The 72,089-nt window shown below is 40.4% G+C and overlaps 4 protein-coding genes across 4 annotated transcripts; 3 read left to right on the top strand and 1 right to left on the bottom strand.

Annotated features, from left to right (window-relative positions):
- The first annotated feature begins 1,434 nt into the window (after nt 1-1,434).
- Nucleotides 1,435-8,667, top strand: LOC125226632. Its single transcript, XM_048130667.1, has 6 exons — nt 1,435-1,545; nt 3,953-4,167; nt 5,355-5,504; nt 5,923-6,011; nt 6,947-8,026; nt 8,339-8,667. The coding sequence occupies exons 1-6, from the start codon at nt 1,465-1,467 to the stop codon at nt 8,515-8,517; spliced, it is 1,794 nt and encodes a 597-aa protein (XP_047986624.1). The 5' UTR covers nt 1,435-1,464; the 3' UTR covers nt 8,518-8,667.
- Nucleotides 8,520-20,737, top strand: LOC125226443. Its single transcript, XM_048130425.1, has 10 exons — nt 8,520-8,529; nt 8,572-8,690; nt 8,723-8,869; nt 8,902-9,048; nt 9,081-9,227; nt 10,617-10,721; nt 11,609-11,713; nt 19,146-19,233; nt 19,408-19,503; nt 20,530-20,737. The coding sequence occupies exons 1-10, from the start codon at nt 8,520-8,522 to the stop codon at nt 20,637-20,639; spliced, it is 1,074 nt and encodes a 357-aa protein (XP_047986382.1). The 3' UTR covers nt 20,640-20,737.
- Nucleotides 20,738-30,235: 9,498 nt separating this feature from the next.
- Nucleotides 30,236-32,810, bottom strand: LOC125226168 (ubiquitin-like protein 4A). The gene is made up of 2 exons (XM_048130071.1): nt 32,611-32,810; nt 30,236-32,330 (listed from the first exon to the last, which is right to left on the bottom strand). Exons 1-2 carry the CDS (start codon nt 32,656-32,658, stop codon nt 31,926-31,928), a joined length of 453 nt encoding a protein of 150 aa, XP_047986028.1. The 5' UTR covers nt 32,659-32,810; the 3' UTR covers nt 30,236-31,925.
- A 3,671-nt stretch (nt 32,811-36,481) lies between these two features.
- Nucleotides 36,482-61,953, top strand: LOC125226441 (transcription factor RFX3). The gene is made up of 18 exons (XM_048130424.1): nt 36,482-36,521; nt 38,631-38,719; nt 39,096-39,197; nt 39,967-40,057; nt 41,627-41,695; nt 45,706-45,787; nt 47,549-47,763; nt 49,306-49,483; nt 50,013-50,085; nt 50,431-50,609; nt 54,259-54,394; nt 54,619-54,723; nt 54,882-55,073; nt 56,168-56,278; nt 57,150-57,215; nt 57,580-57,689; nt 59,117-59,246; nt 61,328-61,953. The coding sequence occupies exons 1-18, from the start codon at nt 36,482-36,484 to the stop codon at nt 61,457-61,459; spliced, it is 2,100 nt and encodes a 699-aa protein (XP_047986381.1). The 3' UTR covers nt 61,460-61,953.
- Nucleotides 61,954-72,089: the final 10,136 nt, after the last annotated feature.

The raw sequence follows: 72,089 nt of genomic DNA, 5'->3' as shown, positions 1-72,089 counted from the left end.
TCTATCTACCTTCACTTTGTCTCGACAGTTTGAATAGCCTATTTTTATATCGCTTGTTTTAAACGCACGCCAAGTCGGACTCGTCAAATTAAAGCCGCAATGGAAAACTAGTTTGACGGCCGTACGTCAGCTAATGTTTTGATAATAAAAATAGGAAAATCGTGTTTTTTATTTAATAAAAAATATTTTAGGACAAATGGTACTTACCGATGATAGGAAACACTTTGTTTAACACCCTTGCTTTTATTGGTGGTGTTTGAACAGTTAATTATCGAATACCGACCCATTTTGTATTTTTCACTGTATGTCACTCGCGGGCAGCGGTCGGGAGCAGACTGACTTGCGCGGCGAACAATGTTGCTCGCTATTTAACTTTTCCGCACGCGAAGTAGATACACTTTTTCCTTCTATCTTGATTTAGTTCTGTGCATTTCTCATATGATACTATTCTAAACTCAGACGAAGGATACTATAGACTAGACGCAAGCGTACACCCGTAAGGGACAGATATAGAATAATGGAGCGAATTTAAGAATCACTTTAAAAATGGCTGACAGTTTACCATAAACAACCTACGTAATTTGGGCGGATTATAAGCTTGACAAGTCACGTCCTTATTGTTTTCCACAAACTCGTTTGTGGCAACGGCGGAAAAGTGAAACTATGACAAAGACAAAAAATAACATTTTGCTCTCTCTCACTCTTATTATAATTTGTATGTGACCATCACGTTCGGTAGTGGTATTATTATTTGGCTGTCTAATCTATAGTATAGTATCCTTTGTTTAACATTCTAAATTTTCATGTCACAAACATGGTTAGCTTAGCTTATATTTAAAGACGGTCAACCTTGGAACTATCTTGGCAAAATCTTGGCACTAAAAAAAGGCGCGAAATTCAATTTCTGTGGGAATTCATTGAATTCAACCTTCGCTCCTACATTTTCAATATTTTTTTTAGTGTTGTGGCTCGTCAATGATTCCGCTAACGTCAAGCAAAGCACGCGTTTTATGAAGACCACTGGAAGCTGAGCCCTAAATTTTTGGATTTTGCCGCCGTTTTTTAGTGCCAAGCATGTGCCAAGATTTGGTTGGTACCAATAGTAGTAATTTGTGTACAAAACTGGCAACATTCTGATTTTCGTTGAATTTCGAATATTGACAAGACGAGTGTTTACGAAGTTAGTCACGGTCATAAATACATTCATTAGTTTTTTTCATTATAGTAATTGTTTTTTTAGTGAACCTATAAATAGTAAATAATTATTCATTATATATATTTCAATACAAAAATAGCTGACTGTAAGAATATGTATTAATTTTTCCTGTAACAAATATATGTAACATATGTATATTTGGCAACATTGTATGTGCTAAAAGAATTGTCAAAATTTCAGTCAATCAAACAAACATGGATTCTTCTCAGTGTGAGGAATCAGAAAAATCTTTGCATAATGAGAGTGATATGACGAAAAGTTATAGTAGTGTTCCTAAAATCATGTCAGGACATAGTAATAATATCGTTCATAAGCTGTTTAACCGAGAGGTAAGACTATAATAGACTAATCTAGGGTTGTTTACACGATTGAACGCTTGTATTTTTTTTGCATAGCGATTGAGACTCAATTTTTACCTGCGACGTCCCATTGTAATGTAATGGTATGACCTTAAGGTAAGAAAGAGATTAGAAGTGGCGTATTCACACATTATTGTAGAAATTGGGTGTCTTATTTACATATTTTGACCATTTCTTCAGTAAAAAAAATAGAAGCTTTATTTTTATCAAGTAAATAATCATTGTATCGTCAGGTGTACCTGAGCTGTACTTGATAAAACAGAAACATTACCGGAAATTACTATTTAAAATCTAATCAATGCATAATCCTTCCATTTCCAGTGTTTAATATAATTATTACAACACTATCAGAAGTATTAGCTGGAATTCAGTATACTAACAAGTTTCATTTTAACTTCTTACATAAATAATTAAATTGGCATAGAAAAAACACCAAACCAGGGTCATGTTTATTAAATATTACTCCTGACATAAGATTTAACATTCCTGGTACCTATGAAGATTTTTTATGGTGCTCCCACATTGGCTTTTATAAATGTTATATAACATTGTGTGACAGGGAAAGCAATGGCACTAACATTAAGCTGTCCTTGTCACAATGCTATATAACATTTATAACAGTCAATGTGGGAGCACTTTACATTTTACATTAAATTTTTATCCATATATTTTTTTTAATATTATCTCTTCTCTTCTTCTTCTCAGCATATTTGCGTCCATTGCTGAACATATGCCTCTTTCATGGATTTCCATTCTGTTCTATAAGCGGCGCTTCTGTGCCAGGTCGGCCTTGCCATTGTTTTGATATTGTCCAAATCATCTGGCTTGTGGTTTCCTGTCACTTCGCCTTATATACTAGCAATAATGTACTATTATAATGGACATATTTATAATGAAAATCCTTCTTTGCTACACTTGTTGCAATACTTATGTCATGCTGCCCCTCGTGCTGTTCCTGCGCTGCCGCGATTTGCCCTCACTGACCACACACTGCCCTACTCGCGCGATTAATCGCTCTAGGTTGTTGCCGGCCATTTGACTCGCGCCACAAAACGGAACAAAATAGCAGCATAACATGACGAGCGGCATAACAAGTAGCTCGGCCATACGCCGCTCGTCGAGTGTGGGGCAGAGGTATAAAGGGGCATTCCATGATTCTCACTCCTGTCCTGATTATGCCACATAATATCATCATCGCCATAAAAAATAATTTTAAACAAAGTAAAATTAGAAAAAAATATTTGATGAATAGAGTTGTCATGGATTTTTCAAACAAACAAGATCAAATTAATATCTCACAATGTAGGTTCAAATTCCATGAACAGATTTTGAATTGTTCATTTGTATGTCCCAGACCCTTTAGCACAACTTGTCTTGTCGCGCGCGAGTCCATACGCGCGCGACTTCAAGTATGGACTCGCAGGCGACAAGGCAAGTTGTACCCTCGCATTTTTAAAATAGTTGGGTACTGAACTGATTAGTTAAGGGGTGCTTGGTCCCTTTCTCACATATACATAAGTCAACATGACAGATAGGGACAGCGATTTTTTGGCTTATTCAGGTTTTTAAAGTGTTAATGAAAAGCGCCATTAGTAATTGATAAAATATTATTATCTATTAACACTAGAATAAGTCTTTTAATATAATTTAAGGTACTAACTTTGAAAATGAGTGCTTCATTTCGCCGTTAAACGTAAGTTTGGCGAAAAAACTAGAAACTGTATAACTGTAATCTTTGTTTTCAATAAAAAAAAGAGGTCAGGTCTTAGGAGACTATAATATATGATGCTTTTATCACAGAGGACTTCTTGTGTACAATACAAGTAATACAGTTCAGTCCAGTTTACATGACTTTCCAACCGAAATTCTGATAAAACATGCACTTATTTGATATGTAGCATAAAGTTATTTTTATGGGTCTTCCCAAACCTATCGGAATCGGCTTTCGCCGCCCAAAAATCGCTCGTCAATATGAACATGCGTACGCATGCATTCAGCTTTCCGACGCGTAAGTCTTCATACTGACTTGTGATTTTTATTCGGCTAGAAGAGCCGATATCCCGTCGATTTGGGGAGACCCTATGACGGAAAACTTCCTGTCTTTTATTTTATTGTTTTTTAACCCCCGACGCAAAAACGAAGGGGTGTTATAAGTTTGACGTGTATGTCTGTCTGTGTGTGTGTGTCTGTCTGTGGCATCGTAGCTCCCGAATGGATGAACCGATTTAGATTTAGTTTTTTTTTGTCTGAAAGTTGAGTTAGTCGGGAGTGTTCTTAGCCATGTTTCATGAAAATCGGTCTACTATGTCGCAGTCGGGGGTTTTTTCAAAAAAATTTTTTTTTTTTTTTTTTTTTTAAATCAAAGTATCTTTTACAGACTTCAGGCTACACATCACGACGCTACAATGACCGGGGCCGCCGAATATTCGAGCGGATCCCGCCACGGCTCCGGTTCTGCCTCATGGACATTGTGCCCATGTCCTACTTCAGCAACCACGTGTTCATGGGGTTCTCGCAGTGTGGACAGTACCTCCTCAGCTTTACGTATAGCAATGGATCGCAAGTTTATTTTAGGGAGAATGCTAAGTTTACGTAAGTTTATGAACGTTCCATAGGCCCATGCATGTCTACACAAATTAAGCTGTTTCGTACGGTTATTTCCTCGCGAGGCAGCTCGTTATACTGTGTATATCCTTATCCACATATTCATCAAATAATTGGTCAATCAGTATCATAGAGTTGACAGATAGATAGGTGTTGATGAATGTTGACAGAAGTTCTCTGGGAGTTATTTACAGAGGCCCTCGAGTTGTCCATGTGGGCGCGACAGCACACAAAACAAGAAAATTTGGCGTATTTTTATCTACCCTACTTGTTATTCAACTCAACTCTGTAGAAAATAATTAGTCTTATTAAAGCTGCGGATTGTACGAACAGTGTGGCGCACAAGTAGCGGCACGTATGTTTAGCGCTGAGTGAAATGTGGGGGGGACAGCTGTACATGGGGACGCATACCCTTCGCTGCCTGTTATCCCCTGAGAGACCTGCTTTTTAGGGTTCCTTAGTCAACTAGGAACCCGTATAGTTTCGCCATGTCTGTCTGACCTGTCTGTCCGTCCGTCCGCGGATAATCTGGTACCAATATGTATGGCTGAAATTTGGTACCAATATGTATATCAATCACGCCGACATAATGCAAAAATAAAAAGTGGAAAAAAAATGTTTTATTAGGGTACCCCCCCTACACGTAAAGTGGGGAATGTTTTTTTTTTATTTCAACCCTAACGTGTGATATATCAGGATAGGTAATTAAAAATGAATACGGGATTACTAAAACGATTTTTCGATTATGCTCATATTTTCGGAAATAATCGCTCCTAAAGTAAAAAAAATGTGTCCCCCCCCTCTAACTTTGGAACCATAAGTTTAAAAAATATGAAAAAAATCACAAAAGTAGATCTTTATAAAAACTTTGTAAGCAAAATTAAAATAATATTATTAATAAAATGTCTATGTCTATGTCTATTTTGAAGTTTTTGAAAAAAAAATACGTGAAACTACGTAACCCTACACTGAGCGTGGCCCGACACGCTCTTGGCCGGTATTTAATTCTGCGCAATAACGGTTAGCGCTAAACTTACGTGCCACTTCTTGTAGCGGGTTGTGAGCGGTCGTGAGCACTTAGCCCGCGGCCTAAAACTACCCAAAACGTACGTCACTTTATGTTTACATCCATGAAAAATTATAAAAGCCACTTAAAAAAATCTACATTTTTGCAGCTTGCATTTCTTGTCCTGGGTGCCCGGAAGAGTGGTCCGATCGGTGCACAGAGTGCCCCTATTTGGCGGGGACGCGGTGGACAGCCGGCTGACCATATCCATGGCACAATGGAAACATAATCCTGGCGTGCTGGTTGTCTACGGGTTACCGTGAGTGACTAATTTGTTTATTTGCCTGCCTTGTGATTTTATTATACCTACCTATACTAAATATCTGGGCGACAGAGCTTCGCTGGAAGTTCTATTTTATTATAAAGAAAATGCATGAAAAGTCGAAAATTCGCGTTTCCCGGGACCTAAGACTAAGCTAGATGATTTTTCACCCCCGAAAACCCCACATAACAAATTTCAGCGAAATCGTTAGAGCTGTTTCCGAGATCGCCGGTATATTAAAATAATTATACAAGAATTGCTCGTTAAAGATATTAGATAAATTCATATCAAGGGTACAAAAAAGTCTAGAAAACGCATTGCGACTAATTATTATTTCTTTTGGATTTACTTTTTTATGCAAAGCAAGATGACAAAGAAAATTTCTTGACATACAAACTGGCATACTTTATTACAGGGATTCATGTACGGAGAGATCTCATCTCAGTGTCATCGGAGTGCCACGGTTAGGATGTAGGAAATGTGCAGCTATGGCGAAAGAAGAAGGTAAATCCATACTAATATTATAAATGGGAAAGTGTGTGTGTCTGTTTGTTTGTCCGTATTTCACGGCAAAATGGAGCGACGAATTGACGAGATTTTCTAAGTCTCAGATCTTTAAAAGTTACTTGAGAGGTATGGGATCATTTTGCATCAAAAAAAGTTTTTGAAAAATGACTTTTGGAAATAACATAGGTACAGGCTATGTTATTTCCAAAATCTGTAAACGCCAATCTTCATCAATTTGAAATAGATGGAATGTTTCCTTAGACCGTTTTCGCGTAGCAGCACGGGATCTGGTAGCTGGCCTTACTGACCCGCTATCAAAATATACCCTGTATATCTTTTTGAAGCCAATATTGTCGAAAATTTGTTTTATTTTTACATATTCGATCAGGAAATAACTTTTAAAGTTATCTGGCGGTGTTAGAATGGTATAACAATAAAATGTAACAAAATCCAACCAACATTATTTTTTAATTTTGACACTGTTGCTTTTCGATTTTAACTGTCAAACTTATATGACTGACAGGTCATTAAATAAGGCTTTTTTGAAGTATCATTTAGAGTGGTCCCTCCTTCAGAAACTAAAAATATTTTTTTTTTTAAATGTTGACTTACGTACTTTTTGCAGAAATATTATAGTTGGAGACTCAAATTTCTTCCAGGTTATAAGTACTATTTAGTTAACCAAAATGAAAAAAATATTGTATGATAGAGTTAAATACTTTTAGAGAAAAATCATATTTCATGAATTTGGTTTTTTTTTCTGCTGGCTGAACCACTGGGAATTTTTCAACAAAACTTTGCACAATCATACTACTAAGTGTAAGTAACTATAGAAAAAAAAACAGCTTCTAAACATTAAAGGGCATTTTTTCTTCCCTTATCCTGCTACGGCCTTTCTTATAATGTAACTACTATGGCAAATCTATTTTCAGATGGTCAAAACTGGGGTCAAAAATGTCTAGAGCACAACTTTGCTATTCACACAAAGTTCTTCTGCACATCCGACTCCAGTGTATACGAGCCGGTGGTCCAGCTCGCCTACTCCAACCAAATCATCATCTACACCGACTTCATACACATCCTAGAAATAGATTTCGTCAAACCCGACCAGGACAAACCTATGGAAATAGACGACTGCAAATCATCTTCAGACAGAGACGAGACCAACTCGATTTACACGAACCCTAGTACCCCAGCGTCTGACGTGTCCGCTGTCTTCCATTCCCCCAAATACCAGAACACGGTTGTGCAAAACATTCTAGAAGACTTCTCAGATTTAGACGCGGAGCCTTTTCAAATGTCGAAACCGGTGCAGTTACCTGACGTTATGGGACAAGAGCTCTGCATTCAAGCCTCTTCAATATCGTACAATTTAGTCGAAGAATGGGAGGGCCCTTCGCCTTCCATTAGAACTTTAATATCACCTCCTTTAAGGTCACCCAGGAGAAGACCCGCCGAAAGCATGTCCAGGTTCAACGAAACGCATAGAATCAAAGCGGACAAAGCTTACGAATTTGTAGAAGAAACTGAAACGAAATGCGAAAAACTTAGTATCTTCAGAAAACGAAGGTTAGCTGACAAGAAATATGAGTTTTCTGAAGACAATAATGAAAATATAGTCCCGTTCAGGGTTTTAAGGAGTAATAGGAAATACTTTACTGGGTGCACTAGTAAAATGCGGCGGCCTAAGTCGCCACCAGTGGAAGTTTTAAGAGCACATAATCAGATAAGTAGACCTCCTTCGCCGACGACTAGTGAGAAAGAGGGTCTATCATGTTTAGAATCTGATGATAAAAGCGAATCGGAATACAGAGTGATGGAAATGCTTGACGACGGATCTCTGAAGACGGTAGCGGTTCATGATAACACTTCGAAGACGTTGTCGGAGTGTCCCGTGAACGCGCACGATCCATATTTGGTGCATTCGGAAAATTCGCAGTGCAGCAAGTTCTTCACGAGATATTTTGTGGAAAGCGACGACGAAATTACTTCTATTGCCACGGATTCTGAAGGTAAGTTCGTATTTATAATGTCTTCTTTTGAAATTCACGGTAAGTTTTTTTCTCACAGGTCATGAGAGTACAGTTTTTTTTCGCCGACGTGCAAATCTGCATGATGTACAGTGAACCAATTGGAATTCTTACAATCAGATTTATAACGTCATTGATGACATTACATTGTTCCACAGTGGCCTAGGGTTCCAACCGGTCGCTAAAATGTTGAAGCTCTTGCCAAAATAAATTTTGATAGTGAAAAGACTTGAATTACAATGAATGTTCAGCTCGAGGTTAAACTGCAAATCTACATGATTATATTACTTCCAGACGACTGCATATCAGGATACCACGTAGCCCTCCACCTGCAAGCGCACGGAGCAGGCTACGCGCCGCTGCAGGGCGTGAGCGCGGGCGCGTGGGCGCGCGTCACGAGCGCGCCGCCGCCGCTCACGCTGCGCGCGCAGCAACGCAGCCTCGACACCGAGCTGCTGTGTAACGAGGTATAATCATGATACACTGTGCCACTACCTAGTACCTACACTTATTAGCACACGGGGCAGGCTACGCGCCGCTGCAGGGCGTGAGCGCGGGCGCGTGGGCGCGCGTCGCGAGCGCGCCGCCGCCGCTCACGCTGCGCGCGCAGCAACGCAGCCTCGACACCGAGCTGCTGTGTAACGAGGTATAATCATGATACACTGTGCCACTACCTAGTACCTACACTTATTAGCACACGGGGCAGGCTACGCGCCGCTGCAGGGCGTGAGCGCGGGCGCGTGGGCGCGCGTCGCGAGCGCGCCGCCGCCGCTCACGCTGCGCGCGCAGCAACGCAGCCTCGACACCGAGCTGCTGTGTAACGAGGTATAATCATGATACACTGTGCCACTACCTAGTACCTACACTTATTAGCACACGGGGCAGGCTACGCGCCGCTGCAGGGCGTGAGCGCGGGCGCGTGGGCGCGCGTCGCGAGCGCGCCGCCGCCGCTCACGCTGCGCGCGCAGCAACGCAGCCTCGACACCGAGCTGCTGTGTAACGAGGTATAATCATGATACACTGTGCCACTACCTAGTACCTACACTTATTAGCACACGGGGCAGGCTACGCGCCGCTGCAGGGCGTGAGCGCGGGCGCGTGGGCGCGCGTCACGAGCGCGCCGCCGCCGCTCACGCTGCGCGCGCAGCAACGCAGTCTCGACACCGAGCTGCTGTGTAACGAGGTATAATCTGCTACACGACTGTGCCACTATTGTCCCAGATTTGCAGTGGCGGCTGGTGAAAATTTCTGCTAGGCAACACCAAATCAAATCAATTTTAGGCAAGCCGGTGGGAATCGGCTTGTATGGACCAGCCGCTGCTGCAGATTTGTAAGTTCACATTTTTGACACATTTGTTTTGAAGTATGTTGCGATGTGGCTAAGACGTATCGTTTGCCAAATCTAACGATTAATTTCGAATTGGTTGAATCGATTAGGCCCTATGTACAAGGTTTAAACAAATATACGATTTCTGTCGACTTACTGAAATGTCATTTAAACCGAAATGACAGACTCTGCCACAGCACTAGTTTAAAAATAAAAATGAATGATAAATGACATAATAAGTAAATCCTGCGTGATAAATGAATACCGTAAAATACTCACTAACGAAGATCCGCAAAAATGTAACATGTGTTAGATTATGTTTAAAGTAAGCGAAATATTGTTTTTATGTACTTGATTTTTTTAAATATTATTACAGGATTTTATTTAAAATTTTATTAGGTTGCGCGAGTTTACGTTTTGTGGACGCTGTCATGTGCCAAAAAGAGGTTCTTACAGCTCTGTTCGGTTCTTATACCTACACTTATTAACACACGGGGCAGGCTACATGCCCGATACAGATGAAGTGCGAAAAGGGTTTCCTTCGGAAACGTACGAATGTGTCATGCTAGTTCAGTCAATGTCAGTACATCTTGTACTGACACTGACTGAAATAGCATGACACATTCGTACGTTTCCGTAACAATTCGAAGGCAAATCTTTTCGCACTACATCTGTACAGGATTTCGAAGTCAACCCTGATTCGTCACATTAAATACTCATAAAAAAAAAAATCTTGACTCGTCAAGTTAGACATTCGTCAAATTCTCGACTCGTCAAGTTAGACATTCGTCAAATTCTCGACTCATCAAGTTAGACATTCGTCAAATTTTCGACTCGTCAAGATAGACATTCGTCAAATTTTCGACTCGTCAAGTTAGACATTCGTCGAATTATCGTTACGTCAAGTTAGACATTCTTCAATCTCTCGACTCGTCAAGATATACATTCATTAGACTTACGGTCAATATAAGTCTAATGAAAATAACCGTGAATAATTCAAAACTCTTAAGCGACATTCGTCAAGTTCTCGACTCGTCAAATAGACATTCGTCAAATTCTCGTCCCGTCAAGTTAGACATTGGTCAAAATCTCGACTCGTCAAGTCATTCGTCAAATCGCCGGCGAGTTTTTTCAATAGTAGATACGGATTACGGACTTATAAAGTTCGCCATCGGGCCATAAAAAGGGCTTGTTCCGCTCCCAGTGAAAAGTATAATCATTAACTCACTGTTTTCGTTTCCTCAGGTTTGCGGGCGGCTGTGCAAGCTGAACGGCAAGAAATTCATCTACTGCTTCGATTGGGGCTGCCACGTCATCGACGTTTGTCAGAGCAGCGGCTGCTTATCGGGGGTGAGTACATTTGTATTTTAACCTACTAAGGACCAAGGTCCTACCTTATTCAGTTCGATGAAATTTAAATAATATTCAATTGGAACAGAGTCGCATTTGTTTTGTTTCGTTAACTTTTCAAACAAAACCAAAATCAGTTCTATTCCCTGGACTAAAGGTTAATTTAATACATATATGACAATGCATAACTCCATCATCACCATCAGCCCCTTTATCGCCCACTGCTGAGCATAGCTCTCTTCTCTTCTGGAACGCCACTTGTCCCGGTCCTGAGCTACTCTCATCCAGTTGTGACCTGCAATTTTCCGGATGTCGTCCACCAAACAAGCTAACGGATGCCAAGCGCTTCTTACATCTGTAAGCGGCCACCATTCCGTTAACATTTTAGTCCATCTGCCATCACTCTTTATGTTTCGTGCGCGATAGGGATCGTTTTGTACAGCATTTTATTAGAATATCGAATGGATATAACCTTGTTAAGGATTAATAATTCTGGAAACGGACAATGTGTCGTCAATAATAACGTAACGTATATTTTTACAGTTATTTTTAAGCGATGGTGGCATAGCGGTAAGAGCGTACGACTTTCAGTTCGGAGGTCTCGGGTTCGAACCCCGTCTCGTACCAACGAGTTAGTTGTTCGGAACTTATGTGCGAAATGTCATTTCATATTTGCCAGTCGCTTTTCGGTGAAGGAAAACATCGTGAGGAAACCGGACTAATTCCAATAAGGTCTAGTTACCCTTTGGGTCAGATGGCAGTCGCTTTCGTAAAACTAGTGCCTACGCTAAATCTTGGGATTAGCTGTCACAGCGGACCCCAGGCTCCCATGAGCCGCGGAAAATTCCGGGATAACGCAAGGAGGATGATGATGTATATTTTTACAGTTGTGTGCAATGTGGCTCTGGGCGAGCGATGACACGGGCGCGTGCGAGCCGTGCCGCGCCATCAGCGCCGGCTGCCCCGCGCACCGTCTGCAGTACGCCGCCGAGGTGAGTCATGTCTCTTTCGTACTTATTACTTAAGAAAGAGACGCCATCGCGCAAGCGGTGGAAGGTTCCCGAATGTTCTCCCGGCGGTGACCGAACGTAGCCGATCACACCCGAGGTCAGCCGAACGCCTCCGCCATCAGCGCCGGCTGCCCCGCGCACCGTCTGCAGTACGCCGCCGAGGTGAGTCATGTCTTTTTCGTACTTATTACTTAAGAAAGAGACGCCATCGCGCAAGCGGTGGAAGGTTCCCGAATGTTCTCCCGGCGGTGACCGAACGTAGCCGATCACACCCGAGATCAGCCGAACGCCTCCGCCATCAGCGCCGGCTGCCCCGCGCACCGTCTGCAGTACGCCGTCGAGGTGAGTCCCGTCTCTTTCGCACTTATTACTTACGAGAGAGACGCCATCGCGCAAGCGGTGGAAGGTTCCCGAAAGTTCTCCCGATGGTTAACGAACGTAGCCGATTACACCCGAACGCTGCTGCCATTAGCGTTCGCGATGATGCGGCCGGTCGGAAGCGTTACCAGAAACCAACCTCACATTTTTTCGCGGTAAAACAAAAGACTATCGCAGTTTAGCTAGTGTTATGGCCGCTGTACACACATGGCCAACAGTTCCACCAACCCCCTTGGCCATGTGTGTAGAGGGCTACTTGGCCGTAAGTTGGCAGTTGGCGCTTGCGCTTGCCGGCCAACCGATTCGTGTCGGTTTTTTGTCCACACATCAAAGGATCTTGGCGCCAATGGCCAACTGCGTTTACACGTTGGCGCTTCATTCAGTTGGTCGTCAGCCGTCAGAGAGGAAAGTAGTGATATATTTACGAAAATAATAAGTTTATCTATGCCAATAATAGTGTAGATTTTAGGAAATAAAATAACCTTGCAAATGTTTAATGTATTTCCTAAAAAAGATAAATGTTCTTATCAGAATATTCAAAAAATTGTTAATATTGCAAATAATTTAATTTTACTACGGGGTTATTATTTTTTAATATTTTTTTTCTGACAACGTCTGATGGTTTTATGGGCTGTTGAACTCCTATAAGTATTTTTGAGATATTAATAAAAAGAAGTCTTGCAAACACTAGTATGGTTTTATTTCATTAGACATTAGGTGACAGAACAGATCTATGACATGTAAAAATATCATAAAAAAGGTAGAAAAGGTATAATACGTAAAGAGGCCGTCATCAACACTCCCCACCCTAGTGCGCAGACTAGCACTAATCAACTAATGGTACAGGAGCCACGCGCGCCACCGACCGGCGCAGTACACCAGTAGCGGTGCTGACATCGACTACTCTGATGCGACCATCTTTTCCAGGCAGGACACTCTTTATGAGGCCCCGTGGCCAAACGTTTCGAGGGGAATCAGGGTCAACGACGAGCACAAGGTCACCGACACTCAGTGACTTCTGCTCCTGTTGCCACTTCTTTCTCGGTATTAAAAGTGGGAGGAACTCCTTCATCCAGCGTTTCCAATACATGTCGGCCAATCGCTGCGCTATTCGCCATTGCTTTCTTAGAGCTAAGTCCGAATCATCAAATACGCCATGAACTGGCAATCTGGATGAAGAACCAATAAGGAAATGGTTGGGCGTTAGCGATTCAGATGATCCCGGTTCTACCGACACGTGTGTCAATGGTCGACCGTTAACTATCCCTTCCACTTCCGCTAGCAGGGTGCTCAGAGTCTCGTCTCGAGGCGCTCGCTCTTTTAAAATGACACGAAGAGATCGCTTTACGGTACGAATCAAGCGTTCCCACGCCCCACCCCAATGGGGACTGGCGGGGGGGATAAAGGTCCAACGAATTTGATTGTTAAGAGCAGCGGCCCTTAGATACTCTTTGTCAAGCTCTTGGATGGATCTTCGCAGTTCGACGTCTGCTCCGCGTAGGTTCGTGCCGTTATCGGAATAAATGTGCGACGGCCATCCACGTCGAGACGCCATACGTTGAAGTGCCATAATCAGTGAGTCCGTAGTAAGTGTGTGGACAACTTCTATGTGGACCGCACGAACAGTTAGACAGGTAAATAAAACGCCGTAGCGTTTTTCTCGACGTCTGCCTACGGTGACTTCCATAGGCCCAAACAGGTCGATCCCGCAAAAGGTGAAAGCACGTTGATGATGCGCCATGCGCGCTTGAGGTAAGTCACCCATCCGAGGCACCTGAGGGGTAGCCTTTCTTAACCTGCAGAGCATACAACGAGACGCAACATTTTTCACGGTAGGTCGAAGCTGGATTATCCAATATTCTTGTTTTAGATCATTCACTACCGCTTCTTGGTGTCCGTGTGCAGCCTTCACATGGTAGTGCTTGACCAAGAGCCGAGTAGTAGGATGTCGCCCGTCAAGAATAATGGGTCTTTTAGCTTCCAGGGATACGTCGCAAACAGCATCTATGCGGCCGCTTACGCGTAAGACATTGTTCTCGTCCAAGTAGGGAGATAGATTTCTCAGTCGACTATCGCGTGACAACTCTTTTTCCGCCCTGACTGCTTGTATTTCACTAGCGAAGGAATCCTCTTGAGCCTGCCGCAAGATTAGTTGTTTTGCCTTCTGCATCAGGGCGTAGTCATCAAGGGCAATTCCTCTGCATTTGTGAATAAACTTTAGAACACAAGCAGTAGTTCTCAGAAATCGCAGAAACGAGGGGAAGCGCTCAGGGTCAGGAACCGGGAAACATGTACGTGAGTTTTGTACTATGGTCATACAAGCTTGAGCAGTGACTTCATTTTCAGGTTCCAGGACATTCGCTGGCCAGAAAGTCTCATCGCTGTACAAAAACTCAGGTCCCTTGAACCACTCGTTGAGAAAAGACTGATAATTGAACGTTTCTCTTGTGGCAATGTCTGCCACGCTCAGTCCTGTGGGTACATATCTCCACTCAGAGGGTTTTGACAGTTCGTCGATCTCGCCAAGTCTGTTGGCTTCAAATGTCTTGTATCGACGAGTGTTGTTGCCTATCCAGTGTAGCACGGTACTTGAATCACACCAGAAGTGCCGCCGAGTGATGTTCAAACGATGTGCTTTCGCTAGCGAGTCAGCAAGTCGAGCTGCTAACAACGCAGCTTGGAGTTCCAATCGTGGCACAGTTTGAGGTTTCACCGACGAAACGCGGCTTTTGCTGGCAACAAACGAGACAAATATTTGGTCGTTACTCTTCCAACGCCAGTACGCGACAGCTGACATAGCTTTAAGTGAGGCATCACTAAATACATGTAGCTCTAAGTCGTTGTAGCTTTGCTGGGTCGCGGCATGAAGAGAAGAGCCTGGTAGAGTTGCTGTCAACTCTTCTCCCATCTTGCACCTGACAGCGCACGACTGGTACCATCTTGGCAGACGAATTTCTCCAATAAGTTTCAGTAATTCCAACCAACTGCACCATTTTTTATATAATTCGTCTGGAATAACATCGTCCCAGTCGATATGGAGACGCCAGGTGTCCTGCAGCATAACTTTACCCTGTGTAGTGAAAGGTGACAAAAACCCGAAAATGTCAAAGATTGACATAATGACACGTAGCATAACCCTCTTGGTAGGTCTTTGTTCGCCTTTGATGACGCTATCAGGAATGCGCTTGAATGACACATCGAACCCTAGTTCATCCTTAGCAGGGTACCATATCAGACCAAGAGTCCGCTCACCATCGTCATGTTCGTCCTGTCCTAACTTCACAGCTGTATCACCTAAAACATCCTTAGGTATAGTGTCGAGCACGGCTGCGCTATTACACGTCCAGTTGCGGATTTCGAAACCTCCGGCGCTGTGAATATCTCGAATATTCTTTACCATCTCGATGGCGGAAGCTTCGTCCGGCAGACTATCGATATAGTCATCCATGTAGTGCTGGCAGTGTATAGCAGCGACGGCAGCTGGAAGCGTAGACTCGAACCTGCTAGCGTTCTTGTTCTTTATGTACTGCGCAATGAATGGAGAGCAGTTCGCGCCGAAAATCAGCGACGTCATCGCGTATGTCTTCACTGGACCTGTGGGGTTCCTACCTCTCCACAGGAATCTGAGGGCGTTTTGATCTACAGGATTGATTTTTATTCTCAAAAACATATCTTTTATGTCACCGGTTACTGCTACCCTATCCTCTCGAAAACGAACCATAATGCCGAACAAGGAAGCGAGTAAGTCCGGTCCCGTTAGAAGAAAATTATTGAGGGACTTTCCTTGACTTTTAGCTGCTGCGTCATAAACCAAACGCAGCTTTTTCTTGTTAGGATTGTCGACTCCAAAATGTGGTAAATACCACGTATTGGGCGTGAGTGACGTGTCGGCCATTTCGCGAGCGAAATCGTTTTCAAACAAATGGTTGACACGTTCCTCGTACCTGAGTCCATAAGCTTTGTCAGCTCGCATCTTTTTTTCTACACCCTGTAACCGCTTAAAGGCGCTAGGGTAACTATCGGGCAAGCTGACGTGCGGATCCTTCCATGGTAGACCCACTGACCACCTGCCATTGATGAGCACTGCAGACTTGTCTAACATTTCCTGCGCTTTCACATCGTCAACATTCTCTCTAGGCTTACCTGCAACACCCAAAGAGTCGATGGCAAACGAGCGGCGTACCTCATCGTGTAGCTCACGCAGGGCGTGCGCGACGGCGTCTTCCTCAGACACCACGCACAAGTGGAGCGTAGCGTGCGCCGAGTGCGCGGGGCGTGCAGCCCGCGGCGCGCGTGGCACGTGTACCGGCCCGTGTATACACCAACCTAAGGGGGTACGTGTTGCTGACGGCTCATCATCCTGCCCTAAACATAATTCTAAAGGCACAAGTAAATTATAATTGTCCTGACCTATTAACAACTCAGGCTTAGAAATCTTAGCGTAAGGAAGCTGATTTTTCAATTTTTTCAAATGTTCATACTGGTCGCAATCTACTAATTTGACATTTTGTACAGGTATACCTAATTGATCAACGCTACGTACATTTAAATTATGCGTACTACCATTAATACAAGAAATACGTAAATTGACAACAGTTGCTTCGCGTACGAGTTCGTCGTCCTTCCAGGCGCCGCACACGCGCATGGTCTCGTTGTGGCCGGAGAGGCCGGCGCGCGCCGCCAGCTCCACGCTGAGTAATGAAACTGTAGACCCGTCGTCCAAAAATGCAGTCGTACTAAACACGCCGTTCGGCCCGTGAATGTTGACAGGAACTACTTTCAATAGTACATGCTTTTCAGTATCTATAGAGCATGTCGCAGCTTCAGTTACAGGCGATGACGTAGAACTCGATGTTGTAGGCTCTGTGACTATGTTTGACTCGGGCTGCGGCAAGGCGCTGACATTTACATCGACGGGGCGAGAAGTTGAAGTATCGCCGTCTTTGTCGATATATTCGTAGTGCAGTAGACTGTGATGTGCATCTCCGCAATTATCCTTGTCGCACATAGGGGCAGAACAAGTCTCACGATCGTGACGTTGCGATATGCATTTGTAGCAAAGTCCATACTTCTTAACGTGGCGCCATCTGTCTTTACGTAAGGCGCGTTTAAACTTCTTGCAATCAGGCAACTTATGATATTGAGTGCGGCAAAATGAGCACTTATCGTTCTTCTCTGTGTTGTCACGTTGGTCAGTTTGCAACAGTATTGCTTGCGCTTTTGGTGCAACTTTCGTAATAGTATCGTGTTGCTTTTGTTTATTTTGCTCAGGGCGATAATTTTGTAGATTGACGTTAGCAGTCGTAGCGATCTTGACAGCTTCGGTGTTCAGAAAATCGGACATAATAGACAATCGTGACTTTCCTCCCTCCTTAATCAATGGGAAGCTGTAGTCAGACCACTTAGAGACAAGGACTGGTGGTATCTTTGAAATTAGCAGTGGTACAATACTGAGACCTTGTACATACTCCTCGCGCCCCACTGCCTTCACAGACTCGACAAAGTTTTGAACTTTGACAGAAAAATTGACAATGTCTTTCTGGTACTCTTGGGACATGGGCTGAAGCTTCTTAATGTCGTGAATAAGTCTGCTTATTATACATTCGGGGTCGCCGTGACGAAGTTCAAGTGTCGCCATGATGCGATCAGGCGAGGCGGCGGACATAAGCAGGGCTGACACGGTTTCTTTAGCTTGTCCATGTAAACACTTACGTAATCGCCATAAGTTTTCCTTCGGGGTAAATTTACATACTTCAGTAGACTCCTCAAACGCTTGTTTAAATTGTAACCATTCGAGCGGATCGCCGGAAAACTTGGGTAAATCTCGCGGCATACACATGCGGCTCAAAATGTTGTCGTGTGACTCATCTTTAGTGGAAGCGAGTGTCAAATTTTTAACTGCAGTTGCAAGCAATTTGATCGTACCGTTCGAGTCGGCGTCGGGAGCTGCCGGCTGATCGCAGTCGCGCGGGTTATCAACATCCTCGGGGGCGCGCTGCAACGGATCAAGTTCTTGCGAGCTTCGCTCTATCCAGTCTTCGACATTTTGACGTGTGCTCTTGCTAGCGTTACTAATGTGGGAGCTGTGACGTGACGTTATACCACTCTGGTGTGAACTGTATTTCTCGGACTTTAGGTCGGCTAGATCAGCCTCATACTTCAGGTCTATCAACTCGTTAGCAATCTTGGCCTTTTCAATAGCGCGCTCATATTCCAACCTTTTCCTTAGGGCAGACGAAGACTTTGACAACATGCTGTGCGCTGGCAGCGGGTGCGGCACATCGATGTGCTGCGGTGTTTCCATATGGCTGCTACCGGCGACGAACGTCGTGTCCGCAGGTCGGATGGTCATGGAGTGCGGGGGCGAAGACTTAGATAGTCTAATGACATCTGTTTTTGCATCGCGCTCTGCGCGAGCAAGACTTCGTGTCTTAATAGGTTTTCGAATCATTTTGTAGCTCATAACTTACGTGCGCGGTTCAAAACATAACACTAGGACGGCTGCGATGGACCAATGATGGTTTTATGGGCTGTTGAACTCCTATAAGTATTTTTGAGATATTAATAAAAAGAAGTCTTGCAAACACTAGTATGGTTTTATTTCATTAGACATTAGGTGACAGAACAGATCTATGACATGTAAAAATATCATAAAAAAGGTAGAAAAGGTATAATACGTAAAGAGGCCGTCATCAACAACGTCTATGACCAAGAATTTCCTAGATTTTTTCATTCCACGTCCATCTTTCATGAAGAGCCAATGCCAAGTGATTGGTTCGCCAATGTGTAAACAGCGGCTCTTATCTTGGCCAAGGGGTTTCACAAAGGGCTGGTGGAACCGTTGGCCATGTGTGTACAGGGGCCATTAGAAACAATTTCTAGTTATTATACCGACGCTCTTAGTAAAATACGTTTGACTGACGGTGAGAATTGTACAGTCAGCCACAAAGATACAAAGTGTAATAAATATGTATGTTTGACTTTAATGTACCTACAGGCAGTAAAGGCCTAGTCCTAAAATATTATTCTTTTTCAGTGCCTCTTTGTCTGGGATTTGGTGAGCGGTGTCTACAGGACCGAAAAAGTTACAATGACTGAAGACGCGAGCCAGGAAGGCTCCAGAGGTAAAGATAATAATTATATCAACCACATATTTGTATTATTATACATAAAAAAGCTTGAAATCAGTATCGGTACATATTAAGGAACTGTATTTTATTATAATATGTCTATGGACATGACGACACTTTCAAAATGACGTTGCAAATTGTAGAATAAAATTTGTATATATTTTTTAGTTTCCGGTGCAGACCGGGCGCGCGAGCTTGCGAAAAAGCTAGGACCAATCAATATGCCGTCCGGCTGTGAAACTAGGCTGCTTACAACTCTTACAGGTATGTAATACGTACTTATTATAATAAAGTGTAATGGAATCTGAAATGAGGTATAATTGATCAATGCAATAGCAAAGGTCGGCGGTGCTGTTTAACACGGGCAATAGGCTAGTTTCCTATACTCAAAATAAAATATTTTTCAGTACAGATGGTGTTTTTTTTACGCACTAGTGCGAGAAGTGGTTCATTATATGTCAGGTCAGGTCGAAACTTCGGAGGCTCATCTGTACTGAAAAACGTCGTACGATACACGTGCGAAAAGGAAATTCGTAACTCGTGTCGATTTAAAACACTCCCTTCGGTCGTGTTTTAATTTATCGCCACTCGTTTCGAACTTCCTTTTTTACGCACTTGTATCGTAATGTACTATTATGCAGTGCACGAAATAAAGCATCACATGATTAGAAGAAAAATATGGACAGTAGTTATTTTTAAACATAATTTTTATTTAACAAGTCAAAGAGAAAGATATAAAGTAAATGAATTGACCGTGACGTCACTCCTCAGTATTTCATAGTAATTCCATATTTAAACAAATTGATTTGACTAGTAGGAAACTAGCCTATTTGGCCGCTCGTCACACAGGTCGCAATTGTCAACCGAAAGTCGTGCAATTTTGTTACCGAGTTGTATTATAAAAAATATTTTTGTTATTTTTCAAAATACAAAAATAAAGGAATTAAGCGCGAATAAAGTCTATAGTCTATGGCTCTTATGAGTTAACTGTGATAATAACTCAACGATCAAAGTATTTTCACTTGTAGGTTTTACTAGCTTTTTCCAGCGGCTTTGCTTGCGTTAGAAAGAACAAAAAGTAGCCTATGTCACTTTCCATCCCTTCAACTATCTCCACTTAAAAAATCACGTCAATTCGTCGCTCCGTTTTGCTGTGAAAGACGGACAAACAAACAGACACACACACTTTCCCATTTATAATATTAGTATGGATTAGCGTTTTATTATCGTCAGGTTAAGTTAACGCATTATAAAACTTGAGTGACGTCTACATCTAACTTTTGTCAACAGGGCGATCACTAAAGAGACTGACAGACGTGGACAATTGCATCGAGATCACCAAGAACCATCCAGACAGTTCCGAATCCGAATCGGAACCTGAAGAGGAAGATTCCGACTAAGCGTCTGTAAGTTCCGACTAGGGTGTTTACTGTGCTCTGCCTACCTATTCCCAAAACACTAACTTCGAGATCACCAGAACCATCCGGACAGTTCCGAATCTGAATCGGAACCTGAAGTAGATCCCGACTAAGCATTTTCAGAATTTGAGACCCCCCAATTAGCGAAAGTTGTTAACAAAAATTAACTCACTGTCAGTTTTGTGACGATAATTAAGCATGAAATTTCAATAAAAATATTGTTTTTGTGTTAATTACATAAACTTTAAGCGAGAATCTACATTCAGAATGTGAAAAAAGATAATTTTTAGACAGATTTTATGCTTAATTGTCGTCACAGTACTGACAGTGAGTTAATTTTTGTTAACAACTTTTCCTAATTGGGGGGACCCAAATTCTGAAAATGTCCCTAAGCGTCCGTAAGTTCCGGCTAGGGGTTAAGTAATCATAATTTCCTCGGACGTTTAAAATAACATTTGCATCTTGCGAGTGATAGGCTCAATTTTATGCAACTATTAGTTGACAGGACGACCCTAGGAGCTACTTATGTTTCCAAGATCAATATGACCAAAAGCGACAGTTGGATGGTATGAGTGAGATAGAAATAATTATAATTGCGTCCTATTGGTCAGTTAAGCTATTAGAATTAACAATAAAGTGTTAGTAAATATATAATAAAGTAGGTCGCACGCACATTGCATTAGGCACTAGCATAAGCGAGTAACTTATGAGCTATAGATACTCTGTCAAACAAGTCTGTCAGTAAATAAGAACAAAGAAAACTGTAGGTATCCTTTTCCCTAGCACCCTAAAGAAAAGGATGCCTATAGTTTTCTTTGTTCCTGTTTACTGACAGACTTGGTTGACGAGAGTATATCGGCGATAGAAACGAACAAATAGTCGCTCCCGTCTAAATAAAACACGCGAGCGAGTTATAGCCGAGCGATGAACTATAAATCGCTCTCTCTCTCTTTACACACTGAAACAGACACACACGTGGCAAATTAGTGGTGCGAGGGAAAGGCAGCGGGCTCGTGGACGAGGGGTCGTCGTCCGCCGTGCCACTCCATTCAGTAATCTCACTAGTAATGTTCACCCCCGACACCCCAGCGCTCATGGCGGAGCCCCTCGCGCTCTACTTACTACTCTGAACACGGAAATTGCCAAGAAATCACACCACGACGCCTTGACCCCCATATACGCGACCCGATATCACTCAATCAAGCCACTCAGCGAAACTCTCGTGATACACCCCAATCGAACAAAGGTAGATAGGTATGTGTGCACGAATACTTACGTAGTGACAGGTTATGTAGGAGCCTTCTGGCAACCGGTCTGGCGCAGTCGGTAGTGACCCTGCCTGCTACGCCGCGGTCCCGGGTTCGAATCCCGGTAAGGGCGTTTATTTGTGTGATGAGCACAGATATTTGTTCCTGAGTCATAGATGTTTTCTATGTATATAAGTATTTATATATTATATATATCGTTGTCTGAGTACCCACAACACAAGCCTTATTGAGCTTACCGTGGGCCTCAGTCAATCTGTGTAAGAATGTCCTATAATATTTATTTATATTATTTATTTACTTCTACTCCTTTTGCGAGTTGTCTCGGACTGCGCCTGTTCAGAAAAGAAAGAAACGGTGCGACGGGCTCTATTCCCTAGAGCGCTAGAGACAACGTGTACGGAGGCGCCGGATATAGCGGATATTCTGCAGTGATCGATTCAAATCTGAGCCTAATCAAATTTTATGAATACGTCCTAAAACTAATGTTCTAGTAACTTATTTACACGGGAGCGACAATCTTTTGTTCATCATCGGTTACTCGCACAGAACTAAATCAAGTTTTAGTTATGTGCTCTGTTTAGTTGATTTAGTTCTATGGTTACTCGCTTTTAGGCACTAGTGCATAAAATCGTTCAGCACTAAAATTATTTCAGGCCAACTCAACCTAAAAAACTGGGGCAATAACAGGTTATTTTGGATGACAATCTATAATTTTTATAGTCTATACTCCCTTGTCTAGGTAGTTCTGGTAGTTACATATACATAGCAGTGTATCCGCTAACAAAATGACGCCATGGTATTAAATTGTATATAATGTAAATAGATATTTAATAAGTACATTTATCAGTCTTTATTTTCTACATGTGGCATTCCAGCAAATAAGGACCTTTCACAATTTCAGTGGGAATTCTACAAGAAAACCTATTGAACTGGAAACATTAGGTACCTTTTTTGATGGAAAACCACATACTCATTTGAGATAACGAGAGAGGGTATTATTGTAACACAAAATCTATGTATTTAAGTTTTTTAATATGACGAGGTGCTTGTTTTATTTTAAGTGTGAAATTGAAAAGAAATGGCTCAATTGTATTATAATTATTATACTTGTGCTCTAAAAAATAACGTTTGTAAAGGATGAAATTCGGTTCCTTATAGCGTAAGGGATTAAGGTCCATCCTAAATGATATGGAAACAATGTTATTCTAAGTCATAATGTAACAATATTGGTATTTTAACTGACATGTAGAGACTATAAGTACTAACAGTGAAATAGTACATTACGATACAAGTGTGTAAAAAAGGAAGTTCGAAACGTTAAATTAAAACACGACCGAAGGGAGTTTTTAAATCGACACGAGTTACGAATTTTTTCGCACGTGTATCGTACGACGTTTTTCAGTACAGATGACCCTCCGAAGTTTCGACCTGACATATAATGAACCACTTCTCGCACTAGATTCAACGCATTCACTGGGAACAAACATGTATGGTATATGGACCGATATATGCTTTGGTAGCAGTGAATGATTTAACCCTTTTCCAGACCCCGGCTAATATACAAGGTTTTACATAATATATTTGAATGAATCCACGTTTAATTAATAATTTGGTTTTGTTGAATGTAATCTAGTTTGAACCTTAAATTGGAATGCTATAATTTAAATCATTTATTACGTATGTGTCGTATGTGGTTGACGAATTATGCTATGGCTGGAAAAGGGTTATTAACTGTTATTAGCCAGGTCCACACAAAGTGAAACACGTCGAGTCAATGTGCTCGCACGGTAAACGTTCAATGTAAAGTATAACCCCCTTATTCATAAACGTTCACTAAAGTTATCAAGCCGATAAAGTTCGTTTGTCCCTTTCCGACTTATTGGTGTGATAGAAAGGGACAAACGAACTTTATCGGCTTGATAACTTTAGAGTACGTTTATGAATAAGGGGGTAAATTTTTTGAAACGAACGTTTCTAAACAAAGGTATTGTTCCTTTTGTCTTGCGCGGGAGCTTCTGTTTAGGCACGTGCTAAGACAACAAGTTAGTTTAAAAAGCAACTGTATCCTGATTATTGTAACGTTCAAATCTGTGCAGCAGCAAATTTGAGATAGATTGTTTTGGAAACCACGTCACAGAATATATAATAGTAAAGTACAGAAGGCTAACTCCTTTGATGTTCACAAAACGCCGCCATTCTAAATTCTTACCTACATTAACAAACGGACCGCACGAGTGCAGACGACATTGAATTCTATTCCGCCGCGCGAAGGTGTCGCCACTGAATCTAACTCGCTTCCGGAATGTACATGAAAGGATCGCGGAGTGAGCCGCCCCTGACCACGTATCAAACTTCAAAGTATTATAAGCGCTGTGTATTCGCACCTATACCGGTGTGGTCTATCGCTTCACATTTCCAAAACGATATATCTCAAATTTGCTGCTGCACAAATTTGAACCTTACAATTTTTTTTTTATAGACGTACCTCGGCTGAGGCAGGTTGCTCGGCCGAGCAAGACGCGTACGACCGACGCATATCTCCATAGCATGTTTGCCGGGTAATTGCCTTGTTCTGTGTGGACCCGACTATTTGTCTTGTTTAGGCACTGGCCCTACCTAGAAATTAGAAATTAACAAAACGCTGAGCGATGAACTGTAAATCGGTCGCTCTCTGTTATTTACACGTGAGCTATCTTTTGTTGAAGCGCTGGTAGCCTAGGAAGCGCCGATAGCCTAGCGGTAAGTGCGTGCGACTTTCGTTCCGGAGGTCGCGAGTTCGAACCCCAGCTCGCACCAATGAGTTTTTCGGAACTTATGTGCGAAATGTCATTTGATATTTGCCAGTCGCTTTTCGGTGAAGGCAAACATCGTGAGAAAACCGGACTAATTCCAATAAGGTCTAGTTACCCTTCGGGTTGGAAGGTCAGATGGCAGTCGCTTTCGTAACACTAGTGCCTACGCCAAATCTTGGGATTAGTTGTCAAAGCGGACCCCAGGCTCCCATGAGCCGTGGCAAATGCCGGGATAACGCAAGGAGGATGATGAGCTATTTTTTGTTCGTTTCTATCGCTGATAGCTCATCGCTTAATCACTTTTGGGGGGGTCAGTGCCATAGCCATACACTTATACAGTGTGGAAAAATAATGCCACATCAATGGCAACTACCTTAAATATTGTAAATAGCACATTTTGTGTAAGGGAGACTTTCCTTTGTTTTTAAAAACAATAAATTCTGCATTTAAGGATTTATAGAAAAAAAACCAAATGTTTTTTTTTTCAGAATTATGAAAAAAAAACCGATCACCTTGGTTTTTTTTCTAAATATGGTTTTTTTTTTCAGATGAACAAATAATACGACAATAACGGTTATTCGTGAGTTGTAACGTGTTTCAATAACAATAACCTACATGTTAATTCAGTATACAAACGTTTATTGGGGAATCCGGCGTGTAGCGTGGAGAGGCGGTGGTGTTGCCAACAGTAAATAGTGATAACTACAAACTACAGATTTCGTAAATGTTACTTTTATAAGACCAGAAATTAAAGTTATTTTATTAAATTCGTTTAATAGTTAACATTAAGTCTAAAAATATAAAAGTATTAACTATTTTGCAAATTTTGAGATTTCGTACTTTAGAAAAAAAACATACTCCAGAAAAAAAACTGTTTTTTTTCACGGTTTTTTTTCATGTTTTTTTTTCAGGCCAGAAAAAAAACGTTATTTTTTGTCACATTTGACCGGTTCGAGTCCCGACTGAGGCAAGCGATTTTTCATAAATCCTTAAATGCAGAATTTATTGTTTTTAAAAACAAAGGAAAGTCTCCCTTACACAAAATGTGCTATTTACAATATTTAAGGTAGTTGCCATCCATGTGGCATTCGATTTTTCCACCTTGTATATTCTGTCTGTTCTTATATAGGCTCTGGTCATGTCACGTTTCATGCTTCCGTTTTGGTTTATGTTTGTTTTTAAGGTAACATATAGGTACTGAATGGCACATATTTGCATTTTTTTAAACAGAAAATCTCAATCAAGCGCTATGAAGTGCCAACTAGTGAATATTTAAGTTTATGCTTAAAATTATTTGAGATGAACTATATAGGTTGATTCATAGAAGCTGGAGCGAATTGAATGAACTAATGTTTTCATTCCATTCATGCCAGTCTTGTGAATGAATCTGTTAGGGTTTCCCCAAACCTATCGATGGTCGTCGGTATGTTTGGGAAGACCCTTACAGACTACTTGACTAGATACTTTTTTGTGCTTATAAATAAGTTCCATAATGAGGAGGCACACTGACATTTTATCCCGCCAGGCGGCGCCTATGCAAGTGTCTAGGCATGTCACTGTCATTGATATGTGAGAGAGAGAGAAAACCTATCATCTCGCTCTCACGTATGGACTAATGTGGTGGCGCCATCTGTCATAACCTTTGAGTGTGCCTCCTCATTGAATAGATTAAGTTACGTGTTCATTTCAAATAATTTAAGTTACACCCTACTCTATTACATGCATTTATTTTCCTCGTAAAGACTAATGGTAAAGTATGGATATAGCAATATAAGTAAACTAAACTACTGGTAGTAATAACGACTTATGAAGTAACCTTAATCCTAAGGAATTTGACGAAGTCTAGCGTCATACAGTGTCAGTAAGAGCAACTACGTTTTTTACTTGATAAAGTATTATAATTGTGCGTTTCGGTATATTCCCTTTTGTCTACGATCAGCACGGGAAGCATGGTCGCGCGATAGACGATAAAATATCAGGCCGTCCCTATCGCACTTACAAATAGTGCGATAGGGACGGCCTGCTATTTTATCGTCTATCGCGCGACCATGCTTCCCGTGCAGGATCACAAATGGAAATGGGCTCTTCAATCGGTTCAGGATTAAATTGTCTACCGTCCTATTTCGTCATCTTGTCATTGTCAAATGATCCACACTATGTCACGTGGACAATTTGGATTCGCGTATGAAGGATGAACACATCTATTAGCATCGAGCCACATGTTATGTATGAGTACTGATGTGCCGACGGAAAGTTTCCAAAATACTGAAATTTTCACATAGGAAAACTTAGGAAACTTTCCATACTTTGTATGGATGGAAACTTTCCATTTCATTCCCTTTATTTTTCGTGAAAGTTTCGTGAATTTTTCATGAAATTTAAGATTTTTTTGGAAAGTTTCCGCAACTTGCACATCACTATGTATGAGAAATCGCTCGTTAGTCATATGAAAGATGCTTCGGAAACGCGTCTGAAAGCTGAAAGGATGTCTACGTGTGTCGATGCTGATATAGTACATTACGATACAAGTGCGTAAAAAAGGAAGTTCGAAACGAGTGGCGAGGCGATAAATTAAAACACGACCGAAGGGAGTGTTTTAAATCGACACGAGTTACGAATTTCCTTTTCGCACGTGTATCGTACGACGTTTTTCAGTACAGATGAGCCTCCGAAGTTTCGACCTCGCATATAATGAGCCACTTCTCGCACTAGTGCGTAAAAAAAACACCATCTGTACTGAAAAATATGTTTTTCCGCCCTAATAACTCGTCCATTCACATAATATACATGGGACAGTGAACGGGTGATGAAATAGGATTTCTAATGAAACGGTCATGACACATGACTCTCAAAAAGCCCTGTCGCACTTACAAATAGTGCGAAAAGGCCGACCTGACCGTGCTTGCCTGCCTGGTTGACGATCCTAAAGTATTTTTTTTTAAATGACGCACTGCGCTCGTACGTAATTATAGCGCTTTGGAAGTGAATCTAAGCTCATTGTAAGGTTGTGATCGTTTGACTGTAGTTGTGTTTAAGTGAAGTGCCTCATCCGTATCATGTTTAACCGTTTCTGTGCGGATGACACGCCTGGTGTGCCATCAAAGTTTTTTGAGTGTGGCGTATGACACGCGAGGCGTATCATTTTAAAACATTTTTCCCCTCATTAGCTCGGAAACACGTGTTTTGTCCTTTAATACCAGCGGGTAAAAACACATTTTATCCACTACCTAATGGTAAAGTAATTTGACCTTGAATAAAGTCAAATTAACTGCTTTAAAATTGATAAAAGTAGGTGAATCTAGTAATAAAGATGATTTACCACCTGTGGAACTACTGGAAGCAGTGATAAACGCATTTTTTGCGTTATAGTTTCCTCGCTATAGTGAGGGGAAAAGTTTTGTGTTACACTCGGGTACAAATGTATTTTACTTCTCGTGTGTTAAAAAACTCGCAAGTTCAGGATTCTATTCTTCGCTCGTGGTTCACTCGCTTTTCGCTCGTGGTTCAACTATATACTCCTTTCACTTGCTCGTTTTTCAATTCCACACTCGGCGTTAAAATACAACTTTGCCCCCTTGTATAACAAATAACTATTAAAATCGACAAGTTGTTCGCCATCACAGCGTAAACTTTTCGAAAATGGAACACGCAACGAATCGGTTAATTTAATTGTATTAAACTACACTTGTTCCGCTAGGTATCATATTATGATAACATTTTTCTAACAATAATGTAATTCTTTAGCCTTCTTATTGAAACGACAAAAGATTTCAAACTTTTTAATTTCTATTATTTTAATACAGACACATCTGAAATAAAATCAGTAGCATAAGCTAAGTGGGTAGTCAGGCCAAGCTATCTCTGCAGCGATTTTATAGCCGACTGTACTAATGTTAGTTTAAATGTCATCATTTCATAGAAGTTTGACATTTAAAATACTATCACAGCGCAGTAGCGACTATCAAAATCGCTACCGAGTTATGGCGTGACTTTCAGGTAATTGTTCAAAAGGATTTGTAAACGAACTATTATAGAGCCAGGGATACACTTAAGTAAAAATGTCTGCGACACGTTACGCCAAAGAGTAACGGTACACGATATCGCTCAACTTCTTGGCGGTTTCATAGGTACTGGTCCCACCGCGAGCTAGTAAGCTATGAGCTATCGGCTATAAAAACGAACAAAAGATGAGCACTCCCGTGCAAATAAAAGAGACACGGCGATTTTGATAGCTCACCGCTGGGCGAGTAACTAGAAACATCGCCGTGTCTCTTTTATTTACACGGGAGTACTTATCTTTTGTTCGTTTTTATAGCCGATAGCTCATAGCTTACTAGCTCGCGGTGGGACCAGTGCCTACCCCTCTTATTTCTCCTGGTTTAGGTGGTTAACAGCCAACAAAATGTGTAGTTTCCAAGCAAAAGGTTTCACTTTATCGCTTACTAATAGGACGCTTTGACAGGACGTTCGCAAAAAAAGGGAGAACTCCGCCATTATGTAGAACGACATAGGGAAACATTTTGCTTGCAAACATCACAAATATTCACTTAGCGGAGAAGATACGTAAATATAATTGAAACGTTTTGACAATGTCACAACCGGAAATAAGACAAAATTGTATTGTAAAAAAATAATTTGTCATATAGACATAATTTCATAAGAGTCTAAATCTGATTTGAAATCGTATGATTTTGTGCTGTAAAAGCCGGGAAGTTCGCGTTATTTTATTTGTCAAGTTCTTACATTTGAAACCGTTTATCCTGTTATTTAACATTTGGAATAGCTAAAACTTTTTGTTTTTAAACCAAGGTTACATCAAGCAACTTATGTACTAGGCGAAGCGGACGACACATGTCGTGCAACATTTGCACTCTAGTATTTGTAGTCTAGTAGCTTTACTATACATGCATAAACGGCTTCAAAATATAATATTTCAATAAATTTCTACGCGAACTATACCAATAAATTATACGTACTGTACATAATAACATATATTTAAACGGGCACTGGTTACGATTTACTTGCCATGAAACTGTACTTTAGAAGTATGAAAATAAATAAAATTTAATCAAATGAAAATAGTTTTATTGAGTCATACCTAATTACTAATTACATGTTTTGATTAGCATTTCTGTTTAACATTTAGTCCACCACACAAGGCAAACGTCCCAATGTTTGTCAGCTATGAAATATTGGAAGTTCCTCCTTAGGGGAGAATAATTAATCGTTATTTTTCATTTACGTCATCAGTGAAGATTAGATATAATTAAATTAAAAAAATATATATCTTAAAAAGTTACCTGTCAACAAAAGTTCTAACAAAGTCTTAATTTTCCATCTGACGGCAATAGGCTACTTGCATCCTTGCCAAATCAGCTTCTTTTTAAGAACTGTCAAAACGAATTTGAACGACTTGCTAATATGGAATTTATATGAAATCAAATTGAGTGACGTCACGGTCAACTCGGTTACTTTATATATTTATACTGAACTTATTAAATAGAAATTGGATTAAAAAATAACTTCTGTCCATGTTTCTTTTATAATTATCTGATGCTTTATTTCGTGCATGGCATACAATATTTTATTAAATATTTTAACTACAGTCAAGTTCCCTATTAGTTGAAATTAAATAATTAAATCCACACTACTTGTGTTTATATTAAGTAATACTAAATTTGCACTAGTTTTGTGTCAATCATTGGGATATTTACCTCATATCAAATACAATTGAGCTTCCAGGAGTAGTAATCTACGGGCAGTTAACTTATTCTTCAAATATAATATATTATATGAATGATCAAAGCTTATCAGTAAAATATATTTACAGTCCATACAAATAAAATAATAGAGTATATCACAACACTAAGTTACAGTTAATAGTTTCCATACAAACTTGTAGTAGCTTTTTCAATAAATGAATCGTATAGTTTTTAACATTTTAAAGGCAAGAATATCCACATTTTCCTAAAGAACTAAAACCAACAGTTATTCTATTTAGATAATATTTTGTAGAAACTAAATTTAGTTAACAACGCAATTACAGTTGTATGGAAACTAACTTGTCAGCACTCAAGATATCCTTAAGCTAGGAATACTACTAGTTGACTTAATGTCCCACGATACGTCTATCTGAAGATGGCGCGTCTTACTGGCGACATTTGTCGCATGACGTCAGACATGTCGAGTGAAATCTGGCAACGACGCTGGCGACAGGTGTCGTGCGACATTTTGTCACCTAGTGTATTCCTGGCTTAATCATCAACAATATTACAATAAAAACCCCCATATTACGTGTATCAGACTAAAATAACTACATTCAGAATTATAGATTTTAATTACATATTGTATGATTTGTATGTATTAAAAGGATCAACAACACCATATCTTAATGTTTATTTTGATGATCAACTGTATAGTATTAGACTTCTCCCATCTGTCCTACAGGACCACCACCATTCATAATGCTAGGACAAAAGGGAATGACAACACCTATTCCTATCTAACACCGGATAAGAATGCACTAGTAAGAATGGTGCAAAAGTATGTATGGACACTAGCTAAATATTATGTGACTTTCCAGCATAAAAGGCTTATACTTAAAGTGCAATAGCCTTAGAGTGTATTCACATTATCCAATCCGACGTTAGATGTAGGAAGGATGTTAAAGGGAAAGATCACAGATGGCGCCTTTAATATATGGAATATCGGTCCTACATCCAATACCAGATAGGACAATATGAAAACACACTTATAAGGAGTTTTCATCTGAAATTGCAACAGGAATTAGAGTTGCAGAAAAACATTCTGGAACTGATGGAAAGCCATATAATCATGTATACTTATTTTAGAGCATAATTCATACAATTGTTAGGCTATGACATAATCACATAAAACATCATATGAAATAAAATAAAAAGCAAATAAAATGATGCCTTGTTCACAATTTCATTTTAATTGTACATTTTATGAAATAAAAAGTAAAAGGATAACTTATGTAGCTTTTTTTCATACAAAATACAAGAGTACTTTTAAATCAGGCCTTTCAGAATGTTGCATACATGTCAGTAAAAAAAACATCTTCAACAAATAGAAAACATTGTTAAATAATTAGAGAATGTACTTTTAATGAATATCAATGTAGTCTTTTAAAGCCATAAACATCAGAACATTTGATTTAAGAGGTAAATCAATTCGCTCCTGAAGGGTCACAAGCCATACATGTCTTCGTTCTCAGGTTCATTCTCAACAACTGGTCGGCTCTGGCCACATTCCTCTAGAAGACAATCCATAGACAACCGGTCTATATCATCCCAAGACAACTTATTAAACTTATCCTCTACAATTTTTAGCAGCTTATTAGCCGAGTTTGTGGCATCTTTATCAGTCATACCTAACTTTTTAAAATATTTCAATGAAGCTTCAAATAAACCGTCCGGCTTTTTCACAACAAGGTTGAGTTTGGTGCCGTCCTTTATGGTCGGGTATGACTCAATAGTCTGTTCATCGGCTAAGGTGCGCCCTAGTAACAGGAGCTTTTGTTCTTCAACAGGTATTGCTAATTTTCCAGCCACTTCGCGTTTTATTTCAAATATTGATGTGGTTGGTAGTACCTGTAAACGACAAATAATCATTTGTAGAGGCTAACTAAAATCTAAATCAGTTATATTATAGTCCGTCTGTGGTTAAAATTCTGTGGTTAGGTCTATGCAAATAAAAATGGTGCTAAAACACGGACACATTCTTGGCACATACCTATGAACTTATAACGTGTAAATACTTAAAAAGTTCGTAAATTCTGAGCCTTTTGACTTCTAGCAAGCAAATCTTAAAAACAATATTCTAAATACGTACACAGTTGCTTAAAGGTAAATTAAGATTTTCATCACTTACCTCAACACAACACTCTCCACCTTGCAACTTTTTAACTGTTAATTTCATTGTGACTTATGGTTTATCGAAAGGAATATGATTAAAGCATGTGCAACAAAAAGAAATGGAAATTAGTTTTATTGATAATAAAATTATTGATTACAGCTTGCAGCCCACGGTGATGCTGATAAGTTTATGTGAATTGTGAATGTGACAATTTGTCAAGTAGTGGACAGTGACAGTGACAGTTATAGTGATGTCCAAAAGTGTCTCAAATGCTTTAGTTATACGTGATCCATATTATACTACTCTAATACTCTTTGACGTGATCTCAAAGGCACCTCAAAGATTATTTCTATAGAATAAAATAAAAAAAGGCGCAAAATCTTAATTTTCTAACGGATGACAAACAAACTAAACCTTGCACAGTCTTTCATCAACAACGCTACCGACTTACAGACGGTCAACCAATTCAATTTTTTTTTATTTAACCCTCGCCCCAACATTCTCAGTCAATTTTTAAGTATTATGCGTCAAAGTATAAGAAGACACGCGTTTTATGAAGACAATTGGCCAATTAGTCCTACATTTTTCAAATATGCCACCTATTTTTAGGGTTTTTAATGCCAGGATTTGGTTGACCCTAAATAGCATGGTCTAATACTATCAGGAACATAACACCAAAAATATCTAAAGCCTACGTAGCAGTACTATTATAGCTTAGGTCTACCTGAAAGTTCGACCTGTTCGACTATACTGAATCTCACCTTTAATTTTGTGAATTTCAGGAATTTCTTATAGTTTGTTTTGATACTGTGTTTTATTTTTGGTATCCGTTTTCCGTTTATCGATACCATGTGAGCAACTCTATCACACTGAATTGTAAAAAAATGTTGCCATGAAATGTTTACGTAAAAAACAATAAATTTCACTGTTGTGTTGTTATTTTAAATATAAATAAAAATGTTTATTAAAGATTAAATCCAGCAAAATGAAATGATGATAAAATAATAACTGCATTTTTATATCATATATTGTATAAATATTACATACTTTAAATTTCATCGCCTCAGTGTCCTTGTAATATCAACCATCATGGCCATCTAGATTGTAATCAAAATGACTTAAAACTATTTTAAGAACAAACAATGTCATATGTTTTCCTTCAAGAATTTTAACTGTCGCTAATAAACAATAATTACCAAGGAGAAGAATAAACAATTACCTAGGAGATATTTGAATATTTGCCGCTACTTCTTTCGCGATGGACCATAAAACTTTTATGAAGTTCAAAAAAATTAATTTGAAAAGTATGGATGATCCTGAAGAAGACTCGTATGATAACTAAATACCTGTTCAGTGTATATTTGTGAAGAATCTAATTTTGAAGGTATTATTATTTCATTTGTTCATGTAGCCGTTAGTTTCAAAATACCTGCTATACCTAGTTTATTAAGTTTGAAATGTACCTAACTTCTAACCAGTTAAATATATCTACAGGGTGCGCAATTTAAAATCATGAGTAATTTAATTTGTATTATGCAATAATACATAATTAAAATAAATGTATGTCAAGTACTAAAGGCTAAAACAATTATTTTTTTAATTAAAAGCTCTAAAGGTATTTATTATATATTTTTGCACAAAAGATGACTTGCATTACTCTTTACCATCTTTACTTGTTTTCATTTTCATGTAGTTGACCTTTTAGGTAGTAAGGGATTCCCATTCTAGCAAATTAAGTTCGTTGTTTTTTTCTTGGAATTTCAGAAAAATTAGCTTTTAAGCACTTGAAACATAATGACCTTTCTGCACTATAAATACAAGGTGTTTATTTACATAGTCACTCGAGCTTATTTACGAGGGAAATGGTAAATATACCTTTTCTTCCATCTTCTATTGAAAATTTCAAGGACAGACAGCCGTAAAGCAAAAACCGTATTTTTTTAACGATTTCACAATTTGTCTTATTACAAAAGCTGATCCACCCTGTAAGCTAAAAGCACACTGTACCTATACACTAAGTTAAGTAGGTATTTACTATGAGCGGAACGCTTACTTTTGTGTGGACCTCTTACGCATGCGTAGAACTTGTTTTCCCGGGCCTTTGTCGTCTGGGAATTCAATTCGATACGCGTCTATAAATAAAATGTTTACCTGTATTAGCTGGAGCTGAACATTTAATACCTTAATGATGTCTTTTTTTATATACTTAAAATAAATACAGCATATAGTTTATTAGTAAAGTATGAAAGGTATGAAACTAAATATTGCATAAAAACTGTAGGTATTTTATTTAATGTATGTACCTATTACGTCGTATTCCGAAGGACTGTGCCAAATAGCAATCATACCCTGCCGTCCCTCTTTTCGAAAGCGCTCTGTGCAACATTTCCATCTTCACCACTTAGATCATTGCCAGTCTTTAAACGTCGTCATCGCACTTACAACCCCTATGGTGTCACCCCAGATGGATGTGTGTGTGTCATAAAAGTAGATTGTAAGTGCGTTGTCCGCATTTCAGTTAGCATACGCTCTTCTTGAAGATTTTAATATTATTTGTTAATTAATTATATATTTTTACTATCGCCACTCGTTTCGAATTTCCTTTTTCCGCACTTGTATCGTAATTTACCAATTTTTGGTGTAGGTATTAATAAGATAATGTATTATGTTCAGTTTATGTTGAATAGCCACGCTAGAAGAGTTTGGAATTATGCTCATTTTCTTTTTGGATGGGACGCCCTGTATATGTAGTAGTTTAGTTCGATTTGGAACTCTTTGTCTGCGCCTAGATCATCTGTGTCATCTGTGCAACACTAGCGCCATCTACGCTTGTCATATGTCCAATGTCTGCCTGGAACCCGTAGCCTAGGAAACGGGTGTAGCTACAATACAACAACTTTGCCGAGTGATTTAAAACCGTGTTACATAAAACAAAATCGCGAAACACAAGTACTAATTTCAGCCTGACAGTTAAAATACGTAAAAAGGTTTTTTTACTAAGTTATTTATACGATAGAGGTGTCGGAAGCTATGATGATTTTGACAGTTAAATGTATGGCTGGCAGGTGGGTAAGGTATATTTTCGTAATATTTAGTAGAATATTTAGAGTATTAGTTTGTATAGTAGCTTATTACTGGTTCTAATATAATACCAGAGTGATGTGCGTGGCGTCGGAAGGCGGGAGAGGTCGGGAGTGAGGTCCCCTTGTTCGCGCTCTGGTTACGTATCTATATTACTCGGAGAGCGGGAGGGCCGCGACGGCGTCGCCAGGCACGGCACGCGCCTCGCCTGTTCATTTCCCTGCATTAAAAACCGTAACATCAACATCAAACTAAAACATAAAGGTAGCAAGTGTAACTACTTTGCTTAGTAACTTTGAACTTTAGACACTATGTCCCTATTGTTTGTAAATATGTCACAGGCGGTTTAACATATTAACTATTAAAGCACAACTATTAAATAAATTCTCATCTACGTTATAGTAAAAACGAAAAATTAATACTTCACATTTTAAAAATAAAATATAGCTTATTCTAAGCTAAGTCAAATTGAATATTGCATATAAACAATACACCATTACATTATCACTAATAATGGGGTAATATTGTCCACCCATGCATTACAGGGCAGGTGGGGTCACCCAAGCGCAACAATAGGGCACCTGCATTCCCCCTCCACCCACACTATCAATATCACACACAGTTCCCAAGCTTGCACTGAAAAACACCTAAAAACACAAGAGAAGCAAGGTCTTTTATCAGACCAGCATAGCAACGCTTATTTGATCAATACAAGATACTTTAACAGCTAGTGTCATGCCATAATTATGTGTTTGTGTTCAGTGACTGCTCTGTTTTTAATTTAAAATTGGAATTATTTTATAAAATGTCCGAGATGGGCTTTGAGAATGTGTTTTACCTGGAGAGTGAGTGTTTTGTGATATTATGTTGAGAGGCCCGAAGACGGGAAGGAGAGGTGTTGCCTGGTAACACTCCGCCAATCCTCCACCCGTCCCGCCAGATCAATAACATCTCCATCACCGGGATGGTGTTATGCAATTGTTTTGCAAACATGACTGCTTGCTTTACTTTTATTTCACTATTAATTTACATAATATAATAGTTACTTTTGAACATTTTTATTATAATTGTTTTTTAGTATACTTAATAGCACTTTCAAAATTAGTAATAGAGTATGAAATAGCAATTCTTAATATTCTTTTTTTATTTTTTAAATTTCAGTAGTTAAATATGTAGTTCTAATTTAAATACGTTTTTTTGGTTGGTTTGGATTTATATATTTTGCCATTAATTTTTAATTTTTACTTTTATATTTTTATTACATAATTTGCTCTGTTTCTCAGAAGATGAACCTCAGACATACAAGCAATGGATTCTAGTAACCATAATTATGTATAAATTATAATTATTCTGGTTTCATATTAGACTATATGTGTTTCCTTTACAAGATAAGATTACAAGACAAATCAGTAATTACATTCATGTCAAACTATAAAGATCTAAATTGTGATCCTTAAAAATAAATTAAAAAATTAACAAAATAATGCAAATAATAAATAGTAATCACAATATTCACAATATCAAAAGTAATCAGGTGTTGTAATAGGTACCTGTTCCCCAATATTGATATCTAATCTCAATACAGGTAGCTTACAGAAGGGGTGATGCTCTTGCACTAATTGTATGAGGGGGCATTAAGTTAAGCTGCACTATTGTTATTACAGTTTTTACTCTACTCATCAGTTTTAAGAACACCACATTTGGATGGTCATTATGATGATTAATTGGGTCTTTTTAATGAGTATGTTGTCTATTACAATTTATTGATTATTTGGTTTTTACTTAAAGAATTATGTAACATTCTAGTCTAGAATAAAATAGATCTATTTTAGCCTAGTACAAGTCTTTCAATATTATTTAATGAATGTACTTTCCTTTTGTCATTGGTTTAAACAATCTTTTTGAAGTGTAGCAATGCTTGAAGTTTGTAGCAATATCTTCTTCTTTGCATCCTGTTACCCTCTGCTGGGGTGTAGGGCTCGAATCATATTTCTCCATTTACTCCGGTCTTGGGCAGTTTGGGTGACCTCCTCCCACCCCATGCCTAGCACCCTGAGCTCCTGAACCGTAGCTTGTAGCAATATACTACGAGCTAACAGTAAGGTGATTTAATAAAACAAATTCATGAGATGAAATTAACAACTTTGACCATAGGTAGTTATATTTTTGATTATTACAATGGGTATGATTCGTTTGGCCTTCTGTAAACTGTTGTCTTCTTCCTCAGCATTTTGTATAGGAAGGACGTAAGGCGCGCCACCAAGCGGCGCGGCGCGCGCCCCGCCGCCGCCACGCCACCTGGGGCGCGTCCGTCAGTTCTATCTATGTTAATTAGGGTAGCTTGTAGGGTTTAAGCCGGATGCACACTTCGCGCGATTGCGCGCACGTGTATACCTACCTTGATCCTTTCATGCGTAACGTTGCGTGTGCCACTGTTCTCTACGGTCTCTGCCGTACGGGTAGATCGTGGCTATGGTCTGGTAAATACTGATTAGCTGCACCCTGGTGACATCTGGTGTATTTCCATCTGTAATATGCCTAATGCCACAGTGGTTTGATTTTTGAGTCGTTTTCAAACTAAAAGTTTAATGCAGTGTGTCTTTGACCATTTAGTTCTACCATGGAATAAAACAACCATCATTTGAATTACCTACTGACATGAACGGTCACGGACTTTAATTGATACGGTTCTAGCTCATTTTATACTGGGCATTTCATAAAGCATAGTCAAGCTATGGAGTGCCCAGTATAAAATGAGCTAGAAGTGGATCAACAACACAGACCAACCCCTATAGACATCTATTACAAGACGACTCGCGGTCGCCAGCCTTCCTAGTATTTGCACTGATATAAGCGCGGGCGCTCGCCGTGCCCGATCAGTATCGACCAAGTAACAGACCCGAAAGCAGCGCGTGTTTTTCGCACTAAAAAATTGGAAAAGTGGAATGTTCCAGACTTTGAGTGCTGTGGCGACGAGGTGCTAGTGGAGTCGTCGCCGCCCGCCTCGCCGGTCATGGCGGCGCGGCTCGCCCAGCCTGCGCAGGTAATTTACAGCGTAAGATACATTCATACTCATACAGCCCAGAATAGTGTGTGGAACGTTCCAGACTTTGAGTGCTGTGGCGACGAGGTGCTAGTGGAGTCGTCGCCGCCCGCCTCGCCGGTCATGGCGGCGCGGCTCGCCCAGCCTGCGCAGGTAATTTACAGCGTAAGATACATTCATACTCATACAGCTCAGAATAGTGTGTGGAACGTTCCAGACTTTGAGTGCTGTGGCGACGAGGTGCTAGTAGAGTCGTCGCCGCCCGCCTCGCCAGTCATGGCGGCGCGGCTCGCCCAGCCTGCGCAGGTAATTTACAGCGTAAGATACCTATTTCCGTTTACCGTATCGCTGCCTTATTAGTAATGTGATGTTGTAGGGAGCGGGCGCGGGCGGCGGCGCGTCGCCGAGCGCCGTGCGGGAGCTCATCGTCATACCGGAGATCTCCAACACCATCAGCCTGCAGCAGGCCATACAACAGGTTAGTTAGTACATTACGAAGGCAGTCCTACATTCTCTTACCAACAATTCTTTCTTCCAATTCAATATCGATCAACATTCGCCTACTCTTATCCCAGTCACTTCGGGTCGGCGCAGCATAGTCTTATTAGCCGGGCCCACACGCCGCACGCACGAACTATTTTGAACAGCTGACCGAAGGACGCGCCATCCTGCCGAGCAAATTTGAGCAAACGTGCGCGCATGAGCAGGGACGTTTTCAGGCACTTGACGGCATGCGGCCATAGATAGGTACAGATAATTTTTAAGTAGTTTTTTTTATAATACAAGTCTGCCAGTGGCGTGTGTAAGGATCAAGGATCTTACATCGGTAAGGATCGTATGCTGCCACCATAAGCGACGCCTGACCCATCGGTGGTTAGGTGCTTACCACCGGAGATTTCTAACAATAATCAGTCTGCAGCAGGCCATATAATGGGTTGGTCATATAAAAAAGACTACTCTGAATTCCGTTCGTTTCCCAAGAAAATATTGTTTCAAGACTGCCCGAAGCTTGTGCGTTCCTAAATCCGTAAGACTAGATAACTATCTTGCGGTCTTAGCGCAAGCGACTCTGGATGCATAAAAGTTCATCTAATGCCCTAACACCTCCAACAGCCTGCAAAAGGTAAGGTAGTATATACAACTGGTTAATATACAACGAATTTCGACAAGCAGCGATACCTTTTCCACGTGGATATATGCTAGATAATTGGAACACAATACAAACATCTGTTATCTCTCGTCTGCAGGTGTCAAGCACGGTGGTGGAAGTCAACGGTGACAGCTCCGGCCACTCGAGCCCTACGACGGAGGCCCAGCACACATACATTACTGTAGCAAGTAAGCACTTCGTCCTATAGAAAACTTTGTGTGGACGGTATTAAGCTGTGTTTTCATTTACAAATCTTACAATAGGGAACTTGACTAAAGTTAAAATAAAATATTTTATACCATGCACGAAATAAAGCATCAGATAATTATAAGAAAAGCATGGACAGAAGTCATTTTTAAATCCAATTTATATTTAATAAGTCAGGTGGAAATATATAAAGTAACTGAGTTGACCGTGACGTCACTCAATTCAATTTCATATAAATCCCATATTGGCAAGTCGTTCAAATTCGTTTTGACAATTCTTAAAAAGAAGCTGATTTGACTAGGAGGCAAGTAGCCTATTTAGTGTTCTTTGCGAGCATCTTTCTTGCGCAGATGAAAGCTTGTATGGAGCATTCCGCAATTTTCGAACTTAACGTGAGCGTAGCCGCGGGCGAAAGCTAGTTTCATTATAATTATAGCCTGACAAGTTTTTATTTGACCCTCGCCGCGTTGCGGATTTTCAGCTGAACTAATTTCTTTTACTGGCAAGGATTACTATTTGACACCCGTTGTCGAAAGTCATCGAATGTCAGTGATGTAAACATGAAGCAAATATTTTAAATTTTCTAACGGTTTCATCGCAATTTTGTCCAAAATAATATGATTAAAAGTGAAAATAATTATACTAAACGTGATAAATTACTTACAACAAAAAAGGATGAAGGATTCGACAGCATTTCGATACCAATGTTCTGAAATTGGTTATTGACAAGTCCGGGACTGACAGTTTATAGTGCGGTTCTCCTGTATTAATTTGTTGGTTTCGCGTTTAGCCTAATATATTTTTCGTTCTAATTTAAGGTGTCTGTAGCTCTGCCGTGAAAAATATATATAGAAATAAGGAGGCCGTTCCATAACTGCCACCAGTACAGAACAAGGTCCCACGAAAAAAGAAAATAAACATCGATGACTTCGATTAAGGCACAAGATTCATGGATTTTAGGCTGTGCGGAAAGAAGTAGCGAGTCTTAAAACCTTGCTTTTTAAATTTTGATTCTCTAAAACCATGTTTTAATTTTCTACAAATATTAACGGGTAACCAGTACACGCTGTCCCCAATACGTATGACGTCGGCACATTATTGCCATATGAAAGCGGTTTGTAGCGACACTCTTTCAGGGTCAAATAAAATCTTGTCAGGCTATAGAAGATATTACGTATTGTGTATTTAGTTTGCATGCCAATTGAAATGGGTATTTTAACCCATATTTATTTTTTAAAACTTGTCAGCATGTTGAGTTAAGACTGATCTTAAACTGAACGGCAAAATGGCGTAAAATTATAAGGGTACTTTCAAGTTAACAAGATAGACGTGCCTGTTGAGGGAGCCTGTTGCCTCGGCCGATCATCTAAGTTGACCGATTGCCGCGCGAACGCAATGCCTGCACCTTCAATTTTCTTCTTCTATTGTGCTCATAATAAATATTCTAGATAACTGCAATGTTCACTTTAAGATTGGTTTACTGTAATATTGAAGTTTTTTTTTGTTTATTTGCACCATTTATTTTTATTTTGTGCGTGTCCACGGCACAGTGCAGGACGAATGGCAGCACGAGATCCACCCATTGCCCGTCAAGGCCGAGATCCACAGTGACCAAGAAAGCAAGTGTTATTATGTTAAAGGTTATGGTTGCATGTGCTTATGTGATGGCTTTTTTTATTATGTGATTCTTTTAAGAATAATGCCGGATATATACATTCCACGCGAAGTGTCCAAAGACGAGTGCAAAATCAATCACTATAGCTGGAACGAATAGAATTATTGAAACTTGGTATGAGTGACACCTGTATCGTTATACAGTCAGAGCCACCATTTTATTACTTGAGGGTATAAATATTTTTTTTTTTAATTAGCCTGTTGTAGTGTTCCACTGCTGGGCAAAGGCCTCCCCCCAATCCTCCTCCCCCGATAATTAAATACATGGATATTTTTATTCACTTGTCTTGTTCTTGGTATGAGGTCGAAGTCAATGGAAGCAGTTATTGTACACCTGTTCTTAAGGCCCATTTAGACGGTACGAGAACTTGCATACGAGTTTTATTACATTGCGGTATTTGATGGCTGTGCAAAATTGTATGTAACCTCAACAACCCGCAATATAACTAAAATCGCATCCGAGTTCGCACGCCGTCTATTTCAGGCCTTAGTCTGTTATGTCTCTCGATGAATTTGTACAACCGGCACGATATTCTTTTGGAATGCATGCTTTAATCATTTCGTTTCATACCTAACCAGAATCATCTATCAAAGATTCTTTTACGTCTTAAGGGGCCTACGGCTGACTATCAGTTCCCGGACGATTTTATGCAATCGGTGTTTATGAGAGGTCAAAAAAGGAGAGTGGCGTAGGTAACAATTTGAGTTATCTTTGTTTCCGTGGGAATTTAGTTGTAGGTAGATAGTGTGTAAAATATACTGATGGTCGGTGGGCCCCTTTATCGCTTTCTTGTTTGCAGCTTAAATCAGGGTTCGCCTTTGGTAATCTAATGCCAAAAACTGGCACAAGCAACTTAGGGGTCATTACATGCATTACAAAATACTCGCGTCTAACCATCAGGGGTTAAACTATTTCGTAGGCTTTATTAGGATTGGTCAGTTTACCTCATAATTCTTGCATCATTTCCTAAACTTCCATTATCGAGCCGCCGATTTAACCAAAAATAATGGGCAGTAAATAAGACGAAACATACGATTAAAAATTAGACCAGCATAGCATCCTATTGGTTGCAGGAGGAGAACCATAGTGTACATGCGGTATTAAATATTAGGGAATCATTTCAATTTCATGTTTATATTTTCCTGAATTGAGCTTACTATAAGCTCATGAAGATCATCTTGCCACAATAATGTCCAAACATAATAAATAATCCAGTGCACATTTAATTTCTCAGGAAACCTTTGATGCACCAAACAGTCTCAAATCTGATTATCCTTACCCGTCAAACAGATACCTTATTAAAAATAAACAATTAAAAATAAAATCTACTCTAACTGTCGCGCATAAAGTTTATACTCGCCCGATGAGAATTAATAGGGGTGTATTAAAAAAAATAGTAATGGTAGATAATTGTCGATGCCCCTTCAGATTATCTACCTGGGTGCAAATCGTGAATGCGTTTAGCAAGGGGGTCCATCCTGTTGTCATGCGATACACCTGCTGGTTACCTTTGATATGACGCGTGCCGTCTCAATTTGTGCGGACGCTTATTGAACATTTGATGTCGTATTTTATTTCGTGATATTCCTGTTATAGAGTGTGTTTGTTTTGAGATATTAATTATTACTTGAGTATGAATATTAATCATTATTTTGTCGTATCACTTTTGAAATAAAATTTTAATTCTTTGATATGCTAATAACGTCTAAAATGTTACCTTCGATAGAATTCTTTCTGAAATGCCGGCTTTTTAAAATGTCACCAAACTAGAATTTCAGTTAACAAGGTCTTTTGGAAACGACTAAATGTGTTTAAATTACATATGTTGCGCACACGCTACGTTACGATGTATCATTGATGATTTACGTTAAAAACTAGTGTTTTTGGCACTTCTTTATTACCTATGTAATTAGTTATTCATAATTGAAGGCACTATATCTTATACGTTTTTGTGTGTTTCACCAATTTGAGAGTTTAAATACTCTTTTAAGCGTAAAAACTTATAAATATTACTGAAAAATATATACACGTACTTATATATTTCACTGAAATTCGTATATCGAAAAAAAAAACTTTTCTGGCGTTATGACATCAAGTCTGAAATTAAACCTTGAGATGTTATTTCGCCATCATCAACCTGTAGCACAGCATCCTACCAGGAGGGGCTTCACAACAATGTACCAACACAGGTGGGGTGAGGCACCACCTCAGCCTCACGTCGCACGTGCGAACGAGACAACCCGCAAGAGAGGGACGGTTTATCGGATATTCTACTGAGAAGTCCGAGTCGAGTCGAGTTGCCTGGGAGACCTCTCGCGGCATGGAGGTGCGCTACCGCTCGTACTACCCCTGTGAGTGCCACCCTGGACTGTGGTTTACGGTTTCAGTGTAATTTGGAACGGTCGCCGGTTCGGTTCCATTTTCGAAATTCGCTTTTGAAAATTTGTAGGTTTACATTTTCAAGGTTATAGCCATTTTCAAGATAGTAGTCTCGGGTCAATTTTTTAGATTTTGAATTTAGAACTTACTTTTATTTCTATAAGAGTTCAAACTCGAATTCAATTTGTAACTACACTGGGACTTCTTGGATAGGTTAATAGTTTCCTGATAAAAAGATGCGAAGCTAAGGTCGGTGGCATCATTGTTGTGTCGGTGAATTAGAGTTTCATGATTCTGTTTTAAATGCTTCATCTTAACGATTTTTGGGTAATTTTGGAAGGTCGCTGTTGCGGTTACATTTTCGAAATTCGCTTTTGAAAATTTATCGGTTTACATTTGAAGGGCTAGTTTTCGGTAAGAGAGTTAAACAGAGTAAACTGCGTAGCTAAGGGTATCCAGTTTTATGATTCGCTTTGAAAAAGTTCTTCGTATTTACGGACAGCGGTCTCAATCAGTCAAGTAATTTGCAACGGTCACCGGTACGGTTCCATTTTAGAATTTTCGTTTCAAAAATGTAGTTCTCAGAGATAGTTGAACAGACTCACAGAGTAGCCAAAAATGTATTTGAATTCAGTTCTGCGCTATTAGTTCTTACTTTTTATGTTTTATTTAATGCAATAAAGATTCCATTTTAGAATTTCGCTTTTGAAAATTTGTCCATATATTTAAATTTCAAGGTCAGGCTAGTTTTCGGTAAGAGTTCAACACGTAGCTGAGGGCCGAACCAGTGGCCCGTTTAGGAATTCAAGTGTTGCTTAATCATTCTCAAATGATCAAATTAAAAATTCTTTATAGAATCAGATGCTCTTTCTGATTTCTAACAAAATAATATTTATTATATGAAAGTGCGGTTCTGACGCATCACAGCGTATTGACAATAAAAGTGAACCTGTCATTAACCATTAACCTTATTATTGGTTATTATAATTAAATACGAGTACAAATTAGAGTACGAAGGTATCTAACAGTTATGTACAGTAATATTTAACAAAATTACTAATTGATTTCTTTTCGAATAAAAGTAACCAACATTAATTTCTGTCGGGTGGTTGTACTAACTTTTCTAGCCAATTTTTAATCTTATCTATTTGCAACAAGATGTTTAATTGCAGTTAACAGTAGGCTCATATTGATTATCTAAATTATCTAAAACGTAACAATAATATTTCGCTTTCATAAACCAATGCTTTAACTTGAATCTCTCTACGCTTCTGCGACTTACAAATTAATACTGTCCTTGGCGAGACACCGAGAAGCTCCTGCTATCCCTTTTATTCTTGTAAAAGTTTAAGAACGTAGAAAAGGACGGCATGAAATCCCCCTCGCAGTGGGCGGGCTTTATAATTTCCTGGGCGTTGCTTAGACAGATTTAAGAAATAGAAATATAATATAGATCGTTTCACTCACGATGACGCGTAGAATGGTCAAATCTAACATTTAATACTATGATAAAGAAGGCGTCTTCCTGAATGAAACGAGAAGTACTTGTGTATTAATTAGGTGTTATTTTAACAGGCGAGGGCAGTAATGGGGTCAACTATCATGTGCAATACGTGGAGCCGCAGGAGATCTACACGCAGGGTCATGAGACGCATATGTAAGTATATAGTATACATATCTATTAGAATCAGCGGAAGTGCGTTTTCACATTATCCGATCCGATATCGGATGTCGGAAGGATTTTAAAAGCAAAAATCAAGGATGGCAGCTTAAATGTATGGGATATCGGTCCTACATCTGATATCGGATCGGATAATGTGAAACGCACTAAAGCCTCCGCCACACGTAAAGCGTTTTGATAGCGTAGCGCTGGCGTTCCGCTCGCAATCCGCGCTCGTTAGTTCCCGCCGGCGTCCGCTGGGCGCAACGCCAGCGTTTGTCCGGCGCACCGCTATCGTTGCGCTCCGCTAACGCTCCGCTACCGCTCCGCCTACGCTATCAAAACGCGCACGTGTGGCCGAGCTTTAAGAGTAATCAATAAGACAGCGGATTCACCGGCGGCGTTCTTTGTTGAAGGAGTCTTTTATTTTAGATGAGTGTTTTATGTTAAACTATATAAGGACACTTGTATGAGCTTCAATTGTTTGCAATGCTCGCCACACGCCCCGCCCGCTGCACAACCATTATAACAGGGTTCGAGGATATATATCAATGGATATATATCAAGATATATATCCGATATATATCGGATATATATCCAGCGGGTTTCGACGATATATATCAATGGATATAAATATCCGATATTTATCATTTGTTTATAAATATTGCAATAAAAAATGGTTTCAAAAAATGTAACATTGTTAAAAATATAGTTTTTTTTGTGTTTGTTACTGTTTTTCTACTAAATGTTATGTTTTTAGTAGACTTTTCCTTATCAAAATTTGTATTAATAAATAATGCAACAAAATAATAATAATGCCTTTCATACAAAATGGATATATATCAAAGTTGATATATATCCGATATATATATCATAAATTCTAATGAACACAAGTTAAATTATAATCTATTGAAAATATTTCAACTTGTGCTGTCTTAAAGTAGTCACACTACTATGTATATAAATTAAAACCGAAATAAATTACACATATGAAAGAAAAAGTGACCAAGTCCTCTGGTGCCTGAGGCTGCCGTTTTGCCCTAGGGGTGGACAGAGGGCGCTACGAGTCCTTGTATAGATTACTCATATGAGAGATAATTTCGACCTCGACAGCTGTGACCTGGGTGGCCGAGCGGATTAAGAGGCATTTCCCGCGATTGGAAAGTACGCTGGTTCGTTTCCAGCCTCAGGCACCAGAGGACTTGGTCACTTTTTCTTTCATATGTGTAATTTATTTCGGTTTTAATATATCATAAATATCGGATATTTTGATATTTATTATAAATATCGGATATTTTCGAACCCTGCATTATAAGCGTGCACTCAGGCCTCACACTTAGCTTGTCGAGGCGTGGCGTGGGTTTATTACGATCGCCGAAAACATACAAACGCATCAAAGTTCATAACTGTTGCTCGAAGTTTTTATTTTATGCGGATTCCTACCTTTATTCTACACAGTTCACGTTACAATGTTATTTTTGTATTTAACGTTATCCAACACGCAAGTCTTGGAAAGCTTACAGATTTCAGAGCCCAAAAATTACTATCTACTTGTTTAGGGAGTAGCAGAATGTCTCGTGACTTTCAGCTCTTAAGTGATCCACTAACACACATAGTAACAGTTTTGTCACTAGAAAAAGGCGCGAGGTTGAAATTTTTTATGGGAAGATATAATTACGATCCCGTTTATATTTCTTCAAGTCGTCTTTTCTAGCGACGGAAATTGCTTGACAGTCTTTAATCATCTTATTGTACTAGGGAAACCCTACGCTCCTACCCCGTGTACGGTGTCGCAACAGTCAACGCGACCGAGCAACCGACGGAATCATGGAGCGCCGACGAATTCTCATACAGCGTGGTGGCAGGAACTGATGAGGCTACATCGCCCGCGCCCGCTTCGGCTACACCGCCGCAGCCGCGTATGCCGCCCGCCACCGTGCAGTGGCTGCTTGATAACTACGAGACTGCCGATGGTGAGTGCGTACAGAGTCGTGGAGTGACTACCATTCCTCATACAGCGTGGTGGCAGGAACTGATGAGGCTACATCGCCCGCGCCCGCTTCGGCTACACCGCCGCAGCCGCGTATGCCGCCCGCCACCGTGCAGTGGCTGCTTGATAACTACGAGACTGCCGATGGTGAGTGCGTACAGAGTCGTGGAGTGATTACCATTCCTCATACAGCGTGGTCGCGGGCACTGATGAAGCCACGTCACCCGCGCCCGCTCCGGCTACACCGCCGCAGCCGCGCATGCCGCCCGCCACTGTGCAGTGGCTCCTTGATAAGTATGAGACTGCTGATGGTAAGTGTGTACTGAGTCGTGGAGTGACAATTAGTTCTCAAACAGCGTGGCGGGTACTGATGAGCCTACATCACCCGCGCCCGCTCCAGCTACACCGCCGCAGCCGCGCATGCCGCCCGCCACCGTGCAGTGGCTGCTTGATAACTACGAGACTGCCGATGGTAAGTGTGTACTGAGTCATGGAGTGACAATTAGTTCTCAAACAGCGTGGCGGGTACTGATGAGCCTACATCACCCGCGCCCGCTCCAACTACACCGCCGCAGCCGCGCATGCCGCCCGCCACCGTGCAGTGGCTGCTTGATAACTACGAGACTGCCGATGGTAAGTGTGTACTGAGTCATGGAGTGACAATTAGTTCTCAAACAGCGTGGCGGGTACTGATGAGCCTACATCACCCGCGCCCGCTCCGGCTACACCGCCGCAGCCGCGCATGCCGCCCGCCACTGTGCAGTGGCTCCTTGATAAGTATGAGACTGCTGATGGTAAGTGTGTACTGAGTCGTGGAGTGACAATTAGTTCTCAAACAGCGTGGCGGGTACTGATGAGCCTACATCACCCGCGCCCGCTCCAGCTACACCGCCCGCCGCGCATGCCGCCCGCCACCGTGCAGTGGCTGCTTGATAACTACGAGACTGCCGATGGTAAGTGTGTACTGAGTCATGGAGTGACAATTAGTTCTCAAACAGCGTGGCGGGTACTGATGAGCCTACATCACCCGCGCCCGCTCCGGCTACACCGCCGCAGCCGCGCATGCCGCCCGCCACTGTGCAGTGGCTCCTTGATAAGTATGAGACTGCTGATGGTAAGTGTGTACTGAGTCGTGGAGTGACAATTAGTTCTCAAACAGCGTGGCGGGTACTGATGAGCCTACATCACCCGCGCCCGCTCCGGCTACACCGCCGCAGCCGCGCATGCCGCCCGCCACCGTACAGTGGCTGCTTGATAACTATGAGACTGCTGATGGTAGGTAAGTAATCCACTGTAATGAACTGACTGAGTTCTGATATGGTGTGGTCCCGTGTATGGTTCCGTATCATCCATCCATCCGTAACCTCATCACACTCTTACATTGTAAGATTACCATGGACAAATTTGTGTGATATTTTTTTGTTCTTAGAATGTATGTCTCGAAAAATATTTGAGACTTGACTGTGGTTTTACTGCTGCCTCTCCTTTTACACCGTTTAACCCTAAAACATGTTATTGTGTGCAGGCGTATCTCTGCCCCGGTCAACTCTGTACGCGCACTACCTCAGACACTGTTCCGCGCACCGACTGGACCCGGTGAACGCGGCATCCTTCGGCAAACTCATCCGGTCCGTGTTCGTCGGACTTCGGACCAGGCGGCTCGGCACTAGGGGCAACTCCAAGTATCACTACTATGGCATCAGGTGATTTGAATAATAGTGTTTAATTGTGACAATAAGATCGATAGTTCATCGATTGGACCTGATAAACGCTCCTTCGGAAAACTCATCCGTTCCGTGTTCGTTTGACTTCGGACCAGGCGGCTCGGCACTAGGGGCAACTCCAAGTACCACTGCTATGGCATCAGGTGATTACAACTGCAACAGTGTACCTTATTACAATAAGATCGGTTGTCTATTCACTGGGTCGGTTAACGCGGTTTCCTTCAGCAAACTTATTCGTTCTACATTCGTCGGTCTTCAAACGAGTACTATGGCATCAGGTGATTAGTGTGGCAACTGCAGTGCCTTACTTAAAACTCTTATCAGTATTTCGTTACAATAATGTCGGTTGTCTATTGATCGGATCCGGTGAATGGTTTCCTTTGGCAAACTCATCCGTTCCATGTTCGTCGGTTTTCGTACATGGCGGTTAGGTACTAGAAGCAAAATTAATAAGTATGTATCATAATATAATAAGGTCTAAAACTAGTTAAATATGTTTTTGTTTCAGGGCGAAAGCCAGTGTTCCGGCTTCGCCGCCGCCCGACCCCAACGACGACAAGGCTGATGTCCAAGATATGCAGGTTAGATATTATAGTCACAGGAGGGTGCGGTGTGCTGATGACGGGAGGACTTACGGAACTAACTCGTTCCGTCTATCGTCCTTTGAGTCGTCGGCAACCCGAACCCTCCTTAGAACTCGTACACTGCTTTTTGCTGTGTACTTAACACAGCAAAAGGGAATGTACAAGTTTCTAACGGGGTGGCAACGCGCATGTGACACTGTTTGAGTTGCAGGCGTCCATAGGTTATGGTGACCGCTTTACATCAGGCGGGCCATATGCTTGTTTGCCACCGACGTAGTATTAAAAAAAAAGAATTTTATACTGTTAAATAAACTGGTGTTCAAGTCTGTTTTTTACGTTCAGGAGTCCCGCGACCGCGAGGCGGAGGCCACGGCCCCCGCGGGCGGCGTCCCCGGCCTCGCGCACCGCCAGTACCTCGGCGCCGTGGTCGCCGGCTCGCCGCCCGCGCCGCCGGCCCTGCCGCCCGCCGCCGCGCATGAGCTGCCGCCCTCGTCTCTCACGGCACTGCAGGAACACCACCGGTGAGTGAACCAGATATTCATTATCAAGGTATCATGCAGCGCCACCTCGGCACCGTAGTAACGGGTTCATCGCCCGCGCCGCCAGCATTACCCGCCGCCGCGCACGATCTGTTACCCTACCGGTAATACACCGGTCAAATCTTACATGAAAATCGGCTAAAAAAACAAAGTGTGATGTAAAGCTGGATTTTTGGTATGTTATTTGGAGTCCTTGGGGAAATGTAAGACTATATTTTGCAAGCAAAAAAAAAGTGTGCTAACTTCGTAATTTAAAAAAAAAAGTAAAAAAATCGGGCTTTTTTTGGTTTCTATTTTTTTATTAAAAAACTATGCTTTTTTTGTCAAAAGTTGCTTTGTAATGTTGAAAGCGCATTAAATTTCAAACAGTTTGACATCTTTTTTATCAATGTCCGTCAAATAGTTTTTGAGATATGAAGCGTCAAAAAAGGTTAATTTTTGACGTATTTATAAAATGTAGCGTTTTGCCAATATTTTTAGACAAATATCTGCATCGATGATTCTATAATATCTGCAAAATACTTCATGATATGATATATATTGCAATATAACATTGTATAAAATTTATTTTGCTTTAATTTTAGTGCAAATAAAGGTCAGTAAGACGAATAGTTACTTTGGTAAACAAAAAAAAATCTATAAATAGAGAAGCCATGAGTCTGGTAGATTGGTTAAGGTAAAATAGTTTACGCTAAAAGTTTTAGGTTGAAAGTGCTATCTATTCGATCTTACTTTCTTTGATATCCGTTTATCTGAAAAAATTGTCTAAGCTAACTTTGCATCGATTTGACTATTACTAATGAAGAAATAAAATACAGTAAAATTTTGAAGTTTAGTAAATTAGAAAAATAAAACAGAATTAGTTACATTTTACTTTTTCCTTTTTGAGGGTCCTGGTTCTGCATCTTGATGGCACAACTCCTGTAGTGATAGAAAGTCCACTTGAGTTGTATTTGACCATCAATTGCTGTGGAATAAACTACGGGAACGGAAAACGCCCACGCCAATTATTAAGATACTGGAGAAGTGGTATTCCCAGCAGAAGAACGTAGTAAGATGGAAGTCAACTCTGTCCACAGCCAGCGGGCTAAACTGTGGCGTGAGACAAGGAGGCAGTATGTCTCCGGCTCTCTTCAGCGTGTACATGGATGGCCTGTCGCAGGCTTTGACCAGTACCGAGGTTGGCTGCTCCATCAATGGGCAAATGATAAATCACATTGCATATGCAGACGATATGGTCCTACTAGCACCATCTGTGGGAGCTATGCGTAAGTTACTTGCAGAATGCGAGAGATACGCCAGCCAGCATAACATGAGATACAATCCGGACAAGTCTGAATTTAAGCTCATGGAGGCAGCACATATGCCCACACATGTACCACCTCTTTTGCTTGATGGAGATCAATTGCGGAGAGTACACGAAGTCAAATATCTTGGCCACATCTTGTTGTCCAGTTTAAAAGACCAGGAGGACATAGAAAGGCAGAGGCGAGCCACCGCAGTAAGGGCAAACATGTTGGCTAGAAGATTCGCCAAATGTAATGACAGCGTAAAAAGACAGCTGTTCCTCAGTTTTTGTACAAGCGTGTATACCGTCGAGTTATGGTCCGACTACACCTGCGCGGCGGTGAGAGACCTGCGCGTGCAATACAACACATACTATGTATGTACTGATATTTCGTTAAACGGAGAATACTATGATTCGGGCACGTCCACGACAACGCTCGTGAGATTGCATCGATGTTATTGACTCTCAGTGATATGCTTTAAAAACCAGTCCGTATAAGAACAATTTCGGAACAATCTGATTCAATTAATGAGGGTTTTCTACTCGTAAATATTTTTTCCGCCAAGCGGCGATCCTGAGGTCTTTCTGACCGTAAACTTAACTTAACTACTAAATAAATGTTGATTTGATATACGCAAATATGTGTCTGAGTAATACTTGAACAGCCCCCAAATAATAATAATTCGTTCTCCGCTACGCCTCCTGTAAATATATGTAAACTATTCCATTTGGCCATTACCATCCACCGATTATTTCTGATCCAGTTATACTAGACTTATGATATAATCCTATTTTTTTAAATAACTGGCACTCTTTTGGTCTTAAATGAAAGCTAGTGAAATTTTCTACATTTTTATTTTACAATTTATGTAATAGCCTGAGTTGTTTTGCTGATATCTGTCTCAAAATATTAACAAAACGAATATTTTCATAGAAAGGGGGAAAATGCTCTTTTTTTTTTGACGCTTCATATCTCAAAAAATATTTGACGGACATTGATAAATAAGATGTCAAACTGTTTGGAATTTAATGCACTTTCAACATTAAAAAGCAACTTTTGACCAAAAATGCATAGTTTTTTAATAAAACGGCAAAAACCAAAAAAAGTCTGATTTTTTTACATTTTTTTTTAAATTACGAAGTTAGCACACCATTTTTTTGCTTGCAAAATATAGTCCTACATTTCCCCAAGGACCCCAAATAACATACCAAAAATGCAGCTTTACATCACACTTTGTTTTTTTATTTCTCTTTTTGACCAGTGTATAAGTGAACAATGCTGATTCAAGCTAGGAACATACTACGCGGACGTCCGTCGTCGCGCGACCGCGGACGCGGATCTGGACAATGAATATAAACCGTGCAAACTATCGGTTGACGGTCGTGGACGTGGCCTTGAGCGCATGGACGTCCGATCGAAATCTGGCTTGCTGGATGTTTTGGTCAGCCGAAGCCACGTCCCGAAGACCGTGCATACTGATAGGTTGCGGTCGCTCGACGGACGCTCCGCGTAGTATGTTCCTAGCTTCAATGCGATTGTACAGTCACCGAAAAAGAAGTGTTGATGATTTCTGTACCTTGTCAAATTAACGTCTTGTTTGAAATGTCATACGAAATTGTCAAACGATTAAAAGCGACAAGGTACAGAAATCATCACTTCTTTATGCCGGTGACTGTAATAGACTCCTCCCCTGTGTTACCAGCTGCCGCGCTCGAGCTACCACCTTCGTCTCTCACTGCATTGCAGGAAGTGATTCAACAACACCTTAGATCTCTTTATAGAATCCTCCCCGGCGTTACCTGCCAACGCACACCAGATACCACCCTCATCACTCACAGCATGGCACTGTAGGAACCACCGGTGAGTATACAAAGGCCTCGTACGCCGGCAGTATTTCGGAGTCGTGGTGGCAGGTTCATCGCCCGCCGCCGCCGCGCACGAGCTACCACCGTCTTCTCTCACGGAGTCTAGCCGCCGCGAGCACTCATGCCTGATGACCATACATCGGGGTTTTGGGAGCGGGAATGAATTCGTGTATTTATAACTCTGTTTATAGTAACTTGAATCACTGAAATATAGATTAAACTATGTATCTGGCTCCAAATGTACCTAGAAATGATATAGTAATGTCTGTTGTTCATCGTTTTCACCCTTTTTGGTCTAGTGAAAATCATTCCCGCTCCCAAAACCCCGATGTATGCTGATGACGTGTCTCCTAAATGACTCGAAACGTGTCGTAACAATCAAATATTGTGAGATTTGTGAGTACAGCCGTTTATTTAAACAGTTGAATATGTCTCACGAAAGTTTAACGTCTATTATAGTTGTTTGGTTATTTTCAGTGAGCACGGCGTCGAATTCCTCGAAGCCGTGGCGGCGCTAGATATAGCGGCCGTGGAGCGCTCGCGCCGCAACTTCTGGCGCAGGCCGCCGGCAGCACTGTGCCGCCGCGTGCTGTACCGGCTCGCTGCGAGGAAGGTGACTAACATAACACACACCAACATATTAACCAGTAGTGTAGGTTACAACTCTAGGCCTATAGGCCTCTCGCCGCGTCCTCTACCGGTGATATAAATAATCAAAATAATATTACGCAAATTCCACTGTCTTCCCGAAGATTTATCGGTGACGACGTCGTGATAAAAAAGCTTAAAAAAGTATCTAAAGTACCTACTAATCAGATTTCATTGTATCTTATGCAGGACGTTGCTGCTTGGTTGCGAAGAGCCGATTTAGAACTCTATCAGCGGGCCGTGGAGTTGTTACTACCCGATGTTTTACGGCCGATACCGCCGCAGCTAACACAGGTCAGGCTTCTCTTCATTTCTTACTACATATGTAAAAGAGTCAGGTTGAGCTGTAGTGTGTCTACCTCTAATTGTCTATTTATATAATCAGTTTTAATAAGAGTGTTTACCTGTTAGTATTCCATATTTACCCATTTCAAAACCGCTTTTCTCTATAGGCAATCCGCAACTTCGCAAAGAGCCTAGAGTCTGCGCTAGCGGCGGGGTCAGGCTGCGCGCCGGCGGCCGCGAGCCGAGCGCAAGCGTCGGCGGCGGCGGCGCTAGCGGCAGCGTTGCGGCGCTACACCTCGCTCAACCACCTTGCACAGGCTGCGCGCGCCGTGCTCGCTAACCAGCACCAGATACAACAGGTACTGGGGGCTATATCACGTGATCTTGATCATAGAAAAGACAGATGTAAGACAAGTGCAGGCTCCAGCGGCGGCGGCGTTGCAACGATACACCTCGCTCAACCATCTAGCGTAGGCTGCGCGCGCCGTGCTCGCTAACCAGCACCAGATACAACAGGTACGGTACGGGGGTATAGCAATATCACGTGATCTTGATCATAGAAAAGGCAGATGTAAGACGAGCGCAGGCTCCAGCGGCAGCAGCGTTGCAATGATACACCTCGCTCAACCATCTAGCGCAGGCTGCGCGCACCGTGCTCGCTAACCAGCACCAGCTACAACAGGTACGGTACGGGGGTATAGCAATATCACGTGATCTTGATCATAGAAAAGGCAGATGTAAGACGAGCGCAGGCTCCAGCGGCAGCAGCGTTGCAATGATACACCTCGCTCAACCATCTAGCGCAGGCTGCGCGCGCCGTGCTCGCTAACCAGCACCAGATACAACAGGTACGGTACGGGGGTATAGCAATATCACGTGATCTTGATCATAGAAAAGGCAGATGTAAGACGAGCGCAGGCTCCAGCGGCAGCGGCGTTGCAATGATACACCTCGCTCAACCATCTAGCGCAGGCTGCGCGCGCCGTGCTCGCTAACCAGCACCAAATACAACAGGTAGTGAGGGTTGTAGTCTAAGGTGATCTTGAACATACAGACGGTAGCGTTATGACTGAGTGCAAGCAGCGGCAGCGGCGGTGCAAAGCGGCAGCGTTGCGACGATACACCTCGCTCAACCATCTTGCACAGGCTGCGCGCGCCGTGCTCTCTTATTAGATCAGATTCAACAGGTACTGGGGGGTTAGAATAAGGTGACCTTGAAATTAAAGCAGGCAGTGGTAAGGAGCGCTCTAGTGGCAGTATTAGTAGTCGCGTACTGACGATACACCTCGCTTAACCATCTAGCACAGGCGACGCGGGCCTTGCTCGCCAATCAGCATCAGATTTAATCAAATACGGCAGGTACAAGTGGGCGGCGACGCGACATACTTAATTCATTCTCCATCCGTGATCAAAGACCGTAATAACTTATGTATATTCATCACTTTTGTTTCAGATGTTATCCGATTTGAACCGTGTGGACTTCCGCGTGGTGCGCGAGCAGGCGGCGTGGGCGTGCTCGTGCGGCAGCGCCGCCACTGCGCACCGCCTCGAGGCCGACTTCAAGGTGACTTGCTATTGCTTTACCCTGCCATTACTAGTGGAATCTGACCTGTCACGGTCGCCATGATGATACGAGAAGACGAGAAACTCGTGTGCACACGGTTTCTGCGAAAATCGTAACTTCTGCGAGTGAATATATAGATTTATACTATACACCACTGGCAATAACCGTGTACTTATTTTTTTCGGACATAAGAACACAATTTGTCACATTTATGAACTCCTTAGCGCCACAACAAAGCCATTAATACACTCTTTCAATCTCCTATGGTGATTTGTATGAGATACAATTCATTTAACCGACTAGTACTTTATTAAAATCTAGCCTGTCACGGTCGCCATGCAAAGGATATAAGGGAATGAGAAACCGCAAATGTAGATACCATTGCTTCGTTGGGTCAAAGTACACGATTCACTAATAAGCAAAGAGGATCGAGTATTATAGAGAGTTACTGTCAAAGTAAAATGTGTAACACAGTGCATAAGACTGCAATCTCTCGACACAGACTTAAAACTTTTGAACCTCAGTTTTGACAATTTGGCCCATATTCTAAACTTGATATGTTTTAAAATGTCAAATATTAATATTAGCGCCATCTAGCTGAGCGTACCCCAAAGGTGTAATGCCATCTAGGCCACCGTACCTTTTTCTGTATGGTACTGAGGTACGTTTTTTTCTTAGACTTTATCTGTCTATACGGAGTTATATATGTCTTTGCTAATAAGTGATTGAAACATACGTCATAAATTACACACTTCTATGGCAGTACTAAACGTCACAGCAAATTCACAAAAATACTCATCGCACATTTTAGTAACTAGCGTCACACTGTAGTTAAGATTGGGTATATTAATAGATGTAGTCTTCTTTCCAGGCCACCCTAGGGCGCGGCGCAACCCTGGAGCAGTGGGCCGCGTGGCTAGAAGGGTGCGTCCGCGGCGCGTTGGCGGCCCACGAACGCCGACCGGATTACACGCTCGAGCGCGACGCTTGTTGCTCGACTGGTCGTTCTACTCGTCGCTAGTTATACGCGAACTTACACTACGGTATGTATACAGTTGCATACATACATTGTTCCTTCCAGGCAATGATAGAACAATGGGCTGCGTGTGGCTAGAAGGTTGCATTAGCGGAGCATGAGCGGCGGCTAGACTACACGGCTCGAGTTCGACGCTTGTTGCTGGACAGGTCGTTCTACTCGTCGCTAGTTATACGGGAACTTACACTACGGTATGTATACAGTTGCATACATACATTGTTCCTTCCAGGCAACGATAGAACAATGGGCTGCGTGTGGCTAGAAGGCTGCATTAGCGGAGCATGAGCAGCGGCTAGACTACACGGCTCGAGCTCGACGCTTGTTGCTCGACTGGTCGTTCTACTCGTCGCTAGTTATACGCGAACTTACACTACGGTATGTATACAGTTGCATACATACATTGTTCCTTCCAGGCAACGATAGAACAATGGGCTGCGTGTGGCTAGAAGGCTGCATTAGCGGAGCATGAGCAGCGGCTAGACTACACGGCTCGAGCTCGACGCTTGTTGCTCGACTGGTCGTTCTACTCGTCGCTAGTTATACGCGAACTTACACTACGGTATGTATACAGTTGCATACATACATTGTTCCTTCCAGGCAACGATAGAACAATGGGCTGCGTGTGGCTAGAAGGCTGCATTAGCGGAGCATGAGCAGCGGCTAGACTACACGGCTCGAGCGCGACGCTTGTTGCTCGACTGGTCCTTCTACTCGTCGCTAGTTATACGCGAACTTACACTACGGTATGTATACAGTTGCATGCATACATTGTTCCTTCCAAGCAACGATAGAATAGCAGCGCGGCTAGAAGAGTACTTTGGTTACCCTTGAGCGTCGGCCGGACAACACAGCTAGAGATACATGCTTGTTGCTTTGGTCACTATACTATTTTTCACCTTAGATGAGTTCGGTGACACTTCCAGAAATTCTGAATTACCCATATTATGCTCGCAAAATATTTTTGCGAACATCCGCCCCTAGTATTTTCCGTTTCAAACATTGCGTTATTTAAAAATTTTCTCATTTTTTAATGGTATTTAGTTAATAGACCTTGATAATGCTAATATATTTAAAAAAGTACAGTTTTTATATATTTTTCTTTATTTTAAGCAAAAATATAACTTAGTTCGCAAGAAATTTTAGCGAACATAGTATGCGTAATTCAGAATTTCTGGAAGTGTCACCGAACTAATCTAAGGTAAAAAATTGTATAGTTATACGCGAGCGTTTTTCTACGGTATCATTGCAGTTCCAAAACGCGTTAGATATGGGCGGCATTGCTGCGTTCGCACACAAACCGCTTCATATCGTCGAAATTAGGCTTGTGCCGTTTCGTTCGTTGATCGGAGCGCTCCGATCTCGTTCAATCGCTCCCACGAACTAGTTCGCTCTTTTAGGTCTATTGCTCATTTAGTCCAGTCAGACCAGCGACCGCTGCGGTCGGAAAGATCAGAACGATTAGGACTGAATAGTGTCAAAATTATACGAATAGTCCACAGATAGTAACATTCCGGACCGAAAGGTTGTAAGTAACCGAAGTTTAATATGAAAACTTGACGTTTTTTTGTTGCTCTTTTAAGCAGCTCTCGCTCTTGGTCGGCGCAGTCACACACTCTTCTCGATCCAAACCGCTCGCGCTCGCCGATCCTATACTGAACTAAATGAGCAAAGACCGTTTCACAGAGCACGCGGAAAGATTCTGTTCATTTCGTTTATTGATGGCATTTTATTTCTAACAGTTCATAGTTCGTAAACGACACAAGCCACCAAAATTTGAGTGACCAATGAAGCATTGTCGACAGATCGGCGGCGTCGTTCGGCTCGTTCCACCTGATCCGGCTGCTGTACGACGAGTACGTGTCGTACCTGATCGAGCGCCGCGTGGCGCAGCACCACCGCGCGCCGCCCATCGCCGTCATGCAGCGCGCGCCGGTAACGCTTTACTTATATTTTTTTGTTCAAGAAAACTATTTAAAAGTAAGTGCATGGTCGTAGAAAAAGTATTATTTGTGCCGTTTGTATATCCGAGGTCTTTATAGAGAGAGTACGTCGTAGACGTCGCATCGGACCGATAGATGGCGCCATCGTTCGTTGTAAGTCGCTCCGGCGTCACACCGCCGCGATGTTGGTAGGCCCGTTTTCCCCATCTGCAACATAAGGTTCCTCGCGCCCCGACCCGCCACCAGCCACCCTCATTGTTGAGGAGAAGTGCCGACGGTATATTAAGCCTACCAGGAAGGCATCACTCAGACCTCGGATATACCAGGCAAAATAATAACAATTTTATTGGAAGGTAAAATTTTTATATTATTTGTGCCGTTTGTATATCCGAGGTCTTTATAGAGACCTGTTTATTATCTCCTGGTGGCGAGTCAGCTGGCGCGCAAGCCTTTGGTAGCCCTATTGGCATAGCATAGAAGAATGAGTGAATCAGTTGTTGAACCGATTTGACAGATGTATCAGTCGAAATTGCCTTCGATCCGCGAATATCTCGGTGCCAGAAACGCCTAAAGAGATTTTCGTGATGACGTTTAGCTTTAGTCAGCGAATAGTTAGAGAAATGACATTATTATACATCGCAGATCAAAACCAAAAAAGATGTAGGCGAGGCTGACTTGAACAAGATACAAAAACTTTAGATACACTATTATTATTAACAGAGACGTTATTTTATCAGGTTATAAACCCAATTTCAGACACAAAGTGTGGAAATTAACTGTAAAAGTAGTGTAACTATCTGTACTGTAGCAGGGTAACGTAATTGATACTGCTTTTGTCAATCCTTCGTAAAACGTAAGTCTTCGTAAGTTTGACGTGTTTGTCTTTTTTTTTTTTAATACTACGTCGGTGGCAAACAAGCATACGGCCCGCCTGATGTAAAGCGGTCACCGTAATCTATGGACGCCTGCAACTCAAACAGTGTCACATGCGCGTTGCCACCCCATTAGAAACTTGTACACACCCTTTTTGGTGTGCACAGCAAAAAGTCTGTCTGTTTGTCTGTGTGTGTGTCTGTCTGTGGCATCGTAGCTCCCGAACGGATGAACCGATTTAGATTTAGTTTTCTTTTGTCTGAAAGCTGAGTTAGTCGGGAGTGTTCTTAGCCATGTTTCATGAAAATCGGTCTACTATGTCGCGTTCGGGGGTTTTTTATAATTTTAATTTTGTGTTTAGGTTATATTTATTCTGTTTAGCCATTTACTGGGCGAGCTCACTCCATCGTAGGCCACAGGCCACGTCTTCCTCTTTGGCTAGTCTGTGGCTAAGAGTAAACCCAATACAAAAAAAAACTAGTATTTATCACATTACCTAGCTGCCAGTATGTCTGGAAGAGTACCTACTGGAATTTTCTCTTTAGCTCTGTCTTAATTAGAACCAGTTGCATGCACCACAGTTAAGACACATCAACGTTTCGCAGCAGAAGTTCCCATACAAAAATAATTGCGAAGGCTAAATTCGGTAACAGACCGAACCGTATGGTTTGGTGCTACCGACTTTTAGGCCGATAGTCCACTATCATATGTTTATCATAGAAATATGATAATAGGCAACATGCCATCCCTTTTTCTTCACGTTGGAGAAAAAGGGAGGCATACAGACCTATGATCATATTTCTATGATAAACATATGATGATAGTGGACTATCGGCCTTAGTGCGATATCGAATGTAGGAACGAGTTTCTATACATTAAAGGCGCCATCTTTGATTTTTGCCATTGACATCCGTCCTACATCCGATATCGGATCGGATAATGTGAAAACGCTCTTAGTCTTGAAACAGGGACTGTTAGCAGTACATTATCATAGCTCGATCTGCTCGATAAGCCAGAGCGCCACACTGGCGACATTCCGATGTCGCTACGTCGCTAGCGAGACGTGGCTTTTATTGATCGCGATTCTTTTTTTATTTACTTTTTTGACGGACGCATTCAAAGACGTATGTTTATCCTATTATCTAATATCACAAAGCTAACTTATCCAATACAGGTATAACAAATTTTGATGCATTACAGGAGGAAGAAGAAGAGGTAGCCGAAGAGCCTCCCCGGGAGGACGAGGAGGAAGGCGAAGGCGACTGGGACTGGGGCGACGACGACGAAGAAGAGGACGAGCCGCTGCCCTGCAAGAAGGGCAAGCCCGAGTGAACGCCCGCTGGCTCCAGTAAATCCAATAAAACTTCAAACAAGCTTCAGGACAGTAAGACTGTTTTTTCTAATTCGATCCTACTTCTCGAAGTCAGGCCGAGACAAAACGACGACGAGCTAAGCGTCCAGCGGCCCGCATTGCGTTTTTCATCACCGATATGCAGATTGCCATTTTCGTCCGCTGCAATATTCGATGGAATGTGTCACCTGGACGCCTACCTTTAGACGATCTGCTACCTAAGAGTTGCAAGGCCAAGCTGGATAATATAATATATATATTAGGCCTGTATTTTTTTTATCCGCCAATCGAATACACCCCAATTTCTTCCTACTTTATACTCTAAATCCTTGTCCATTTTATACTAACTTTTACTGTCCTGCAGCATGAAATTAGAAACATTAAGGTTGAAATGTTTGCTTGTCCAGCACAGCCTGACTAATCCAGCTTGGCTTTGCGACTCTTAGGTAGCAGTTCGTCTAAAGGTAGGCGTCCAGGTGACCTATAGGTGAGTATAGGTGAAAAACTTAAGAAAGTCACCTGTTGTATGTGTAAGTGACGTGTTCGAATAGGCGTTTGTTTTGTTTGTGTTACTAATTTTAAATATGTGTTCTCTATTCGAACACGTCACTCACACATACAACGGGTGACTTTCTTAAGTTTTTCACCTATAAAGAGGGCTCTGCTATCTAATGAAAGTAGTGCCGGTTCAGAATAGTATGAAAAAAATAGTTGTACAGAAATACCGCAACATGTCAAATAGTCATATATTTCTGGCCAAGCTGGCAGGCATCGCAAGATCTACCGCTAGAGACTGGTATCAACCTTGTAGTCGTGGCGTTCATTGTTATCAAAATAAAAGAAAAAATCGCTATTGTGATCTCTTTTAAAATCATACATAATGTACAGTAAGGTGTAATAAGACTTGAATGTTATTATTAAGTAAACTGTACATCTATGAATGCCCTCTCGAGTCGTCCAACACAAACTGTATATATTAGTACTTACTTGGTGTTTTATGTACAATAGGTGTATTACATATACCTAAATGAAAAGTTCAATCACTTATCTACTAAAACTGAGTTAGTTCACTTGTAGGTACTTCACTACTATGAGTCATTTACTCCTCTTCAATGAGGGTAGATGCTGTAATAATCTTGCCTAAAGATCTATTTTTTAAGAAAATTAAAAGTTCAGGAATTGTACTAAATGTTTTTCTGGGACCTGTTTTTTCACCTCTAACTTTTTCACATTTGTGGCATCAAATTGTGTATATAGATAGTATTGACTGTCAACAAATAGAAATAGAGAAGCGTTATTAAATATATTCGAAATTTGAAAACGCATTAGTGCTGTAGCACTACTACTTCTATGTATAAGGCTTCAAATCAAAGGAGCTTGGAGCACACGCATTGGTCTGAGCCAATGTTTGACCAAACTGTACAAATATTTGAATAAAGTCTTGCAGAAATTGCCCTAGGTCATGCCGATTTGTAAATATAGAAATACTTGTATATAAGCACAGTAGTTTGTAGCTTGCACGACTTGATATATTTTTTGATTGCCAAAGAATTTCCGCGTCCATTGCTCATTATTTTAGTCATTAACCGTTACGTTAGAATTGTAAGGTTTTAGCTTCAACCAACCAGAAAGAGTCATTCATACCGAAGCGAGATGAATAGGAATTTGAGCTTATCTATCTTCTTCTTCTGTGGGCTGTTTCACCATATTGACACACTTGACAATTCTGTGCCTATTTCTGGGTTGAGAAGTAACATTGTTACTTAGCGTCAATGTTTCCTTGAAACAGGCAATGAATGGCAAAGTGTCACTGTCGGGCGACAATTGTCAGTACCTATTGTGAAATAGGTCACTACTGGTACCAGATCCATTGACAAGAGCTGGCACGAATGAGTGAATAAAAACATCAATGTGTCTATCTCATTAACCAATAGCGTGGTGGCTTTCAACAGTCTGGAATAAATACAGTGGCCGTATCATGGGTTTTCGTCACTTGTCATATCATGCATCACTTTCGCACTTACATACATATTAGAACGCGACAGACAAGGTGATAAGTAATAGATAGCCGTCCATTTTAGCCCTGCAGGTGTCACTCATACATACAAAGTTCATTTCATTTGTGCTAGTTTTAGAGGAACGATTTTTTTTTATTTACATGATACATTGTCTACTAATTGAGAGGTTGAAGTATAGATTGGTCCTGATCATTAAGAGTTTAATTAAATGTTATTTGAGAACTAATATTTAGGACGGTTTGCTGGTTGGATTGTATTTGTTAGTGGTTATTGCTTCTACGGGATTATTTGCAATTTGATCATAAGTAGTAATATTAAGTTATAATAAATTATTATATAGATAAACGAGTATACGAGGAAATCGGTATTCTGTCTCATGGGTACGGATAAAATAATTGACTCGTAAAAAGTGCCCGTTAGATACGTTTATTTTACCTCAACATCCATAAAATAAATGACAGACAGGATACATTAATCGAAACGAAAACATAGATATGTAAATAATTATAGAGTTTACAAACCAACATTCTAAATACATATGTATTGGCTGGGTGCAAGGTGGTGGGAGAACCACGAATCGATCGCAGCGCGCACCGTGGCCAAAAAGAAACTGTAGGCAGACCAACTGTCACTTTTTACAGCGAAATTTACGTGTCCGTGCATTTAAAGTAAAAATAAATAAATATGCGTCCCGATACTTGCTGCGTAGTTAGAAGCAAATTGGAAACGAGACCAAAAAATTTGATGGATAATCGCTGTAAGAGGAAAAAGTAATTAATCTAACATACTTTTAAAACAACAAACTTTTAAAAATGGCAAAAATTCTGCATTATTAACGACACTCTAGGCATAAATAGTCGTCTCCAATATATATGAAATGCGTTATTCGCTAAAATCGGTTTACTTCTTTATTTACATTTCGTGAACTCAACCATGAGAAACTCCGTGTGTACCTACTACTTGAAATTTATTGATTATGACATTGTAGACGGAAATTAAAAAAGGTGAATGTTATTATCAACATCGACACTATAAATCGATATGGTCTAATGAAATATTACGCTATCTCATTAGAATTATTTGGGCTACCTAATGATTCTCCGACAATTTTTTAGCCGATTATTGATTCGCCGACAACGATTCGCCGAATGCCATTTAGCCGAATAATCAAACTATCGCTGTCACTTTTGGTCGAATAACGTTACGTAGAATCTTGGTTCGCATACAGTTCAGTTCGCTTCTGTGCAAATTATCCGAACTATTATTGGACATTTTTCATTTAACAAAGTAATATTTTCGTTTAAGCCACGTTTAGTCGAATAACGTTTCACATTTTATAAATTGTTAAAATATTTTCGAATGAATGAATTATCGCTGTTGTAAAAAAATTACTCACTTAATAGACACTTTTTTTTCTTAAACTATGTATAATGTGAAATTCTTTTCGTTGCGGTAATAATTTACATATTCTGGCAATTAACATTATGTTCTTGAACAGAAAAGTGCTAATTTCCGAATGGGAGAACTAAAAATTTTAAAAGTAAAAATTTGGTGAGTTGATAGCAACAATACATAATTAACTAAAATTAATCCTTAAAATCAGAACATTTTGACACGTTGAAATAAATGTGAGTTTCTTATAAACGATCTAACAACTAGATTTTTGAATCCGCAGGACAGTTTGTACGCAAGTTTCAGCCAACTCACCAAAAAAAAACCAAATGATCACTCGACCTATTGTGTTTCGACTAATTTTTTGTCGGCCAATTTTTACAATTACTGAATGATTATTCGACGAAAAGTCAATCGGCGTATCAAATTTCTGCTTACCGACTCCGTTTACGAACAAATATTATGCGAAATGAGACTTTTCCAATCGTTATTCGGCCAAAAAAGACGTCGGCGAATCGTTGTCGGCGTATTTTATTTCGGAATATCAATCGGGCACCATTATTTGTAGTCGTAACCGCTAGGTGATGCTGTCATCGTGCACCCAGCCAATACACGACCTTATTGTCATTGAGATGTGTAAAGTAAATATATTTTCAGTACAGACGGTGTTTTTTTACGCACTAGTGCGAGAAGTGGTTCATTATATGCCAAATCGAAACTTTGAAGGCTCATCTGTACTAAAAAACGTCGTACGATACACGTGCAAAAAGGAAATTCGTTCTTTACGCACTTGTATCGTAATGTTACTATTTTGGCATGTTGGCTTGTAAAGATGTTTGTGAACTCGACCGTACCTACATAAGTCATAATTATAGCATTTATTGCTCCTTATGAAGACGCACCGTAATAAAAATATTAAAAATCATATCATATAAAATAAAAATAAAAAATCCTTATTTCTGCGCTTTTAAAAGCGAGAGACCGAAGTCTTAACATAGATTAAAAAAAATAATGGCACATATTTTTATAAATCGGGATTGATATGACAGATAGCCTTTACAGATGCCTTAATACACTGTACCTCGGATGGATTTCGGACACAGGTTGTGTGTGTAAGCAAATAAATCAAAAGTTGTGATTTGTTTCCATTGATAATAAACATTACTGTCCATTTGTGTGCGTTACATTAGTAATATAATCAGTGAATATCTATTTTCTACACGGGAATAATGTTCAACCATTTTTATTGTATTTGTATTGTTTTTGAACATTCTTTCCGCGTAGATACTGACTGTTAGTTATATCGTCGACTATAGGTAATCATATTTGACAATAGCAGCGTGCTTGGGAGTTTTAAATGTAAGGGAAGGGCTTAATCGGAAGAGATAAAGGACCCTAAGATCTTTGAATGGAGTTTGTCCAAAAACCAACAGAAATGACAATCAGTGGCCCATTTCTCAAAACTGAAAGTTACAAGCGGAAGTCTCTTTCTAACTTGTCATATTAGACACTGACTACCATTTGTAAATTGTAACTTGTAGCTTCGAGAAATGGCCCCATAAGACAGGCATTTCTACGTACTTCATTTCGTTTTGTGGGCATCAGACGGTATGTCATAGCAGAGCTGATATTGATATTTCGGTAAAAATACCCTACCCTTATTATCTAACTAGCAGAGTCCAAGTGAGTTATTAAATTCCTGCAGGATGGTTTCTTACTTGAATTCAATTGTCTAGGTAATAAGGGAGACGACATTTTGGCTAAATTACCATTATCGCAGTTCTGCAATAGAACTCTGCTTGGTGTCCGTAAAATTACATATTAAAAGAGCTGTTGAATGATAACTCTCAACTCTGTTGATTTTTGGACCATTTCCACGTATTAGTCCAAAGTTTTCTGATTGAACATTTCCCCAGAAATGTCCTAAAATGGGCTTGCCAGTGCCTAGAATAAACTTATTCATAGAGACAAACGTGAAAGCCTTTACGTATTAGGAATCGCACTAAGAATTATTTTTATTTATTAATTTAAATATTTACGTAGTTCATATGATAATTTTAAATGTATATAAAACGCAACTTGTAATACTAGTGGTTACTAAATGTCATTACTATTATTAAATGTTCTTCGATGGAGTCTTGAGACCATTCTTAATTATCTTAGATTTATCTTGATTAGCTAGTAAGATAATATAATAGGTGTCTTATTCGTTTAGACGGACTGTAGCTAAAGTAAGGTTTCTGTTTCAACCAGAGACATTAATATTAAAACCGACTTTAATTATAGGTTTACAATTTTACTTGCCAATGCTTTGTAAACGTAGGTGGTAGGGTGGTTTGGTTAAATTAATTTATTAAGTGACACTTATATTCCAAAAGCTTTGGTTTTTAGCACACTTTTGAATTGGTAGAATTATTGATTCGCGGTGGAAAAAGACGGCCTAAGACCGCGAAAACTCATACGCCCTTTATTGGTAGGTATTTATGCTTTTGGCTGACCCTTAGTATGAGCGTATCAAAATTTTATTTGTCACTAGAATTTTAACAGAAATGTGTTTAGCGGCCACAGGTTTTTCTTAGGTATAATTTGTGTAAACCTTCCCTATGACACTTTCAAGAGCATTCAAAAGATTTAGCTACAGTACTAGGTCTGAGATATGAGCTTAAACTTTGTACCAAGTAGATAAGTGTATATTTGTTCCGATGTCAGATGTTTAACTGAGCAACGAAGTGGACTGCATTCCTGTATGTAATTTTAAAGTATAAACAAAGTATTTGATGCAATTGATAAAGAGAAAACTTTATTGTGTACATAACTATGTCACTTTGTCCGTGTCGATATTGATCGTAAACTGTTCATTTTTGTGATACTTTGTTTATGCTTTCTCATCAACGTTTTTTGTTAATAAGTTGTAATAACATCCAAAGAGTTTTAAATGTTATTAAATTGAAATAATACTGATGGCGGCTTATACGGTAAATTAAAATACATATGTGATTCCTATTTAATGTCCAACATTAAATGTGCCATGTGACCTCGCTATAAAACAAGCACAAGCCACATACAGATGTACTGCGAAAAGGGTTTCCTTCGTATTAATGAATTAGCATGATAAATAATACATTAATAAAATACTTATTTGCTTTGCTAGTACGCTTCCTGATGACTAAAACTAAAAAAAAAGTTAGTTTTCACATTGACACTTCATTAGTTAGCCCCTATTGGTTGATCAAGCATTCGATTTTATTTTCCGCGATAAATTATCTGATATATATGTTTTACTTACAGTAGAAACTGTAAATCTAGTCATTCCTTGACAGGAGTGTAGTCCAAAAACGCGGGTGACGCGTAGATAGTAAGATGACATGTTTAACTGTTGTATATGATATGAGCGAAAACTATGTTTTGTATGCAAGGAGACGATGTAATATGTCTGAGAATAAAGCTAGTCATGTGTTATTGTTCTTTTATTATTGTCCTTTATCACCTGTCTTACCATATCTATCATGTGTGTGTCACCATCGGTTCTTATTGGCTGGGTGCGAAGTAGGTGGTGGGAGAACCACGAATCGATCGCAGCGCGCACCGTGGCCAAAAAAGGAACCCTCGGCAGATCAGCTGTCACTTTTTATAGCGAAATTTACGTATCCATGTATTTAAAGTAAAAATAAATAAATATGAGTGTGTTTAGTAAAACGTCCCACTTTGTCGGTTACCATTAAGGCGAGATTTACTTGTATCTTTATATAAACTGACAAAGCGGCTTTATAGCAATCGAAAAAGTGGAACGTTATCCCGTGCACACACACAAGTATACGTCACGATACTTGCTACGTAGCTAACTGTACGAACACTGGGAAAAACAGTGATCACAAATTTTATAAATATGCACAAGCAAATTGGAAACGAGACCAACAAATGAAATAGATAATCGATGTAACAGGAAAATGTAAGTAAACTAACATACTTTTAAAATAGACAAAAATCTGCATTATTAACGACACTACAGGCATAAATAATCGTCTCCAATATAATATATTATATGAAATGCGTTATTACCTAAAATCGGTTTACTTCTTTATTTTCATTTCGTGAACTCAACCGTGAGAAACTCCGTGTGTACTTACCTGAAATTTATTGATTGTGTCATTTTAAAAAGGTGAATGTTATTGTCGACAATATAAACTTATATGATCGAATTAAACATTACGCTATTTCATTAAAATTATTTGTTTATTTACTTACTCTTCGTATTGACAGAAAGCGATTTGGCGTTTCAAAGTCCGTCGTAGTTGTAACCGCTAGGTGATGCTGTCATCGTGCACCCAGCCAATGCAGTGGTAACTATCAAGAACCACTATTTTATTGGTTAATCTGTCACATCTAAATATATAAAAGAAGAAACTGACTGACATATCAACGCACAGCCGAAACCGCTGGTCCTAGAGACAAAGAGAATACTCACTACGCTCATCCTTGGCCTTCAAGTCTATAAACAAGCTATTCCAGCAGTGTCGGGTGGGGCGACGTTTTTCGGGGCTGTGTAAGCCAATACGGGAGCGGCCAACACGACCACAACTCCGGCAGGTGTAGTGTGCCAGAGATTCCAAATTTGGCACGTAGGTTCCTTATAATGTGTAATCATCGATCTAAACTACCTAGATGCACCATCACGGCTTAGAATGTGTCCGCAGCAAATTGTGCTTGAAAATGTTCTAAGCACAATTGGGCGGTCAGTAGCGCTTCATCCGCCGTGTCGGCAACATGCCTAAGTGCTCCGTAAAAAAGTGCAAAAATAACACCTTATATACGTTGAAAAAGGATGACGTATCGTATTTCCGGTAAGTAATTGTTAATAATTTTATAATGTTATGCATTTGTGGTCAAAATGGCTTCCTAACTTACAAAAAACATTAATTTTCTAGAATAATTAAAGTAAATTCCTTGATTTGGTCTTACGCAGTTTGTCTCTTTCTCTCGCGCTATACTAGTAATGAGCGGACGGCGACAAAAGATGGATGAAGTGGAACATAGTTAAAAATGGAATGATGGAGTCGCTAATTTATATTTTTTGTAAAAGAAGCCTATTTCATATTAATAATGTATGTATTTATTTATTATTATGGACCAATAAGTCTGAAATAAATGATTTCAATTCAATAATATTAATACATATCTTATAAATTACTTTAATTACACAACCCGGGAATAGCAAATTCGTTTTTAAGTAATAAAAAAGCTTTTTATTCCAGATTCCCAAAACAAGACGTTGAAAGGGAAAAATGGCGCAAGATTATAGCTGAGGAGCGGAGAGAAGATTTACCCAAACAAAGCTTTGAAAGAAATTATACGTAGAATAATAAATTAATGTCATCGTTCAATTCTTCTGCAGGATTGCAGGTTTGCATAGTTTAAGTACCATAATTTTGCATAAAACCAGGGTGACCCAGGGGACCGTAACCATGGCAATAACAAACAAGAAAAAGTTGATTCACCCATATATATATATATATATATATATATATATACCTCAGTTGACTCTATTTAATAATGCAAACATTGCAAAACGTGGAGATATTAATCAGTTCAGTTGCAATTGTCCCCCAGTCCAAATTGTCCCGCCGTAGGTACCTTATATATTTTTTTGTTTGAGATAATATCAATAAAAATATCGTACAGTAAAAACTCATTTTTTTTCGCTTAAAATACGCAACATCTCGAAAAATGTTATACGTGGGCGACTAGGAATGTTTTGAGATACTCAAAATTTGAAAAAAGAATGCATCTGAATGCAACAATATTTTAAATATAATTTATTTGTAATTCGAATAAAGAAAACAGAATGACCATAGATTTAGAAATAAAAAAAATACAGTTGTTTTTTCACTCAAATCCGCGGGCTTTCTTCGTCAATGATGGAACTTAAACGAGAACATTTTCGTGGGATGATTTTGTACGATTATAAATTTGGGTTGAATGAATGTCAGTGCAGAGAACGACTAGTTTCGGCATTTGGGGACCATGCACCATCGCGTGCAACAGTTTTTAGATGGTTTGCTCAATTTAAACGCGGGATATTCTCCTTGGATGATGACGAAAGAAGTGGCCGGCCTGCTACTGCGGTGACAGAAGAAAACGTCCAGATTGTTAAAAAAATTATTAAAGAGGACCCGAAAGTAACTTATAAAGATATAGAAGAGGTTGTAAAGATTTCATCGCCAGCAATTAATGAAATTTTACACAACCGACTTGGAGTCAGGAAATTATGTTCTCGGTGGGTGCCTCACTCGCTAACTGCTGAACAAAAAACAGCTCGCGTGACATGGTGCAAAGATATGCTCCGAAAATTTGATCGCGGTGAAGGACGGTCAATTTTTAACATTATTACTGGAGATGAAAGCTGGATATACCAATATGACCCACCAACTAAACGACAATCGACGGTTTGGGTGTTTCCTGATGATGAACCTCCAACGAAGGTGAAGCGAGGGCGAAGCGTTGGGAAGAAAATGGTCGCCACATTTTTTTCTGCAAGTGGTCATGTAGCTACAATTTCTTTAGATGACCAAAAAACTGTGAATGCTCAGTGGTATACTGGGGTATGTTTACCTAATGTGTTCAATAATTTAAAGCAAAAACGACCTAAATCGGGTTTGAGAGGGCTCTTTTTGCACCATGACAATGCGTCGCCACACAAGGCCATTTTAACTAAAGAATTTCTGAAGAGTACAGAAATTGAAGAATTGTGCCATCCTCCATATAGCCCAGATTTAGCACCGTGCGACTTTTTCCTCTTCCCTAAAATCAAACTCGGACTCCGTGATACGCGATTCAATAGCCCTGAGGATGCTCGGAATGCCTATATGCAGGCCGTTGAAGACCTTCCTAAGGAACAGTACCGGGAATGCTTCAACTCATGGTTTAGGCGGATGAACCGATGTATAGAAGCTAATGGAGAGTATTTTGAGAAAATGTAATAAAAAATATTTAAATAAATTTAATCGTTTTTTTGTATCTCAAAACTTTCGTAGTGACCTAAGGTACCAAACGTTTTGTTCCTTAAGAAATTTTCTATCTAATAGGATTTTTTAAAACAGTTTTTCGCAAAAATACCGCAAATTTCCTCATTCTCGCGACTCCCATGATGCCTCTGTCCATCCTCGTTCCCAATGTAAAAATGGCGTTTAGATTGTTGCAGCGC

Source organism: Leguminivora glycinivorella, chromosome 5 (genome assembly GCF_023078275.1).
Source record: "Leguminivora glycinivorella isolate SPB_JAAS2020 chromosome 5, LegGlyc_1.1, whole genome shotgun sequence".
NCBI lineage: Eukaryota > Metazoa > Arthropoda > Insecta > Lepidoptera > Tortricidae > Leguminivora > Leguminivora glycinivorella.
This window is presented reverse-complemented; position numbering and strand designations above follow the sequence as displayed.

Excerpts from the sequence above, each read along its gene's own strand:
- LOC125226632 (XM_048130667.1), top strand. The coding sequence starts at position 1,465 with ATGACGAAAAGTTATAGTAGTGTTCCTAAAATCATGTCAGGACATAGT. Across the intron at positions 5,505-5,922 it reads CTGGTTGTCTACGGGTTACC|GGATTCATGTACGGAGAGAT; the intron begins GTGAGTGACTAA and ends ACTTTATTACAG. Across the intron at positions 8,027-8,338 it reads TATTGCCACGGATTCTGAAG|ACGACTGCATATCAGGATAC; the intron begins GTAAGTTCGTAT and ends TATTACTTCCAG.
- LOC125226443 (XM_048130425.1), top strand. Across the intron at positions 8,691-8,722 it reads CCGAGCTGCTGTGTAACGAG|TACCTACACTTATTAGCACA; the intron begins GTATAATCATGA and ends GCCACTACCTAG. Across the intron at positions 11,714-19,145 it reads GTCTGCAGTACGCCGCCGAG|TGCCTCTTTGTCTGGGATTT; the intron begins GTGAGTCATGTC and ends ATTCTTTTTCAG.
- LOC125226168 (XM_048130071.1), bottom strand. The coding sequence starts at position 32,658 with ATGAAATTAACAGTTAAAAAGTTGCAAGGTGGAGAGTGTTGTGTTGAG. Across the intron at positions 32,331-32,610 it reads GTGGAGAGTGTTGTGTTGAG|GTACTACCAACCACATCAAT; the intron begins GTAAGTGATGAA and ends TGTCGTTTACAG.
- LOC125226441 (XM_048130424.1), top strand. The coding sequence starts at position 36,482 with ATGTCCGAGATGGGCTTTGAGAATGTGTTTTACCTGGAGA. Across the intron at positions 39,198-39,966 it reads TGCAGCAGGCCATACAACAG|GTGTCAAGCACGGTGGTGGA; the intron begins GTTAGTTAGTAC and ends TCTCGTCTGCAG. Across the intron at positions 50,086-50,430 it reads CTGATGTCCAAGATATGCAG|GAGTCCCGCGACCGCGAGGC; the intron begins GTTAGATATTAT and ends TTTTACGTTCAG.